The sequence below is a fragment of the Quercus lobata genome, chromosome 9, assembly GCF_001633185.2.
Source record: "Quercus lobata isolate SW786 chromosome 9, ValleyOak3.0 Primary Assembly, whole genome shotgun sequence".
NCBI classification, from domain to species: domain Eukaryota; kingdom Viridiplantae; phylum Streptophyta; class Magnoliopsida; order Fagales; family Fagaceae; genus Quercus; species Quercus lobata.
The window spans coordinates 14,451,397-14,513,788 of record NC_044912.1 but is presented as its reverse complement, the minus strand read 5'-3'; the positions used below and the strand labels follow the sequence as shown (position 1 = coordinate 14,513,788).

Below are 62,392 nucleotides of genomic sequence, written 5' to 3'. Positions count from 1 at the left end.
ACTCGAACCTAACCCACCCAAAACCCTTTGGTTCGAGTCAGGTTGGGCAAGGTCCATGCTCAACCCTAATAAAGAACAATTATCATGGAATGAACACTATAAATTAAAATTTTATCATATCTAAATATCTCTCTCTCTCTCTTTCTCTCTCAGTTATGTGGATTCCAACCTATGCCGTGATGATAAGAGCGATCATCATGGAGTGGACACAATAGGTTTGATGTTAACTAATGTGGCATAACTTTACTCTCATTCTAACTGATGTAGCTTAGGGCGTATAGAAGCATAATCTATAACATACCAAACTTAAATTCTACTAAAAAACTAGGCCAATAAGCAAAATAATAAAGAAAATCTTTTAAAAGAAATTTTTATTAATAAAAAGCCTAATTTGAGAATTGCAATTTTAACTATGCCTAAAATTCAACTTCCCATCATCCCCCTAATTCCAAAGACTATTTATAGGAAGCATTCAATCCTTCAAGAGATGAAATAACATAGTCCTACTTCTACTAGAGAATGGAAATCAACCTAATTAAGGGGGGGAAAAAATAAAATCCCAATTGAACTAAGGAAAAGAAAATTATGGTCCAACTAAAAAAGTATATGTAAGGACGCAATTTGTGACGACCCATAATAATGTTGGGTTCGCATGTAAAAAGGCCCAAACAATATCATTTATAGAGCGTGAGTTTGAGAGGCTAGGCCTTGGTCACCAGACGGTAGTTTTTTCGTGGTGTTTATGCATAATTAAATCGTGTTCACCCTAGGAGTCTTTCTCCTGGAGGCGGGCTGGGAGGTTCTGATTTTTGGCCATTTTTCCTTGGCCATTTTTCCCAGCCCCTTCCTCTGGATGCTTACTTTTCCTTTTATACTAGCCTGTATCTCTTATCCAACGTCCATGTGTGGGTTCGATTTTCCAGGACTGATACTTGTCCCATCAGCCCATACCCAGAGTGGTTGGGGGTGGTTGTAAAAGCTGAAGAGTATGGCTCTGTCAGGTGCAGGGTATTGAATGACAGTAAGGGCAGCTTTCCCTTTGTTTTTGGTCGTTATACTATCCAGCGTACCCTTCTCTATTGACCTAGATATTTTTAGATTTTTTTTCAAACTGTTCCTATACCGTTTTTGCCCTTCCTTCCAGGGATACCTCGGATATGCCGAGGACAAAATCATCCTCGGCTGCGTCTCAAGACTATTTGGACTTTTGCTACCTATCCTCGGCTATAACCTTCCTCGGCTCGGGCCTTGGGCCCCAATGTAAAAATGGGCCAAGGCCACAAATTATTGGACCCCACAATAGCCCTTCAAAATCCTGCTGTCCGACCTCTTGGTCGGAGAGGAGAGTTTTGGTAATGTCACGCCTTTATTGCGGTCTGTTTAGATCTGCCCTTCATCAATGTGGGTGTCTCTTCATCTATCCAGGAAATATACCGGGCTACGAGATATTCCTTTGAATTAATTTATGATGTGTTCCTGTCGCTTCATTATCCAAAACGCGCTTTTAATGATTTCCCTTTACGAGACCATTTAAATTCGACGGTTATTGACGGCGTGGGGAAGTGGAGTGGGCATATTCTTGTTTACAGATTTTCTTGGAAATTTGGACAGATTAAATGCCTCCCGTTTTGCCCTTCATATAAGAAGGAAAGCAAGAGGTTACCTCCCTCACACAGAGACCTTTCAATCCTATTAAAGTCTGAAAACCCTTAGCCTCCCCCAGAGTTTCCCTTATCCGCTCGCTTACACCTTGAATTGTGATACGTCCAAGATAGGAGTGGGAATGAAGAGACCATACCCTTCCTAGAAATGCTACGTTCTTGTGAAGCTCAAAATGGCTCGGTCAGGGCAGGGATGGCAGAGACTCAAGATATTTCTCATCCTCCTTTAAGCCAAAATCCGAAGCAGGGGCTCGTCGCATCAAACTTTTGGCGCGACTGAGTTGGGGTCACCCATTATCAGTACCAACCGCTCTCTTATGAGCATAGCTAACATGGCACCAGCGTGTTAAGAGTCAGGACTGACGCAGGGACAAAGTATTCCTGCTTCTTCCTCTCTTCCTTCACTGGTGCCTCCTTTTACCTCTCCTTCTTCTTTCCCATCACCAGATCCATCCTGGTGCTTTTTCTTCTTCCTCTTCTTCTCCTCTCCCCCCAAGGAAGGTCCTCCTCTCAATATGGGTGCTACTGGGGCAGATTTTGGAAAGACTTGGGAGCAGAGTTTAAAAAAATTTCTGGCTGTTTGCTTGTTTTGTTGTTGTTGTGTTTTTTTTTTTTTTTTTTTTTTTTTTTTTTTTTTTTTTTTTTTTTTTTTTTTGGTAACTCGTTTTCTATATAGGCTTGTTTAAGCCCTTCATTGTACGCTGTAATATCTCTTTATATTAATAAAATTCGTCATTGCTTTATTTCGTATATTCTATCTCTTCTTTTTGAAATGGTTATGCCGTGAATAGACGTACTATCCTGTGATTTCTTTTTTATTTTTATACTATGAACGATGCTCGGGGCCGAGATCCCAATTAATAAAAAGACCTTGCTCTGTGCTTATTGAAACTATCCGGCATAATAATGCCGATTTGAACAAATGATACTTTGCGCAGAAATCCTTACTAAGAAGAAAAGAAAAATGTTATTATGAACTCATTAGAGGTATCGTATATAATAAGACCGACCTAAAAATGGGTTGTATACCCCAAACTTGAACGAGGTGATGGCTGAATGCTCGATGCCATGTAGGAGGTAATCATCCGAGGATATATAACCCAAAAATGTATAGCCCCTGTAGGTTGCTGAGTAATAAGGCGTTTCGACATCTTCCTAATAACTTTCATAGCCTTAACCTTTTCTGGTATTTGGTCCGAGAACTGAGCGACTTAGAATTCTTCTTAAGTAGCTCACTTCTCCATAGGTTTGAATCCGAGGACCATGCAATACCTTGGTTTTGTCCAAAACTTGATTTCTAAGTAGTTGGTTTCCCCATAGGTTTGAGTCCGAGGACCATGCAATACCTTGGTTCTGTCCAAAACTTGATTTTTAAGTAGTTGGTTTCCCCATAAGTTTGAGTCCGAGGACCATGCAATACCCTGGTTCTATCCAAAGCTTGGTTTTTAAGTAGATGGTTTCCCCATAGGTTTGAGTCTGAGGACCATGCAATACCTTGGTTCTGTCCAAAACTTGATATTTAAGTAGTTGGTTTCCCCATAAGTTTGAGTCCGAGGACCATGCAATACCTTGGTTCTCTCCAAAACTTGGTATTTATAAGTAGTTCGTTTCCCCATAGGTTTGAGTCCGAGGACCATGCAATACCCTGGTTCTGTCCAAAACTTGATATTTATAAGTAGTTGGTTTCCCCATAGGTTTGAGTTCGAGGACCATGCAATACCTTGGTTCAGTCCAAAACTTGATATTTAAGTAGTTGGTTTCCCCATAAGTTTGAGTCCAAGGACCATGCAATACCTTGGTTCTGTCCAAAACTTGATTTTTAAGTAGTTGGTTTCCCCATAGGTTTGAGTCCGAGGACTATGCAATACCTTGGTTCTGTCCAAAACTTGATATTTAAGTAGTTGGTTTCCCCATATGTTTGAGTCCGAGGACCATACAATACCTTGGTTCTGTCCAAAACTTGATATTTATAAGTAGTTGGTTTCCCCATAGGTTTGAGTCCAAGGACCATGCAATACCTTGGTTCTATCCAAAACTTGATATTTATAAGTAGTTGGTTTCCCCATAGGTTTGAGTCCGAGGACCATACAATACCTTGATTTTGTCCAAAACTTGGTATTTATAAGTAGTTGGTTTCCCCATAGGTTTGAGTCAAAGGACCATGCAATACCTTGGTTCTGTCCAAAACTTGATATTTAAGTAGTTGGTTTCTCCATAGGTTTGAGTCCGAGGACCATGCAATACCTTAATTCTGTCCAAAACTTGGTATTTATAAGTAGTTGGTTTCCCCATAGGTTTGAGTCCGAGGATCATGCAATACTTTGGTTCTGTCCAAAACTTGATATTTAAGTAGTTGGTTTCCCCATAGGTTTGAGTCCAAGGACCATGCAATACCTTAGTTTTGTCCAAAACTTGATTTTTAAGTAGTTGGTTTCCCCATAGGTTTGAGTCCGAGGACCATGCAATACCTTGGTTCTGTCCAAAACTTGGTATTTATAAGTAGTTGGTTTCCCCATAGGTTTGAGTCCAAGGACCATGCAATACCTTGGTTTTGTCCAAAACTTGATTTCTAAGTATGATTATGGCGTGGGACCTTGGTTTAGGGGGATTAGCTCCTCGGCCAAGCCCTTAGAACCATCCGTGCTGCTGACGCTACGAAGCACAGCCCCTAGTGAAGAAACGTAGCCCCTAGTGAGACTTTATGCTAAAACACTACACCTGGCTGTTGGAAATGATGTGAGTGATTGTCTCAACCCACCACCTGTGCCAAGACACAAGCCTTCCCACAGACGGCGCCAATTGTAAGGACGTAATTTGTGACGACCCATAATAATGTTGGGTTCGCATGTAAAAAGGTCCAAACAATATCATTTATAGAGTGTGAGTTTGAGAGGCTAGGCCTTGGTCACTAGACGGTGGTTTTTTCGTGGTGTTTATGCATAATTAAATCGTGTTTACCTTAGGAGTATTTCTCCTGGAGGCGGGCTGGGAGGCTCTAGTTTTTGGCCATTTTTCCCAGCCCCTTCCTTTGGATGCTTACTTTTCCTTTTATACTAGCCTATATCCCTTATCCAACGTCCACGTGTGGGTTCGATTTTCCAGGACTGATACTTGTCCTATCAGCCCATACCCAGAGTGGTTGGGGGTGATTGTAAAAGCTGAAGAGTATGGCTCTGTCAGGTGCAGAGTATTAAATGGCAGTAAGGGCAGCTTTCCCTTTGTCCTTGGTCGTTATACTATCCAGCGTACCCTTCTCTATTGACCTAGATATTTTTAGATTTTTTCCCAAACTGTTCCTATACCGTTTTTGCCCTTCCTTCCAGGGATATCCTTGGCTATAACCTTCCTCGGCTGGGGCCTTGGGCCCCAATGTAAAAATGGGCCAAGACCACAAATTATTGGACCCCACAGCATAAAATAGTGGGGATATCTTGGAATCATGCAAGAAAACTCAGTTTCAAGTTTATTTAATTAAGATATCTCTATTAACTTCTAGTTTTTATTTATTTATTTATTTTTTCTGTAGTAGTACACCTTCTCTCCTATACACTAGATATAATTAAAGAGAGCAATAATTTGAGATAAAGTAATTTTTACATGAATCAACATCCAAACTATTACTTTAGGAACAAGGGAGAGAAAAGTGTGCTAAACAATTGTAGTTCATTCTTAACAAAGTTAACTGTATATACAATAATGGCGGAGATATGAACACCATCAAATAAAGACTTCTCTTTCTTCCTTCCATTGCATCTCAGCACCCTCCTCTAGCATGAACTTACCTCCAGTTATTTCACTTCCAATCCAACCATGTGTTGCAATTTTTATTCCAACATCATCTTTCACTTCAAATCTCAGTGTCTCATAGAAGTTTACAAGAGCTGCCTTTGCAGCCTAGTGGTTCAATTTTCAAAACACCAAAAGAAGAAGAAAACCAGTAAGTGCTGTCATTTATTAAGGGAAAATGGCATCCAGTGAGATGGAACAAAGACAATGCAAAGGAGAAATCAAATTGACCTCATGGACTTGTGTGTGTGTGTAACCGTGTGCATATGATACCGATTGGTTTTGATAAAATCTATGATAACAAAGTTAGGAAGACCATGAAATTGAATCATCATATTCATTCTTCTAAGACATTTCTAGCTATGAGTTAATGACATGCAAATTTTCTCCTTATTATGGTGCTGTATAAACAGTGAAGCTTACACTAAGGTCTTGCATAGTTTTTATTCTGATTTTATCCTCTACATAATATGGTAAATTTATCCCATTAGAATCTTTTTTTATGTTAATAATAATTGCAGACTCACACGATGCGTGAGAATAAATAATTATTTTGTATTGTAATATAATGTATAATTTTTTTATCTAAATTTTTTTAAAGATAATTTGTTCTCTCTAAATATTAAACAATTTTTATTCGGTCCAATTAGGTCTATTTCGGTTCAATTTGGTCAACTCGGTCAATTTTGGTCTCCCTTCAGTTCATTTTAGACTAATTGGGCCTTAAATTGATTTTTTTTTTTTTTTGTAGGTTTTATTTTTGATTTCAGCTCAAAAAAAAAATTTCTTGATTTTTGGGTTGAAAAGTATGAAATTTTATTATATTTGGGTTAAACACTTTAGTTTTGAGTTAAAAAATACAAAAAAAAAAAAAAAAACTAAAATAGACATTATATATTAGAAATATGAGCCTTAAAAATGCAATAAAAATTATAAATATTCAAAAGTGTTATTTGTTCCACATCGGTTCTATTCAGTTCTCTTTGGTCCAATTTGGTCCTATATAGTCCATTTTGACCACTAAAGTTAAATTCGAACGATTTGGTCGTATTCAGTTCACTTCGGTACATTCAGGTCACATTGGACCTATTCGGTCCACATTGGTCCTATTCAGTCCATTCTGTCTACTTTGGTTCTATTTGGTCCATTCTGTCAACTTTGATCCACTTTAGTCCTATTTGGAACATTCGGTACTTTGGTTCTATTCGATTCATTTCGTCCACTTCAGTCCAATTTGTCCACATTGGTCCTATTTGGTCCACCTTATTCCTATTTGGTCCTATGTCCATTTGGTCCATTCGGATCACATTGGTTCATTTTGGTCCATCTCGATCTATTTTTGTGCACTTACATAATGAGAAAGTACATGTTTGGGTTGAAAGCACCTAGTATAAATCCATATTTATTAAAAAATATATATAAATCTCAAACTCATAATTTCTAAAATTTTAAGCATAACATTTATTGTGAATGTCGTTCAATGAACAAATTAATTAAAATTCATATGTAAACTAAGGAAAAGGTATCCACTTGTCACAACTATGGTTTCTAAAACCATATTTTTATTATATAATATAATATAAATGATTTTCTGACATCATGTTCAATTTAAGTTCTTACTTGGCTAATGTTTGGTCGCCATTGACCAAAATTTTCATATTAATACTATAGCTTGAATTGTGAGTGACGGTATATTTTTTGCTCGATTCATGTAATTTTCTGATTTCATACTTTCATGTACTTCTTGTGTTTGTTTCCATAGTAAGTTGGAGATTAATGGATGCTTGGAATGACAATTCGGTGTTTCGAAATTCATAATTTACCATTTTTGAATTTGTTTTTTTATTCAGGAAAGATACTTCATCAATATTTGAAGGCTGTAGCTGCTATACATGCCAGAACCATAAAAAGCATACATTAATCACCTACTCAATGTTCACGAAATGATGGCTTAGACACTAATAGAAATGTACAAGTTTTCATTGGTCCCAATAGTAATGATAATTATTCCTATTGTTGTAGTAATAATCATAATCCTGTTCTGTTTATTAAAAAAAAAATCATAATCCTGTCCTTGATGTTGCAGACATTACACACTAACATTTTTTGAGATTCTTCAGCACAATAAGAGAATAAATTTAAGGCAGGAAACTTTGAGCAGTTTCACAGACAGTTTAATGAGGAACTCAAGTTTGGTAAATAGGAGGGACTGAATCCTAGATATTAATAAGTGAAGGGCTTCTAATTAGATTTCAATTGGAGTCTAGTTTTGTCATAATCCTGTCCTTGATGTTGCAGACATTTCACACATCATTTTTTTGAGATTCTTCTGCACAATAAGAGAAGGAATTAAGGCAGCTAACTTTGAGCACTTTCACAGTAATCTACGCTTTTTTTCTCCTTTTCATTACAAATTAAATTGAAGCTTCATTGCATAAGTTGGAGTTTATAAAGAAAATGTTGAGAACCAGTAAGAAGATGGAATCTAGGTAGGTAACTTCAAGGGGACCTGGGCCTCCATAGCTGAGAGAGAGAGAGAGAGAATTGCACAATTATATTCATCAATGAGTAGTTACAGTCCAAGTGTACCTTCTTATATCAGACTTGGATACTAACTAACCCCCAGATTATCATCTAATTAAGCTAACCAACCCAACTAACAAATGCTAACTTGTCATACCAGTCAATCACAGCCTCTATGTTACTACACAACCCACACACAACAGATTCCTAACAGAAAACTAAGGCAAGAGAAGCACAAGAATTATGAAAGATAAAGACAAGATGAAGCAATAATTAAGGAAGACTTATGTTAAAAGGAAACTTAACACGTTCATGGCAGGCTACAGCAAACACTTACAATTAAATAGGCTTTTTAGCCAAAACAAGCCATCAATGCTTGGCTCAAATAATTTTTTTGCCTTTGTTTATTTTCTCTAGTAATTAACAATGGTGATCATTTAAATATCACCATAGAAAGAAGTGGATTATTGTTTTCGGTATGATTTTCATGTATGCTAGGGCCATACTTCTCTGAGGATTCTAAATAGGACCTTCAAAGTTCATTAACTACAAACTTTCTTACAAGTGGGAAAAAGCATGCCACAGGACACGAGCAGGTTGCAAGTTTCATGCTCATTTTCGTACATTCAATACAGGTTACTAGACATGCTTTCATATTACAAAGGCTTTTAGACAAGGCAAAGCTTACTAGCTTTTAGCTGATTACTCCGTGGTCACGTCCCACTTCTTATAGATTTGAGATACCTATTCTGAATTTTCAATTAAGAAACTGCATACCAGTAGCAGATAGATGCCTACGAGCATGCAAATATAATATCAAATGTCATTCTGGCGAAGGTGCAAAACTGGGTTGAGCTGTAGTAGCTTTTGCAAACATAATGAAGGAACCAACATAGCCTAGCCCGGTGATGGGTTTAACCATCACTGTCCTCACACAACCTTACAACAGTATTAATTAATAAAGTTTAACATTTTGTGTCCTAAACATACTTTTGTTTTTTTTTAGATGAATGGGAATTTATTTCTTAAAAACAATTACAGCAGTATCAAGACAAGCAAACTACCATAGAATCAAAACCATACAAAGATCCCTATAAAAAAAAGGGGATAAAATACTACAGATAACAGGACAACATATCATCGAAAGCAAACAGAAGAATATACCAATCCAATTGTTAAGACTTAAGAATCAGATAGTCTCCTATTTATCCAAAAAGAAAAAGAAAAAAGAATCACATAGTTTCCATCTACCCTTTGTTTCTAGATGAATCCTCGATATGCCAGCTTGATGCCAGTCTCCATCTAACCTTTAAGACAATAATATTGAAGATAGTTTCCTCATCTTTAGATTGTTACCATGCCATTGAGTGTTTTCTCCATCCAACTGTGATATAAATGAGCAATCCAAGCAACTTTAGGAATGAGAACAACAAAGTTCTTTTGCCTTTTAGAACTCCAATTGCCCAAGCTAATTCTGCATCCCAAGTACCAGGTTTTCTAGGAATGGAACAAAGCTTAATAGTTACTCCCAAATATGTTCTAATATCCAAGAGAATAGAGAAGATGATCTCTACTTTCTCCATCTTCTAAAAATGCAATGAAGTACATCATCTTGGTAAATACCATTGCAGCCACCAATCCCTAGTGGATAATCCTATTCTTAATAGCTAGCCAGTAGCCAAGCAATGAAACTATGCTTGCGAACAGATTCAGAAAACTACAGAAGCTTGCACTACTAAATTTTCGGTAGAGTAACTCAAATAGCACTCCATGTTTCCTAAAATTCGAATATTACAGATTTTGCAAGTTCTGAAGTGACATTTTCTTTTGTATTCTTAATTTCTTATCGATGTTTCACCTTACTATACCTGCCTTGAAGATACACCAGAGCCGCAAACGTTGGCTAACTGCCAACTTTCTTCGATGAGGGAGGAATCATCTTAATTTTTTTTTTCTTCCCTGTTTTGTGTTCTGCTCTGTTTCTTTAATGAATATACCATTTCATCATCATCACTAAAAAAAGAAAAAAGAAAAAGAGGAACCACAATATGGCAATCATCCAGCCAAAGATAATTAAGTACCATTCCCATCTTCAGTAAGATGTATGAGAAATTGTCCACCTAAATAGGAGTCTGAAAATTTATAAAACTTCCACATGACAAATAGCTAGTAAGTGTCCAGAATCCCTTACAGTACCTTTTCACTACTGCCCCTCTGAAAGAGTGACATGATATTAAATGAATAACATTTCTCTAAATAAATGAATCATCCAATTTTAAATATCCCAAAATTAAAGGAAAGCACTGCTGAGAGACATGTTATTTTGAAGAAAATTAACTATTATTTGGAACACGAAAACAAAAGTGTAGAAGTAAACTTACTATTGTATCAAAATATTGTGTACAATTAATGAACATTTCAAGAAAAAAAAGTAGAAAAACTTGAAAATCAGGATCCAAGGTAATTTTAATTTTTTCTTTGAGATTAAAGAAAATAACTCTGAGAATATTCTCCTCAAACATCGAAGGCCAAATTTGGCAGGGGAGAAGAAAACTTTAGAGACCCCCTCTTTTGCAGCCTAGGCTTCCTTCTTAGAAATGAGTTGGAAGAGATCCAACAGATAGCCTTGGAATTTGTTACAAACAGCATGTATAGCTTGCGTAGTCATGCACAATCTTGATGTCTTTCGTTTAGAGTTACAAAATGATCACTAAGAGATTTTAAAGAGAGCTATTATAGCTAGACGAACCCTTAGTTCATCTATGGAGGTAATATATCAACTTTTATTTTCAAAGTACACAAAACAAAGACTAGCTGTCATTTTAAATTATAGTATACTGCATTTAATGAATCAGTTGTTTGTATGAACAAAAATTTATTTACACTTCTAATCTACAGGGTTTAAATGAAACTAGAAATCGGATTGCCTTTGACATTCATAGGAAGACACACCATATTCATATATGCCAATGGAGTAATTTAACTAATAATCTAAGTATTAACTAACACAAAGATTCTATAGTAATCATCAAAATATTGATTAACACGATCAAATCACAGTTGCACTAAATATTAGAAATCTTACAACATTTACTTACAATGAAACAATACTCTTAAGCTTATACCCTAAGTGATCTAGGAATTGAAAGTACATTATTCTCCATGGCTTGTTCAATAGTAAAGAACTACAAACACCCCAAAACCCAACCACAAATCCAAGTGCCATGCTCACATAGAACCAATCCACTTCAAGTCCATTAGTATCTTTACTCGTAGTGTTTTCATAGTTGGGTTTTACACCATTTACAGTACAATTGTCCTTAAGTGGTGGTCCACAAAGATTGTTTCCAATAAAACTCGATGCAGCGAGGCTTTGTAGCTGAGTACTTAAAGGGATTTTCCCCGACAAATTGTTGTTTGACAAGTTCAAATGACTTAAAAATGTCAAACTTGACATGCTTGAGGGAATTTTACCTGAAAGATGGTTCATAGAGAAATCAATAGATTCCAATAGTACCATAGTACCTATATTCATAGGTATACTTCCATTCAAGAAATTACATGACAAATTCAATGATTGTAATTCTTGAAGACTGGTCACTTCTTTGGGGATCTCTCCTAATAAATTGTTCTTGGAAAAGTCTATACTTTTTACCAGTTGGAGAATGGTGTTATACTCTCGAATGCTCCCTTTTATCACTAGCAATGCACTTTCAAGTGGGAGAATTTCACCATACCGAATACTAGCACGATAAGAATTCAAGTGCTCATTTGAAATATTATTTGTGGCCATGGCTCTAAAATTTTTAACACATCTAGGTATGCTTCCAGATAGCTTATTATGTGAAAGGTCTAATATTTGGAGTGAAGTTAGAGCACATAGTTCTTTTGGTATGTGACCATGGAAATAGTTTGAGCGAAGGCTAAGAACCATCAAGCTTGTACATCTATGCCCAATCCATGAAGGTATGTTTCCAGCAAACCTATTTTCAGCAACATCAATAATTACCAACTCTTCACAACTTTTCAAAGATGATGGTAATATCCCAGAGAATGTGTTGTTGCATAGGTGCAAAGAATTAAGGTTAGTCAAAGATCCTATGGATGCTGGAATACTGCCACTGAAATTGTTGTTCCCCAAATTCAAGACCACCAAGTTGTTCCAATTCATCAAACAATCAGGTATTATTCCTGATAAAAGATTTTTTTCAAGATTGAGATGTCCTATGTTTTTTGTCTCATTCACTCTAAAACAAAAAAAAGTGAGAAATAGATCTGGAGAATGAATTGTTAGAAAGATCTAGCACATACACATTCGAGGATATACAAGATAACAGACCTTTGAAATGGTTTGAACTTAAATCAATCGCTAAAGCAAACAAAATCACGGGACTGTTTGGAATTTCTTCATTGATTAGATTGTGGGAGAGATTTAGATATCGGAACTGTGAAGACAAGTTCCAAAATGAAGGAGGAGCCATATCTGAAATCTGTGTGTAAGAAATGTCTAGAGACAGCATACGCCTTTGTGAACAAAGCCATGGGGGAAATTTTGGCCCTAAATTCCATGATCACAAGAATAAAGACTCAAGCTGAAAAGGAGGAATCCAATGTGGACTTGCTTTTAAAGTCAGTTGGTTTTCAAATGCAGAAAGCACCGTCAAACTTGTTAAATTGGCAAAATGAACTTCGGACACAATACCTTTCAACATATTAGAATAAATATATAAAGCCTCAAGTTTGGAAAGCTGTCCTAAATTTTGAGGGAGGGTTCCTTTGAATTGATTATGCCCAAGATTCAGGATTGTTAGAGATGAAAGATTTCCTAAAGACACCAGAAGTGGACCTAAAATTGAATTATTTTGAAAAAAAAGCTGGACTAGATTTTTAAATACCCCAAGTTCATCCGTCAAATGACCATGAAGTTGAGAATCACTTAAGTCTAAGATCTCTAGTCTATCTGAAAGACACCCTGATAAACTTTCTAAGATTTCAGATATCTCTTGACTCCATTTGTTCCATGACAATCTGATTTCCCTTAAGTTACAGAGATTACCCAACGATCTTGGCAACTTTCCTCCAAGTTCATTTCTTGACAAGTCAATACTAATGGCAGATGTTAGGTTTCCAATGGCACTGGAGATTGTACCTTGCAAATTATTGTAGCGAAGGTTGAGAAACTCAAGACGACTAAATCTATACAACCAATTGGGAGTTGAAGAGTTGAAATTGTTTCCAGATAGATTGAGGTGACTAAGAGAAGTCATGTTTTGGAGATCAACAAGGATTGGACCTTGAAAGTAATAATTGTAAGATAGATCAAGAGAAACAAGATTACGAAGACCAAAGATCCATGATGGGATCAAAGTGTTTTCAAAATAGTTCTTTGAAAGATCGAGGGTGACTAGAGATGAAAAGTTAACGGTGGGTGTCGGTGGAATGGAATGAAGTAGGCAAAATGACAACCGCAAGTCAAACTAGGAAGGGAGTGTGTTTGTGAGTTGTAGCCAATCAGAGGCTTTGCTAAGATTAACAAAACTCATATCGAGATGTTGTAGCAAAGGAAGACCAGAAAGCCATTCAAGGTTATTCACATATAAACTAGAAACACTAGAACTTTTGAGATTGAGATAGAGCAAATTGGAGAGATTTCCAAGTTGATGAGGTATGAGTCCCACAAATCCTGCATTAGAGAGATTAAGAGATGTTAAACTGTTCATTGAACCGAGAAATTCGGGAATAGGAGAAGCAGAGAATTATTGAAGCTGAGGTCAAAGTAATTCAAATGCTTCAAATCAAGCAGAGAAGGATTTAGCTTACCACCAAACATTGTCCGCCGATAAGCTTCATATTGTTCTCCATTTTCAAAATCACCTTCAGGATAAGAGGTTCTGAGATGGAGTTCATCTACATGACCAGTAAGGTTGTGGCAGACAACACCAAGCCAGTGACAGCAATCCCCATCAACAGTCCAAGAGGAGAGTCGATTTAATGGATCAATAAGGTCTTGCTTGAAGGTGAGAAGGGCGTGTCGCTCGGTATCGATGCAACGAAGGTCAGAAAGTCCGGTGCAGAAGAAGAAGAAGTTAGGAAGAAAGAGAAAGGCAAGGAAAAGGGAAAGGAATGAAAGGGATCTGAAGGAAGCCTCCATTATGAGATGAGATGAGATGATTAGAATTAGAAGTAGAAGTAGATAGTTGTGAATTCAACAATAATACTAATTGGTGGGTAATTTATAGGAGAGTGATGATGACTGGTGAGGGTCTATTGCAAATCAGTTTCTTTCAGCTCTCTCTCTCTGTTTGCTTTTGCCTTTTGTTTTGTTTTACGCTTAAAATTTTACACATCATTATCTCCAACCACTACCAGGTCTATGACTATTCGTAGTAGTTGAGCATTGACTGACTTTTGTAAGTAATGATAAGTAGTAGGACCCTCCATTTTTATGTTGATAGGGCCACATATCATATCAATTAGCTTACCTACCAATACGGAAATTTCATTGGTCAATGTCAATAGGCATTACTCGCAACTTTTATAAAAATTCATTAAATTGAGTTTTTTTTTTGGGGATGGGCGGGAGCAATAAATTTTAATGGAATATAGAAAAAACAATTGAGAAACTTTTGTTTTTTTATAAAATATATTGAGATTTGAGAAGCGCATTTAGAGCATCCACATCCGGATTTTAAATCCCATCTTATTTTACCATCTCAAAAACCTACTTTATCAATTATACAATATCATTTTACAATACACCCAACATCCCAACTTTTATTTTCCTATTCTACTCATTAAAATAATATTTTTACACAATAAAATAATATAAATTCTACAATAAAATAATATTTAAATTTTATCTATCACTCCTCTCACTCTGAGTATCTGTCCCTCTCTCAACAACCAAACAACCCAATTATCACCGCACCACCACCACCATGCCAACCACGCCACCATGCCCACTGCCCACCAAATCCACCGGAACCAAAAACCCAAACTAAGGAAAAAAAAAAAAAAAAAAAAAAAAAAAAAAAAAAAAAAAAAAAAAAAAAAAAAAAAACCAGATCACTGCCACATCCAACCCATCTGAACCCAAAAGATAAAACCACACAAAACCCACACAAAACCCAGATCGGCGAAACCATTTGACCCACGGCGCCACCAGATCAACGCCGCCACCAACGCCGCCAACATCAATCCATGCCTCACTGCAAAACCCACACAAAACCCAGATCGGCGAAAGCACAAAACCAGATCGGCGAAACCATTTGACCCACGGCGCCACCAGATCAACGCCGCCACCAACGCCGCCAACATCAATCCATGCCTCACTGCAAAACCCACACAAAACCCACACAAAACCCAGATCGGCGAAAGCACAAAACCCACCAATCTCCACCGATCCATCATCGGCGACATTGGCAACCCACCAATCTCCACCGATCCAAACCCACGCCACCACCTGACCCATGATTCACCGATACACCGATCCACCGATCTCCATGCCGTGACCACGAACCAAACCCAGCTATAGTGCAAGCCTTGAACGAGAAAGAGAGATGTGAGATGAGAGAAAGAGTGAGGAAGGAATCCATAACAAACCCATCGGAATTTATAGCAGACTGATCTGAGATTTTTTTTTTTTTTTTATATGGAAACAAACTGATCTGAGATAGAGTAGAGAGCAGAACGAGAGGAGGAAGAGAGAGAAAAGAAAGAGAAATAACGAGAGAGGAGAGAGAAATTCCCGGGTTAAATGAGAGAGGAAAGAGAAATGAGAGTATTAAAAAATTATTTTTTTTATAACATTCAGCTACAGTACCATCTTACATTTGAGATGGTACTGTAGCTAAATCCCAAATTTGGAATTGGCATATTGCATATGGCCTTCCCATTGTTGAGTAGTTTTGGGGCTTAAATGCCAAATGTTCCTAACATTTGGCATATAGAAGCCCCACTGCTGATGCTCTTAGCATGCTAAATTGCATATTAAAATGATTAGTTAGTCAGGAGTTTAGCTAGATTTTACAGCTTTTTTGGTAAAAAACAAAAAAAAAAATTTATTATTATTATTATTATTACAATTAATGGTAAAAATGTTATGGGTGAATAGCCTCTCTTTATAAACATTATTTAAGCATTAAAATATCACATTTTGCACTAAAATTGATTATATCACATTTTGCATTGAAATGGCTTTGAAAACACGACTTTATTATAAACACATTTTACACTAAAATTGCTGAAGTTTTGATACAAAACATGATTTTTTTTTTTTTTTAAGAGGCAATTTTTCAGAAAAAATTTTCAAATAAAATAATATTATTTTTTCAAAAATCTCTACATTTTACTTTAAAAGTGTTGCAAAAAATGGGAGTATAAAAGGTAACTGTATGCAAAATATTACTTACTGGTGTATTTTGAAAATATATAGTTATATTATGCAAAGTTCGAGCATAATGAACTTAGCTCGAATGGAAAGGGCACAATAACAATTTTATCATCGAGAAAACCTACAGAATAATTATGAATGTGCAAGTGTTTAAATCTTCAAATTTTTGGGACATTAATTTCTAATGATGCATAAAAAATAGAAATATTCCTTATCAATTACCATCTCCAATGTTTTTGAAATCTTTCTCTAGACAAAAGTTTCTTAGAAATGCAGTTTCTTACTCATACCAAATATATTCCCATTAATGCTTTATTATAAATATTATTATTATTATTATTATTATTATTACTGATAGGTCAAAGACTTTAATTATTTTAATTAAAATTGAATCAATGAATTTTTAAGTATAAATACGGAACACATTGTGAATTTCAATTAGCTCAATTTGTAAAATTTCTTGTTGTTGAATAAGAGATTTGGACTTTAAACCTCGCTTACACCAAAAACTAATGGGTATCTTGGCCTATTCATAAAGAATAATTATCATAGAACGAATACTATAGATTGAAATTCAATTTCATGTCTATATATATATATATATTGTACGTTTTTAGACCCCTTAAACACCAACATATTAACCTAATTATTTAGCCAAGTGATTAACTTAGGTAAATTATGCAATTCTAGTTTAACATATATAAATCATATTATTGAAATAGTGCTGAAAATAAATAACACAACGATATGAAAACCCGGGAAAACCAAACCGCTAAAAAAACCTAGAGAGAATTTAACCTAGCTATCCTCAAGGTAAAACAGATCTACTATGAAAGAATTGAAGTTTACACAATAGCGACTTAGACCATTAACATCTTATTACTACCCTGAGTAGGAAATTTACTACCACGACCACGTGACAGCTCTGAGTCCACGAACTACTTCTTTCTCAGATCCACAACATCCACAAATACTCCCACTTGTGTTTTATTTAAGCCTTTATGCAGCAACTGAAATGATCGTCAAGCTCTCGACATAATCTTGATTCTTGATAATCCTAAGTATATGTGAAGGCAAACACCTTGAGATCTCATAAGAGATTCACATACACAGCATAAATAACAACATCAAAACGTGGCTAGGGTTTTTCCTTTTATACTTAAGGCAAAACATAAAACTCTACACGTCATACGGGCTTGGGTTGAGTTGGAAAATTCTGCAGAAAAACAATCTGCACGAGCTTTGATCGATCGAGTCTAATTTTCGATTAATCGAACCAGACAAATTTACACAATAAATCTTGCAATACACTCGATTCCAACTTTACACATAAACATACTTTGAGCAAGTCTAAAACAAGACTAAACGTCTTGATCATGGTTTGCCGACATTACAAAATGAAGTTCTAATACATTTAAATCTAACGTCTTAGAACCCAACATATATATATATATATATATATATATTACGATGAAGCCATGCCAAAGTGATCCTCTCTAGAGTGAGGAAATGTAAATGTTAAGGAAATCTAGAATTGATAATATATATAAAACTAAAGTTGTTTGACTTTTGACTAACCACATAAGATCATGCTATATAAGCTTTTGAGACTTCAATTTATAATATAGATAATTATCATGGAGCATATACTATAGATTTTCAATTTACTTCCTTCTAGATGCCTAGAAATTTTATATTGTTCTAATTAATCTGAATTGTTTCAAATGCCATTTTTTTGGAACTTTATAGTTGATTGATGACATGTTTTCTATATTTCCAACTCAATGCTTTCCGGGAAATGTTCTTCATAAAGAATTGGACGAAGAGTTGAGCTTGATGGTTTAGGACTTGTATATATTTAAAATCCAAATGATATGAAAGACAGTCCTCCAACTTGCAAAACGTAATAGAGACAATTGGTCTTATAGTAATTACAAAATTATGACTATTTTTTATTTGCAAAAGAAAAGATAAAATAGAGGTTAAACAAAATATCCAAAACTTTGAGTCTCCATTTAAAACCCAAATTAGATTGGCTCCTAACCATAATGGGGCTATTATGCTGCCACCATTGTGACCAAGATCAAAATACAAAATGATATTTCTGAATTTGTGATTATTCAAATAATGATAAATTCATTTTACTACTTTTTTTTTTTTTTAAGGAAATTATAAATGTCTAGATTTTTCTAGAAAGTGTCATTCAAGAAAATTAAAGCTTGATTGTGAGGCCTTAGAATCTTGACAGCAAACAATAGGAGACCTCGAAATCTAATACCGTGTAAACTGGATTTTCTTTGTTGACAACTTGAAATTTTGGTAAGGTATGAGTCCCTAAGTAAAATGATAATAAAAAAGTCTGGTTAAAATTGTTCAGTGTCAAATTGTCAATTAGTTTATGCATGGAGTATCTTTGATTTTTTTACTTAAGTTGTTTTGGTTTAAATCGATTTGAGGTTATGGCAAACAACACCCTCCCATAGATAACAATCCCCATGGGCAGTCCAAGAGGCGAGCCGGTTAGAAAGATCAATAAGGTCTTGCTTGAACTTGAGAAGAGCATGTCACTCGGTATCGATGCAATGAACCTCAGAGAGTCCGGTGTAGAAGAAGAATAAGTAGTTAGGAATAAAGAGAAAGGCAAGGAAAAGGAATGAAATGGGTCTTAAGGAACCCTTCATCATCAGATTATTATTATATTATTAGCTGCAAGTGCAAGGCTTACTCATAAAAAAATTACACTAAACGTTGGATGCTAATTTATAGGAGATTGACGACAGTCTTGTGTCGATCAGTTTTTTTATTTGTTTAATATTTATTTTTAACCCTTGGGATTCACCTGATGATGAATAAAATATAAAAATATAGCATGTTTAACATAAAATAAATAATAAAAAAGCAAGTCTCCTAAAGTCTTCCACTCTAAAAAGTTGTGTGTTTTTCATTTTTCTATAAAATAAAATTTATTATTTTGTTTTGTCAAAAAGAAAAAGAAAAAGAAAATTATTGTTTGGAATTGTCTAACACAATTGATGGGGAGTATGCTCAATAAAATAAGAAGGATGTTAGTTTAAATCTCTCATTTTTCCTTCCTTGAGGCCAAACATTTTTTTAATAAAAAATAAAATAAAACAAAAGGCTTGTCTTCCACTAAAAAAGTAAAAAATAATAATAATTTTGTCTTATCAAAATCATTAATCAATTCATGATTCATGTTCATAGAATTTAGACTACAAAAAAAAACAACCACAGTCATCTTTCTCACAAGTCACAAAACATAAACCCTTTTGCATAGTCTTCCACTGCAAAAAAGAAGTCTTCCACTATAAAAAGCAAGTCTTTCATTTTTAAAGACATTAATTGCATGAGGAATATTATAAACACAACAGTTCTTACAATAGTTGATTAGACAAATTTTTATCAATTCTTATCTAAGCATGTCATAAATATCGTGTTTTCACTTATCAAATTATTAAAATAATTTGTCTTTTCGATAGTTGTGATTTTTTTTTTTTTGTGTGTTTCATTAGACTTATTTGAATTCTTCTTAAGCAACACAAGTTTGAATTTGAGTAACACAAGTGATTAGGGAGAATCCTTCATAAAACTAAGTCATTAGTTTGAATCTCTCATTTTTCCGGAAAATGAGTGATTAATTGATGGTTTATTTGTTTATTTATTTTTTAACGGATTAATTGATGACTTAGGACTTGTGTGTGTGTGTGTGTGTGTATTTTTTAAAGGAGTCCTCTAGTTTGCATAATGTTAATAGAGACAACTAGTCTCATAGTAATATGAAAGGAAGTACTAAATTTGCTATCAAAGTTTCTCTCCTCTCTTCCCCCTAATTCAGTACCGCCAATGCCAAATTTTTGTGGAATTCAACACTTAGGGTAGCGAATTCTCCCAACTCTCCTCTCAATTACCTAAATTAGTTGACACAATCAACATAACACCTATAAACAAAAATGTTAATAATATTTCGTTGAAAGAGTCATAAAATTTGAAGAAAAATAACTAAGACTTTGAGTCTCTTATTCAAAAACCCAATTTAGATCAAATGCCTCCTATCCATAATGGGGTTGCTATGTTGCCACCATTGTGATCAAAATCAAAATACAATACGATAATTCTAAACTCCTAATTGTTCAAATAATGATAATTCAATTTATATGATTTTTTTTTTTTGAAAATTACAAATTTATAATCCAAAGACTTTGAACATCTAAAGTCTTAAAAGAGAGTTTTGGAAACTTCGTTTTTCTTTTCCAAAGTTTTAGAGTCTCCTTTACATTGGGCAAAACTTTCCACACATTGGTGTCTAGTTTTCTCCACTGTATAGTTTTTCCAAGAAAGTGTAGTTCTAGTAAAGTAAAGCTCATGGGTCCTCAAAATTTTGTCCACCACCTAGTTTTTCCAAGAAAGTGTAAAATTTCCACACGTTTTAGACTTTTAGTGTCTAGTTTTCTCCAAGAAAGTCTAGTTCTAGTAAAGTAAAACTTATGGGTCCCCGAAATCTTGTCCACATCTAGTTTTTCCAAGAAAGTGTAAGCTTTCTACACGTTATAGTGTCTAGTTTTCTCCAAGAAAGTATAGTTTTAGTAGAGTAAAGCTCATGGGTCCCCAAAATCTTGTCCACCTAATTTTCCACACGTTAGTGAAAGTGTAATTCTAGTAACACTAACGTTTTCTTTTTTTCATAAATAATAACACTAATGTTGAATACATTCAATAGCATTTTTCTCCATTTAATTTTTTAGTTAATATAGCTTATAAATATATTTAACCTAAAAAGCTAAAACCCAACATATATGAGCTCAATTATGATATATTAATCACTCATTCCTTTTATTATTATTCGGTGTTGGACTTCACTTGCACGTGTACACCCAACATCTAACACTCATATTAAAAAAAAAAAATCTAATTCTCGAGTTCTAAGAAGTACAAAGCTGATGTGGATAAAACATCCATGTAGAACTTAAGTCTTAGAGACTCAAGTTTCTTAAAATAAATTATAAGATTGTTATAACTTATAAGAGAACTTAGTCTTAAGGATTTTTATAACATTTATAACTTATAAGAGAACTTGGTCTTAAGGATTTTTATAACATTTTAGTTTCCTTTAAGGAATTGAGACTCGAATTCCTTGTGAATTTTTGTCTGAACTCGAGTCTCCACGTTGATTTTTTTATCCACATCATATTTGCCACCTCTTGGAACTTGAGTCATCGAGACATGAGTTTCTTGAGTGAACTCAAGTCATAGAGACACGAGATGCTTCATAACTAAAATGTTTGTTTTTCGGCCACATAACAAAATTGTTAACAAAAACTGTCCAAAGGGAAAAAAATCCAGGTTTTCTTTGCTGATGGGGTGAAATTTTGGTAGGGTACTGAAAGTCTAGATATAATTCCCCAAGTCAGAAAAAAAAAGACTATTAAAATGTGTTAGTGTCAATTTGTGAAATGCATGGAGCAATATAGGCATCTTTGACGTCTTATGTTAATCGTTTTGGATAAAATGCTTCTAAATTAGGATAAAAGTATCTTGTTTCATTGTCTTTGGTTTCTTTCTCTCTCTCACAAGTGAATCTTTGCGGAACGTTAAAAAGGCAAGCAAACCTGTGACGATTATGATGGACCAAGTGAAAAAGGATGCTCTGATGAACTACCACACCCGGCCACTAAGGAATGAAAGGTTCACATACTTTGTGGCCCATGGTGACTATGAATGTGAGTAGTACTTGGAATGTGGTGGCTTGGAAGGTTGATGGAATTTGGAAAATGGGTTCAAATACTCTGTAAATCATTGGATTTCTTGAATCCAAATTAATTCTTATTTTTTATATTGATTATTGTTGGTTGCTGCATTATCATTTTTCTTTTCCTTTGGCATATACTCTTTTCTTTTTTAGGAAACTGTCTTGGGTTTTTTTTGGTTGGAGTAATTTAATTTAAAAACAAAACTATATAAATTATTTTGTAAAACAAACTCTTATAAAATAAAGCAACTTTGTGTTAATTATTTGTGGTAATTGCTCACTTCACGTAAGATTATTGGACTTGTTCACAATGAGAAACTGTCACACAGCTAGGAGACAAGAAGACAATTGCAATTCATTGTAGGCTAATGATTCTCATTCTCTTATATTCAAAGCTAAAATCAGCACTCTTGATGCCCATACTTATTAAGTGATTTAAAAATTTTCAAATTGTAATATATGCATACCACTGCAAACAATATAATTGGAATTAAGTTCTATGTCTTTACATATGACATGTGAACTCATATCTAGATTGCAATCAGATGACAATGCCAATGCAACTTGGTCATAGTAATTGGAAAGTACAAGGATTAATAATTTAGATAGAGGTAGCATCTAGCTTCCTCCCATGCATAAATACACATGTTAAATATTTTCCACAGTTGTGTACTAACCTTCAATCAAAGAAAATCTTATTTTTTGTTTAAGAGAATAACTTACTTTTGTATTTGTTAGGGGTCTTTGTGCAGTAGTGACATGCGTCTCGTTTTGAATCTTTTGATATGTTAGTGGCTAGACTTTGGTTTTTTTGGGTAGTCAAGTTCGGTACTCATGCCAATGGGTTGTCCATTGCTCGCTACCTTTGCGATTTCTCCTAGGCAAAAGACAGTATAATGAGTAATGAAAATAATAAATTAATGTGAAAAATAGTTTTCTCATGTATGGATTATTTTAGCATGATTTGAGTTATGAAGCATATATAAATGTGAGAAAATATGTTAGGCTATGAAGTATATACGAATACATATGAAGAAAATATGTTTAGATAACTATAAGCAAGTCCAAGCAAGTATCTTTGACAATATTAAACAAATATATTTGTGTATGCCCAAAATAATTTATGTATAGTTTTAAATCCATGCCAAGAAATACATTAAGCAATATTATATGTAGATTATATTTCAGGCATGGTTTTACTATGTTTATTATAAATCCCCAAACCCAAAATTATGTTCCACCACAATTCTGATGATACATGTTGTTGATGATCATTTTTGGAAGCCCAATAGAAAGAAGAAGCCCAGCAACGTGGGCAGAAAAGAGTTAGTAAGTTGATAGAAAAACCATTAAGCTCAAATGGCAGGAATGATGGATTGTAGGCCCATAAAATAAGCAAATGGACCTTGAGGAAGTAGACGGGCCTAAAGGAGCCCGGAAAGAGAGAAGAAGCAAACTCATGGGCAGTATGTGATGTAGAAAAGTGAGAATGGGCCACAGCAGGCTCGAAGTAATAAAAATAAAGAAAGTAAGGGGTTGATGGAAAGTCCATGAACCCCAAAGATGAAGGATAAGGTAATTAGGCCAGGAAAGCCTAAAGGAGTTAGTAAAAACCCATGAGAATGTAGAGCTAGGAAAAGGGCCAAAAAGGCACAAGGAAAGTAAATGGGCCAAAGATGCCCAACGTAACCAAAAAGGCTCAATAACTATACTGAGTCATTGAGGGAAAATAAGTCACAAGCCCAAAGAGGCCCAGTAGGCTTGGGTCAAATAACGCCACGGCAGGAATGGCAGAGCAGTACGACAGGACACACAAAGATTGCAGAAAAGAACAAGAGAGTGGGTCGAAGGAGGAAAAGCTCACGGCCAAGCAAAAGCCCAGCCTCGAAAGGAGCAGGCTTTAAAGAATGGGAAGCCAGAAAATGGTTCACGCCATAAGAAGCCAAAGGTGGGCAGCATGATGTACAGACAAGTCTCCAGACCATGGCGGACGCGTGAGCAGTAAGTAGATTTCGGACCCAGACATCACTAGCCTGTACCCAACCAATACAGGAGGTGGTGAGGTCATGGGTCAGACGTAAGAGGGCATGGTCTAGTGGTGGGGAGAGGGGAAAACCTATTCTGGGGTTCCTGCTCAGGCTCTTTTGGGGGATACGTCCTGCTGGGATGACATACCACCAAAAGAAAGCAAGGATGAGCTGGGACCACTAGGTGCATGCCATGAGGGATAGGAAGAAAGAGGGATCACTCACTATAGCAAGACAGGTAAACAAACAAAATAGCCTTCTTTGTCTGGTATCATGGCCAGCGCAAGTTAGTGGTGGTGGCTGGCAAACCAGCAAGTGGTCGGCAAGGATGCCCAGACCAGACAAAGGTTGTTAAAGGCTAAAATAGTAAAATCCGGTCACAACAAACACTATAAAAAGGGGCTTTGCCGTGCACAGTAAAAAGGGGGGAGACAGGGCATGTCAGGATCACAATCACAAAAATGCTGTAATAGCAACCTCCAGGAGAGTATCCCAACAAAAAAAATAAGAGAACACGGAGAAAGAAAAAGAAGAAAAAAGAAAGAAAAGAAAAACTAGGAAGAATAGAGAATAGAAAGTATAGAATGGCAGGCATGCATCAATAGGTTGATCTCTTCTCTCCCTCTAAGGCCCTGCTCTCTATCAAAAAGACAGAGGATCACCCATCAAATATAAACCATTCAGGCCCATTCCCTCAAAGCAATTAATTTCTTTCCCCTAAGAAATTAGTCACATTGAGGAAATGGTTTACCTTTTTGGTTTCAACTCTGCGACATTACTTGGCATGGCAGATCGATTTTCCCATCTTTAATACAATAACCCCATTATTATTATTCCTCTTTTATTTCTCTATTTTCGACCTACGGATTGCCTCTTGTCACTCCCTTTTATTCATTTTGTCTATCATTTTTCTTGTATTGTCTTTATCATATTTGCCTGTTATAACTTACCCACAACAGTTCTGCCTGCTTGGCAAACGGGGCATAGTTTGTGCACAAGCTAGACCAAAGTGAGTTACAGTTGGACCGGTCCCGACTCCCTTACTCAAAACATTTGGGCTTAATACCGTAGGAGGCAGCTCGGCCCAACATTGTAAAAAAGGCCCACTACACATCTTTTGTATTTTCTATTTAATGTTGTTAACCATTTCTAATTTTTATAAGATTTTTCTCAAAGAAAATGTAGTGATACACATTGAGAAGACTTTGAAGCCCAGTGGCATTGATTTATTTTGTTGTCGAAGACATTAGAACTTAAAAAAAAAAAAAAAAAACCAATGTCATTTCTTAAGAAAGCAGTTTTTTTATTTTATATTTTTATTCTTTGGTTTAATAATTGATTATTATTTTATTTGATTTCTCAACGTTTATGAATATTCTATGAAACTTAAATTTACAAGAAAAATAAGCTGAATAATAGAGAAAACTTTTCAAAAGAAACTTTTAATAATAATAATAAAAAAAAAGGCTACATCGCAAATTGCATTTTCTAACTTTGCTTTAAATATAACTTCTCATCATCCTTCTCATTCTAAAAGGTATTTTTAGGAAGGATTTAATCCTTTAAGAGATGAAATAAGTCCAATAACACAGTCCCACTTCTTCTTAGAGAAGAGAAAACAATTTTTTTTTTTTTTAGAGATTTTCAACCTATGGCGTCCGCTCCTGATGATATATCTTTATCATCAGATTAAAACATTGATCAGTTTTTGGTGTAGACGGGGATTGAACCCTAGATCTCTTATACAACCATCAAAGACTTTACCAATTAAGTTAACTGGAACCCACAGAAGAGAAAACAACTTAATTTGGAAAAAAAAATACTAATTCAACTAGGAAAAAGGAAATTCTGGTCCAACTAAGAAAGCATTAAAAAAAAAAAAAAAAAAGTCCAGCCCAAAAGAACCAAATTTTGTAAAACCATAAAAAGGCCCAAATCTGATCCATTGGGTCCAATCATTCTCTCTAGTCACTCACCATGTTCAGTACACAAGTTGCAGAAGAACCCGCACAAATCACCTTCACCATTTTCATATTTTTAACGGATAAATAAAACTTCAGAGTTTTCAAAATTCCCTCTCTGTCTCAGTCTCAGTAGTTGGTATGGGTGTGAAGAACTTGTGGGATATCTTGGAATCATGCAAGAAAACTCTACCACTTCACCATCTCCAGTAAGTTTCCCACTTTTCTTTTCTCTTTTTCTCGCCAACCAAACAGACCCTAATGGTTATTTTTCTTTTGGGATTTATGTTTGGTTTTAAAAATTTTGAATTATGGGTTTTTAGGAATAAGAGGGTGTGCATAGATCTCTCTTGCTGGATGGTTCAGCTTCAAAACGTTAGCAAATCACACTCTTGTATAAAACAGAAGGTTTATCTCAGAGGTCTCTTTCACCGCCTCAGAGCTCTCATTGCTGTTAATTGCACCATTGTTTTTGTTACAGGTACTTAATTCATATGCTTTTGTGTTTCTGGGTTTTCTTCAATTCTGTCATTTACTTTTAAAACTTGATGTGGGTTTTTTAATTTAATCTTTTACTTATTGTGAAGATTGGGTTTTTGGTTATTTGTCAAAGAATGACTAATGGGGCACTTGATTTTTAGGAATAGTTTGCATAGATGTTTGTGTTGGTGATTTTTCTTTTTTAGAATGAGACTCTTATAATGTCACTTTTCTCTGTATACACACTATGTACATGGGATTTGGCCCCTTTATGGTTAAGGTATGAATTTTTGCTTATCTATGAAGTATATGAAAACGATGTATTCAGTTAAGATGTTATTGCTTTCAGAACATGGCATTTGATCACATATCTTAATTTTAATTAATCTTTGCTGCCTGTAGATGGATCCATTCCTGCTATTAAGTTATCAACTTATAGACGCCGCTTAAATTCAGGAAGTGAGGTGAGAAACCTTGTGTGCAAATGCAATCACTGTATGTTGTTTACTTTCTTTTAATCTTATTTTGGGTCTTTTTTTTTTTTTTGTGTGGAAAGTTCTTCATACTAACTTGATTTGGTTTATGAAGGCAGGTTACTCAAGATGATAGAAACTTGCAAAATGTTACCTCCCTACGAAGAAATATGGGATCTGAGTTTTCATGCATGATAAAAGAGGCTAAAGTTTTGGGCATGGCACTTGGCATTGCTTGCTTAGATGGGTAATGTCTACTGCTAAAGTAAAATTTTTTAATATAGGATTATAGAAGCAAGAACTCACTATTTTTTTGTCAAATAAAGGAATATGAAATTTATCTGCATGAATCTTTTAATGGGTTTAATGAATAAAAAAGTGTAACAAATGGAAACCAAAAGAATGAAATAAATATAAAAAATTTATTTTATCTTATTAAGCTAACCAATCTTGAAAAAAAATTTCTTGTCTAATCTAGACTTTTCAGGTCTAGTAAGGTTTATTTTGCATGATATTATGGTAAATCATGATGCGCCACTTTATTTAATAAAAATATATATGAGAATTTGTTTTCCTTAAAAGAGGAGAGAAGGGCTTCGATTCATGGAAATGCTTTTGTGAAAAAATATTAGCAACCCCCCCACCCCTTTTTTTCTTCTATTGTAAACAAAAAGACCTGGACTAACTCTATATGTTTTTATTTTATTTTTCTAAAATTTAGGATTGAAGAAGCTGAAGCACAGTGTGCATTACTAAACTCAGAATCATTATGTGTGAGTACACTTTTTACTGTCAGTCATGTCGGGACTATTCCATAGGAGATGCATACTATGCACTATCATATTCTCACCATAAAAAATCACTAACATTGTTATCATCATTATCATTTTTCATTAACATTACTATAACGACCATTAGGATGGATGTTTCACTTCGGACTCAGATGTCTTTCTTTTTGGTGCAAGGACCGTGTACAGAGATATATGCCTTGGTAGGTAGATTCACACTTGGTTGCATATTGAAATTCCTTAGAGTAACTTGTTTTTTGTGTACTAATTATGCATCCATTTTGTTAATAAATTAGGAGATAGTGGTTATGTCACTTGCTATGAAATGACAGACGTAGAGAGACGGCTTGGATTTGGAAGGAACTCATTGGTAAGTTTCTAATTGTGAATGTGAAATATTTATGAAGCTTTTTAGAAGAAAAAAAATGATAATTCCTTTGCTATGCAATTGATTAACAATGACAACAACCGAGCATTAGTCCCAATTGTTTTGAGCTTGGCTATGGATCCTTAACAGATCAGTCACGGTCAGCTATATGTATATTTTTCTGCCATAGGCAAGTGCATCCATAATACTTAGTAATATCTTCAAAGTCTATCGTTCACCTAATGCAACGATAATGAGCAACTTCGAGAGAAGGCCAAAAGGGTGATACTAAGCTGCAAAAGCATTTACATCTTGGCTTTAAGATATGATAAGAAGCCCTCCTTCAACTCCTTTAGGAAACTATGTTCTTCTATGTTACAAGACCTGAAATGATATAGCTCTGTTTTAGGAATTGTTGTTCATGAGAGCTTCTCATATGGAACTGATCACATGCGTGTGCGTGCGTATATGTTTGTGTGGATGCATGGGTGTCTAGCTTTGTCTCAATAATATTGATCGCAATTTGCTTCATTTTCTCCTTAAGAAATGGCATTTATAAAATCTTTTATCTAAGAATCTACTTTTATATATTCCATTTGAGTCAAGCTTCCTCCTCTTGTAACAAGCTAGGTGACTTGGTAACTTTTTGGATAAGTAACTCAGTAACTTGTGATCTTCAGATTACTCTTGCACTACTTCTTGGCTGTGACTACTCGCAAGGAGTTCATGGTCTAGGTCCCGTAAGTTCTAAACCTGTTCTTTCTCTTTGGTGGACTACATTCTTCTTTATGTACCTATCAGATCTCATTTAGAATGGTGAATGGAAGCTTATGCTGTTGTACTAAAATTTCCCTGTCTTCAGGAGTCCGCTTGTCAGATTGTTAAATCAGTTGGAGACAATGTTGTCCTTCAAAAAGTTGCCTCTGAAGGATTGTCCTTCGTAAAAAAGAAAAGAAGTTCAAAGAAACAGGGGGCCGTTTCCAAGTGCAATAATAGCAAGGAGAACTCACTGGATCATGATATGAATGTTAATGGTGAATTCTAGAAACCTTCTATAGTTCATGTAACAGGCCTGCATGTGGTTCTATTATGCTGTTTTGAAACTTTTTTGCAAGCTAATGAACTCTGTCTCAAATGACACTTTCTCCTCCAATAAGAATGGGTGGAGGGTCAGGTTATGGGTACAAACCCATTAGGTGTAAGTGTGTGCGACAACAATAACCAAAATAATAACAAAGCCTTAGTCCCTAATTTTGGGTTGGCTATGGATTCTCAACAAATTAGTCAAGGTCGACCACATGTATTATTTTTCTCCATTCTATTTTATCGGTCTTTGTAACTTCCTTAATTGACATTTCATGTTTTACTACTTCTAATAATGTTTTTCTTTTTTTTTTTTTGGGGGTGGGGGGGGGGGGCGTGTTCATGGGTGTGCTAAATTTGAATTAGGTTTACAATTTAGTTTTGATTGAGTAGCATTATTGGATAATGATTTTTGATCTTTGAGAAAAAAGGTTTTGATAAAATTGGGTTTTTGGGTGACTTTAATAAATCATTTATAAAATGCTTTAGTGGCTATTTTGACACAAAAAATAATTGCTATATATATATGTGTGTGTGTGTGTGTGTGTGTGTGACTGTGTGTTTGGACTTTGTGTGGACATTTTTCTCATGCTTTTATAGGATTTGCATATTAAGTGAGGGACTTGTTTTATCTTCTAGTTATATTTATACATAAAAAATGTGAAAAGGGGTAGAGGAAGACCTAAAATAATGTTGGTAGCCTAGGAGGGTAGTTGATTTTTTATCTAGGTGCAGGATTTGGTTTGGGATGCACTATTCGGTGATTTGGAATTTTTCACCATTATGTTTGATGTGGCTAGAGGTCGGGACATGGTGTGATGACAAGTGCCTTTCACCAAAAGTTACAAGTCGTGGTGTTCGAGTCCAAGAAACTCTCCAAAACAAATTAGAAGTAAGGCTACCTACCATGATCTTTCCAAGATGCCCGCAAAAAAATGGGAGTTTTGTGCACTGGGTATGACCTTTTTAAAAAATAAAAAATAAAAAATATATTTTTGATGTGGCTATTGTGGAAGGAGCACAATCATTGGGTCTTTAAGGATAAAGTCAATTTAAAGAACTAGCTTGAAGTCTTGCTACTTCAATCTTTGTTTGATTGGTCATGTGTGTGGAGTCTCAAATAATACCTCTTTTGTGTAAGTTTGTAATTCTTTTTGGTTATGGAGTACTTATCATCATGAGTCGGTCGAAACCTTTTTCATTAATAACTTATTTTGCCATTGTTGCTATTGTTTTATAGCTATGCATGTGTTTTGATCATCAGTTCCAAATATTTGGTTTTACAAATGGAAGACTTCACATTGATGTTACCATTGAACATTTTTTGGTCTTGTAGGAAGTAAGCATGATTCAGAAAGGGATGATCGGCACTTGCAAGTTATTGATGCATATTTGAAGCCCAAGTGCCACTTGGCAGATTCTGATGCTGTGCATAGGTAAAAACATCAGTTCTGTTGTTTGTTGGGACTAATACTTGTTGCTGCATATGTGAGAGTGTTTAGATATGTAATATGTTTGGACCTTTTTTGTTTTTTCCCCTTTTCATCCCTTCGTGTAACTTATAGATGATTTGTTATACACCATCTTTCATTTCTTTCTTCTGCTCCAGTCATGTCTTAAACTCTAACAAATTCAACCAGTCAACCCCCTGCCCAATCCAAAATCTGAACAGCAGCTGTAAGGTTGTGGCTTTTGATCATTTTACGGATATGGGAATGCAACATGTATTTATATGAAAGGATCAATTAGGTAAAATTCTTTAAAAGAGCCTAATCTTTCTGATTCCATTAGAGTATTGGAAATAATGATAGTTGTCCCCCCCCCCCCCAAAAAAAATCCAATAGAATGTCCTGTCTTTTTCCCTGGCTTTTCTGATAAAAGCACATATGATGTGATATTACTCCCAGCATGACAAGCATTGCTGTTTTAAAAATCTACATCCCCCCCCTGTGATAGGAATGCATATTTCATTATAATTGAGACTAATATGCAACTTCATTTGGTTTTGGCAAGCCTTATTTACTCAGCCAAAATTCTATATACTCTGGCTGATTCTGCCAAGTGTTATGTTAAACGTCTATGATAGCATTTTGAACTGGAAGTTTGATTATGTCAGTTAAGTATTTGGCCCATGGAAAATCTTTTAATGAGAGAAACACTTTAATGCAATGAAGCACTTATCTGTAGATCAGTTCCATATCATCTAGTCTCTAATATTATTATGGTAAGAATATTTTGGTCTTTTTAGAATTAGTTGCTTAAGAAGACAAGTTATATGTATACGACAAGTTACTTATAAACTGGGAGAATTTTTTTTTTCTTTACCAGTGGGTACTATAATTAATGAGCTTTTGACAAGATAATAAATAAAGGGGATGAAAATAGACATGAATACATCTTTAAATTTATTGTTTGCAAAGGCTTAGCATGTATCTCATGCAAAATGCTACATGAGTGTCCGCACCTGATATCTGCTCAAAAATCACCATGTAATAGTGCTGGAGTTGGTAGTACCTGTTAACCTCAATTTCCTGTAATGGGCCATAGCATGTATATCAATCTGAACCTATGCATGGTTCAATAGGGTGCACCAAAAGCAGTGAAACTCAAGCTCTTAGCTTACCATCAGCTGGGTAAGTTTTAGCTTTTCCTGCACAGCCTGTATTGTTCTTAGCTCATCTAGAACTGGATTTAGACTATGGTAGTGTGGTGCTTATATTGCATAATCTTGGGAGTGAAGTACTGAAGTTGCTTTTTTATTGCTTTGCCGTTGTAGGGCTCTTGCTCAATATCCTTTTCAACGTGCCAAACTTCAGCAGATATGTGCTCAGTTTTTTGAGTGGCCTCTTGAGAAAACAGGTTCTTCATTCATTCCCTTGTTCATATTTCATGCCTTATATGCTCGTACACACATACATGAAATGTAAGAATTTATACAAGCACATTGTTGATTTTGGTTGTCTTAAATAGTCAAAGTTTGTAGTGGCTAAATGGAAGTCAAGGATTTTGGCTATTGTCCGGTAACTCCCAAAGCAAAATTCTCATGTGAAGTCAGAATGTCGGATCTTTCCAATGGTTAAAATTTTTGGTGTGTTTTTTTTAGTGGTTAAAGTTTTAAGTTGTTCAAGTCTTCTAATTTGGATCTAAAATTTGGTGGATTAGGCAAATATGTTGTAATTGTAGGATGCTTATATTTGAGAATTGTCATGCCAGATGCTTCAAGAGCATGAACCCTGTCCATTTGTGTGCATCACTTGTTTGTAGTCCGAAAGATTTGCAGAATGTTATGGGTTCTATAAATCTTAGTTAAAAACTTACTACATATTGAACAAGCTCAAGTATTTCACCAAGAGTCTTGCGGCTTAGTGGCATTGCCTAGTCTGCTTCCTGAGGAGAACCAGGATTCGAATTCCCCCTCCCCCACTTGTTGTAACGTTTGAATTAAAAAAAGAAAAAGGAAAAAAAAAAAAAAAGCACAAGTAATTCAAAATGCCTGCCATATCTATATCTAATATATATGAGATATGAATATGTGAAGATCTTGGGTAGGGCATGGATATGGCACGTATTGATTTGAGGTAAAATTAATTGTTCTTAAGGAAAAATAGGGATTTCAACAGATATAAGTGAGGATATATTTTACACCCCTTGTACTTGTTCTATTTTCATAAAGTCATTACACAAGAAAAAAAAAAGTTTTAGACCTTCAAAATTCTAAATCTTCGTAAATGTCTAGCATGGGTTTGGATCATTTAAAAAAAAAAAAAAAATCTTCATAGTTTGTTTAATTATATGTAGCTATTTTATGCCTTTAAAGTTTGTTATTCATCTTTTAAACTAAAAATTTGGCACATCTATTACAAAATATTAATAAGCTTAACCCTGTCATATCATATCCCAGATTAAAGAAATGAAGTATTGCTGGTATCCATATTGTATCATATTGACATTTGTGCTTGATGCTTCACAGATACTTAGTTATTGTTTTCTCAGTTTCTACCCATGGTCTTCACAATGGATTAATTCATGGTTAATATTAGACATTCGCTAAGACAAAGATGCTGTGTCCATATTTCTAGATTTTTGGGATTTTCTGTCAACACAATTTGCTTGTGTCCAAAATCATAGAAAATATGGGAATTTTTTGAGGTTACAGGGTGTCATATTATATGTTATTCCAGTTTTTTTTTTTTTTTTTGGGCCTTCTTATTTTTGTTTATTTTACCTTATTCATGATTCATATCTCAGATGAGTATATCCTTCCAAAGATTGCTGAACGAAACTTACGGCGATTTTGTAATTTGCGATCAACTTCATCAGATCTAGGATTGAAGCTTCCATTACACAAGGTACTACTGTTCTTTTTTTTTTTTTTTAAACACTAATTCCTTATTCATTAATGGTTTACTCAAGATAAATTATAATGATAGAATTCTGTTTGGTCACTCATGTCCTTTAAACTTGCACAGTTGCACCATTAGTACTACCCTGGAAGATTTTAAAAGTAGCATGTAAAGAATGAATGTCAATTGTCATTTGCATTATATTGAAAGCTATGCTCTATCCTTCTGCTTGGACTATTTTTAAAATTGGAGCCACTAGCTCTTTTGATTTCATGATATGCCAAGAAGCAATTCTGGCATAAATTTGTTGTAGTTACTGTTGAAAATAAGGTAACTGATTATATGTACTTTATAAAAAAGTGCAATGACTTTACCCATAGGACGTATAAATGCCCCCTTTTCACATTTAAACATAGTTGATAAAATCTGAGTGAATATGTTGTTTGTACTTTTCTATCTTTAACCATTTTGTGGCATATTATGTTTACGATTCCTCTTTCATTTGACTAGTAATATTTCCCAATTACAGATACCAGTTAAATGCCCTGTCTCTAAAATTATCAAGCATCGAAAGGTTCAGGGAAGAGATTGTTATGAGGTCTCATGGGAGGATTTAGATGGACTTAAGACCTCCATAGTACCAGCGGATCTTGTAGAGAGGTAATGAATTTTATCCTTTTGTAGTGACTTTAAGTATAATGTTGGGTGGTGCTACATCTAATCCAAGATGGATTTTGTGTTGCATGCACATTGAAAGATTTTGTTTGAGATTGCACTTAAAATAGGCATGGAATCTTTTCTAATGAAAGCTTAGGTTTTTTTAGCAATCAATCAATAGAGTATGTTTCTGTTTTCCCCTTTTTTTTCTTGGAGTTTAGACCAATATGTAAGTAGAAAAAAAGAACATATCTAAGTACAACAAATATTCTTAAATAATGCATTGAGAGGACCACATCAAGAAGACCGTTCATATTCTATAGTTATTAATGAATTTCTGGTAAAAGCTTAATGCTGTGTAAATGTTTTTTTTAACATTTTCATGGCCCATACAGAGGGTATCCAGTTCTACACCTGGAACTGAGCAAACAAAAAGTTCTGCAATCATTTTTCAGATATTTCTTAGGAGTATTCTGGATAAGCAAATAGGATTTATCTCCGTTTTTATTTTAATATCTTTTAATACTGGAAAATTCGTTTTCCTTATCCTTTATTCCTTTTTGTTTGTCCAAAGTGCTTGTCCTGAGAAGATTGTGGAATTTGAGGAGGAAAGAGCTGAAAGGAAGAAACAAAATCACAGGAAAACAAGGCCAAAGAAATCAGAGAAGGGATCTTCTCTGACTGAAATTGATCTAAAACTCCAAAGACTATTACTTGACATCGAATTAGAAAGCAGTTCTGTTCACAATGCCTCCTTTTCTTCAAATGTGGAGATATCAGAAAGCCGTACTGCTGCACCAGAATTTGATCTTACAAACCAAGATCTGTGGCTTGATCCAAAGAGCAGTGATGATATATCTTGCAATGAAGTTGGTCCAAGTACTGCTAAAAGTGAGGTCATTGATCTCTTAAGCCCTTCCCCGCCAAGACAATCCCGTATAGTATCCAAATTTCCAAAATCAAATGGTCAATGTATTGATGTAATTGATTTGAGTGAATCAGAAACTGATGTGTCTCCTGAACATGAGAGGAAGGCAAGAGAGTTAAGATTGTTCTTAGCCAGCATTAGGGATGAAATCTCTTGAACAGCCATGAAGAAGTCTAATGTAATCGCAGTTTGGATTTTCCCAATGAAACTGATTCCATGTCATGTACCTCTTCAGTCTCCTCTTTGTGGTTAGTGGAGATAGTGTGGTGTTTCCTTGTATACATCCTGTGTACTAAGGTTTGTTCTTTTCTTTTAATGAATTTTTTGCTTATAAAAAGAGTGCGTACTGTACAACAATCATATTTAGATGTATTAACAAGGATACTGGATAAATTAATCTGAAGTCTCAAACGTAGGATGTAAAGTTCAAATTCTTTCATTCTCAAATCTATAGTTCTTGGCTTTAGACCTTTCTGGTAGTTTGTGATTTGGTTTCAAGCTAAAGATTGTATTCCATACTTCAATTTTGCCTGTGGATTTCAAGCTTTTTACTTTTTTTTATTATTAATTATATTTTGCATATTATCAATGACAAATCAATTTCAACCTTATCAACATCATAAGCATAATTTCAATCTTAAGAGGGGGTAAGGAAACTTTATTGAGCAGCACAGGAACTTGGGCTTGATTGGTTTTGTGTTATAAGAAAGTATTATGAAAAGTATGTGAGAACTTAGGCCTAATTGGTTTGTGTTTCTAGTTTATCCCCATTTCAAGAACATGGTAGGAAGATTCCATTTTGTTCATATATATATATATATATATATATATGGGGGCCGGTTAGTCACTAGGATTATTAAAGTCAAGTTAATTGGGCCTGTGGCCCATCCGAGGATACAAAACTATCCGAGGAGGCCCATATCAAGCTGTAGGGGTAACCAAACGAAAGGAAGAGTGAATATCACGAAAGGTGAGTTCAGTATTCGTCCGAGGACAAAATCCTTCTCGGCAATATGAGTCTGAGGACAACTAGAACGCCACCTTGTTACAAATGTACTTCAGAGCTACATTACCACTAAAGGTGGGATAAGGGACCAAGGGTAAGAAAGAGAAGGCAAACAAATATCTATAACAACAGCTGTCTCCGCATTAATTGCCTCTCAACCAACTCTCTGGTCGCATTAATGTAGAGGTGATGCCTGAACAGTGATGAAGCAGCCTTACAGCTGCTAGTAGGAGGTTCCAGAAGGTGTTAGATGGGACAGCGAGAGATCTCTTGAACCCAACCTACACGTGTGTGGTGAAAATGATATGAATAGGGCAGTATATAACATGAAAGACAAGCATGCCAAAGAAGGGGGATCGGAACATAGAAAGAGAAAACAGAGAACACTCATGAAAAAGGCTTAGAAACCAAAGAATTGTACTTGTTTCTAGTAGAAACTAATTGTTATACCGGTGCTAATCCATTTATAAACATGAGGTTGAATCGTTTTCCTTTTAAAGTTAACCTAGTTCTTGAACACTCACGCTTTACAAATTTTATTGTTTGGGCCTTAAACGTGCGAACCCAATACCAGTTTGGGTCGTTACAAATTGAGTCTTTACAATATATATATATATATATATATATATATTACATTTACAGTGATTTTTGTTTTGTGATCCCCTGCCCTCCGCAGCCAGTTAGCACCTGAAGAAAAGCCAAACAATCCACCCTCATTCCTGTAAAAACCAGTTGGATTTTCTTAAGCTCATGCTAGCTTACGTTACTGTTTTCTCCCTTCATCCCTTCTTGTATATTTCCATGGTTTGTCACTAGTAGTTATATTTGAAGGTCTGTTTTTGAGGAGCTTTGTACCAGCACCTCACCAGTTCCTCCATTAACATTGCTTCATGTTAGTAACAAGGATTTAACGAGTGATGTAGTCTGCTTGCTTTTCAGTTTCAATCTTTGGTTGAATATGCCAGTAATAATAAGCTTGCTTAATGTGCTCCCTTTTAGTACTTCCACCCTGCCAATTCACTGGGTTCCTATTTGTCTTATCAAAGCAGAGAGTTTCTTAGGCAGACTTTTTAACTTCAACTTTAAAATGAGAACCACTCCATAAACAGAGAACCTAGTGGGAAAAAAATCAGTGATTGGAAATGTAGCATCTTAAAAAAAAAAAAAAAGGTAGCTAATTTTTTGCTGGTAAAGAAAATACTAATCAAATTAATGTTAGGAACAAAAAAAGCTAGACCTTTATTTCGGATGAAGTTCACATTTGCTGCGATGAACAAACCATCAATTCTTCCTCCACTTTTTCTTTCATTTGTTTTGTTCACCCTCACAAAAAGATTGTAATACTTCACCAGGTAGGCATGGAAAGAAAATTAAACATATGAATCACAGAATTTCTAAGTTTCAAATATCTGTCTTCCTTTTTTTTCTTGGTCTGCATTTTACAGCAATAAAATCACAGACGAAGTTAACTGAATTGCTGGGTCTACATAATAGAAAATTCAAGTCAAGAGAGGTGTCCTTATCAACCACATCCTAACCAACAAGAGCAGCGGTTGACAATTCCCATGGGCAATTAGATATCATAAGCTACTGCACAAGAATAAAACGATCACTTCCTCAAATATTGTAGCAATGAACTGCTGACAAGAATTTGTAAACCACTGCATGCCCTCATGCTGACCAGGTTGGCCAGTGCCTTTAAGCAGAGACAAATTACTGCATTTCAAAAGGGCTGGAACAAAAGCAAATAACAAAGATAAAAGGGAAGATTACAAGATATTTCTATGCAATTCTTGCCTCTCCCTCACTGTCAGAATATTTTTTAGAGAGAGAGAGAGAGTGTGAGAACACCATTAGAAAAACTTAACAGTTAAAAATTAGACACAACCCATCGCATTCAATGCACCAAGTAAATGCTTGACTAACTGAAAGGAAACAGTGGTAGAAAAGCCAAAATGTTGGTGCTGCCACTTTAGTTAGTGTCCAACAGTTCAGCACTTGTTTTGGGTGAAGGAATAGGTTTCAGATTGCTCTCTGGTGTCTGCCTACAATGTGTTGCTGTAGCTGGCATGGGTATGCATAACTCCTTATTTTGCAACCCATGTTAGCTTTTGAAAAGAAATTGCATTCCTTGTCTTCCAATTTTGATATTCTTGCAATCCTAAAGAGTGGTATGTGGCTGAATTGATGGTCACTGTTATTGGGAACTTGAGAAAGTGATAAAAGGGATTTTAACTTTGAGTTTTTACGTATAGAATGGAGACAAAATTCGAACAATGAGACTTGCACTAATAATAAATTACTTGTCCCAGAAATGAAAGTATAAGTTGTTAAGAAATTGTGAATTTAGCATTTAATCATTATTCTAATATTGAGAAAAGAAGAATTATTCTTTCATAAGCTGAGTACTTGAATCCCAATTTAAATAGAGGCCCCAACTAGTAAATGTAATGGATAAAATTGGTTTTACGTTTTAAATCTTTTAAAACAATATGCTTATTCCTACATGATCATAGAAACGCAAACCCCATGCTGCAAAATGATCCAATAACCAATTCCAATCACAGTTGATTTACGATTATTCTTATTTAATAATTGATTTAGTTTTACATGAGCCATCTTATTTAAAAAAATTTTCCTCATAGGTACAATATGATTTAAATATATAAAATCTGCTTCGTGATTTTTTTTTTTTTTAATCATTAATTCAAAACTTACTAATGGATAAAAGTAATATTAATGGTGAGTTCATGTAAAAATAATTGCATAGCACTCACAACTTGGTATCTTAAAAAGTTGTGAAAAAATTGTGAAATAAATTGTATCCATACTATAGTTGTATAGTCAACTATTATGTGAAAATAACATTAATAACTACATGAGTAATACTATAGATACAAAATTTTACAAATTATGTTTGGTACATCACTAGCATATGGATCCACAACTAACACATTTTTTAATGTTCACCAACCACAGCTTGCCAACTCAATGGCTGTAAGCAACGTTTTAAATTACTTATTCCTAACCCATATTATTACTAAGCCTTAATCAAGATTGAATTTGGGCCCACACTTTACAAAATGATGCCCAGGTCAGCGATAAACTTCTTTAAGTATCTTGAACGCTATCATTTTAGCATGAAGGCCCAATGGTCCGCTGGACTCAAAAAATAAATTTTTAAGGAAAGAAAAGATTCATTTAGAATAATAAATAAATAATCTTCCATACTTCAAAGAAGGAAATCCTAACTATCTATATAATATAAATTCTAGTAAACATTGAATACTAGACGTATATTGATCGATGAGTAGTTAAAGTCCAAGTGTACCTTCTTATATCAGACTTGGATACTAGCTAACCCCCGGATTATCAGCTAATTAAGCTAACCAACCCAACTAACAATTTCTAACTTGTCATACCAGTCACTCACAGCCTCGATGTTACTATACAACCCACACACAATACAACTTGTACATATTCCTAAAAGGAAACTAAGGCAAGGTGAAGCAATAATTATGTTAAAAGGAAACTTCCCATCATCCCCCTAATTCTAAAGAGTATTTATAGGAAGCATTCAATCCTTTAAGAGATGAAATAACATATAGTCCTACTTTCGCTAGAGAATGGAAATCAACCTAATTAAGGGGGAAAAAAAAAACATAAAATCCCAACTGAACTAAGGAAAGGAAAATTATGGTCCAACTACCAAAGCATAAAATAGTGGGATATCTTGGAATCATGCAAGAAAACTCAGTTTCAAGTTTATTTAATTAAGATATCTCTATTAACTTCTAGTTTTTATTTATTTTTATTTTTTCTGTAGTCCACCTTCTCTCCTATATTCTAGTTATAATTAAAGAGAGCAATAATTTGAGATAAAGTAATTTTTACATGAATCAACATCCAAACTATTACTTTAGGAACAAGGGAGAGAAAAGCGTGCTAAGCAATTGTAGTTCATTCTTAACAATGGTAACTGTATATACAATAATGGCGGAGATATGAAAACCATCAAATAAAGACTTGCTTCTCTTTCTTCCTTCCATTGCATCTCCGCACCATCCTCTAGCATGAACTTACCTCCAGTTATTTCACTTCCAATCCAACCATGTGTTGCAATTTTTAGTCCAACATCATCTTTCACTTCAAATCTCGGTGTCTCATAGAAGTTCACAAGAGCTGCCTTTGCAGCCTAGTGGTTCAATTTTCAAAACACCAAAAGTAGAAGAAAATCAGTAAGTGCTGTCATTTATTAAGGAAAAATGGCATCCAGTGAGATGGAAGAGGGCAAAACAAAGACAATGCAAAGGAGAAATCAAATTGTACTCTGCATATTCATCATATTCATTCTTCTAAGACATTTCTAGCTATGAGTTAATGACATGCAGATTTTCGTCTTATTATGGTGCTGTATAAACAGTGAACCTTACGCTAAGGTCATGCATAGTTTTTATTCTGATTTTATCCTCTGCATAATATGGTAAATATATTCCATCAGAATCCTTTTGTATGTTAATAATAATTCAGACTCACACAATGCGTGAAAATAAATAATTATTTTGTATTGTAATATAATGTATAATTTTATCTCTAAAATTTTTTCAAGATAATTTGTTCTTTCTAAATATTAAACAATTTCTATTCAGTCCAATTAGGTCTACTTTGGTTCAATTTGATCCACTCGGTCAATTTCGGTCCCTCTTCAGTTCATTTTAGATTAATTGGGCCTTAAATTGATTCTTTTTGTAGGTTTTATTTTTTATTTTAGCTCAAAATTTCTTTATTTTTATTTATTTATTTTTGAGGTTGAAAAGTATGAAATTTTATTATATTTTGGCTAAATACTTTAGTTTTGAGTTAAAAAATACAAAGAAAAATACTAAAATAGACATTAGAAATTAGAAGTATGAGTCTTAAAAATGCAGTAAAGATGATAAATATTCAATAGTGTTATTCTGTCCGCATTGGTTTTATTCAGTCTATTCTGTCATCTTTGGTCCTATATAGTCCATTTTGTCCACTAAATTTAAATTCGGCCCATTCGGTCGTATTCAATCCACTTTGGTCCAATTCGGTCCATTCAGGTCACATTGGACCTATTCGGTTCATATTGGTCCTATTCAGTCCATTCTGTCTACTCTAGTTTTATTTGGTCCTATTCAGTCCATTCTGTCCACTTTGATCCACTTCAGTCCTATTCGTAACATTCGGTCTACTTTGGTTCTATTCAGTCCATTCTGTCCACATCAATCCTGTTCGGTCCATTTGTTCTTATTTGGTCCACCTCGTTCCATTTGGTCCTATGTCCATTTGGTCCATTCGGATCACATCGGTTCATTTTGGTCTACCTCGATCTATTTTTGTGCACTTACATAATGAGAAAGTACATTTTTGGGTTGAAAACACCTAATATAAATCCAAATTTATTATAAAAAATATAAATCTCAAACTCATAATATCTAAAATTTTAAATATAGCATTTATTGTGTATGTCGTTCAATGCACAAAGTAATTAAAACTAGTCGCGGACTCGCGCGTTGCGCGTGATAAGTTTGTTTATGATAGTTTTATTATTATACATTATACATTATTAATATTTTTCTATGTATTGCTACTAAAGCTGCATTATATATGATTGACCAATATATTACAGGATTCATGGTGGTTGGAGGGTTTGGTGATGGAATTAATTTTGTATTATTAGAGATTTGTATTCGGAATAGAATGAGGATATTTTATTATAGATTTTTATTTTGGAAACAAAATTTCTACCATATTTGGTTGGCTAATTTGTACATTTCCAAGTCAATTGAGCACATTTTGCATGTAACATGTAATTCTTTGTTTCTATAAGGGTAAGGTCTCATGATCCCAATGACCCACTCCATTTTCTTGCATGCTTGGCTTTTTGGAATGCAAAATGTGTTTGTTCCAAAAGTTGTACGCCGAAGGATTTGTCAATAGTTTTGCAGCAATTGTTTTCCATTTGGTTGGTTTGGAATTAATTGCAATATTGGATCAATGAAGTCAAATTAAAAAAATAAAAATAAATAAATAACAATGACTCTAGAACAATGCACAACTTCATTGGATAAAGTTAATAGAAAGAGAAAAGATTGGATTACAATATTTTGTGGCACAATTTTGGACGTGGTAGATTGTGATTAGTAGAGAAAAATTAGTTTACGTGAAAGTAACAGACATAAGTTGTGAATTTAAAATTGTGTACCTCATTTTGATGTTGCCTAAAAATTTTGGCAATTGTCTTCCAACATTGGAAAATATTTCGAGCAATAATTCTATAGGTAATTCATGTTGTATGCTCATTTTCATGATTGTGTAGAGAGTATTTTAATGAAATTTTTTGTTTGTATTTTGAAGTTGTTTAGGATTGTAATTTATAGTGCTTTGCTTGTTTTATGGATGAGTGATTGTTTAAGTTATTAGCAATTATTTTTATTTTATTTTATTTTATTTTTTTGAATAGAAGCCTTTCATATACCCTCCACTATAAAGCTTAAATGTTATAGTATTAAATATATAATTCAATTGTAACTTACGTTTAATGTTCTCCTCCATAAAGTATATCATTATTGAGATGTCTTGATTTGAATTGATTTGTGCTGCATAATTTTGATCCGCCAACCTAGCAATGTCTTAAACAATTTTATAGAGTTTTCATTAGCAATCACATATTCCATGTATCTAAATGATCAACAAATGATGAGGGTATCAAATAAATTAACATGTGTTAATTACTTTCATTAATGGTAAAATAACAGTTGTGGAGCAACCGAATAGACATCCACAACCTTGCTTTTCTGTTCTTTAAAGTAGTGTAGAGAAGGGGAGAAGTTTATTTATTTATTTATTTTTTTCTGACTGATACAAGATAGAAATTCTACTTTAGCCTAATCTAATTATATATGTGTGTGAAGTTCCCACCTAAAGACTTGAATCCCGACCTTTGCCCCCAAGACCCCACAAACATTTATACTTGTGGAGTAACTATTACACCAAGGGTATGCGGTGGTAGAAGGTGAGAAGTTAATATGACCCCAAATGATTCTATTTCTAATGGCTAATGCTATCATTTATCTTACCTCCAACTGTAGGACTCTTTTGTAATTTGAATTTCTAAGATATCGCCATATCACAACCAGCATGAGTTTGTTTTTCAATTGAATAACAATTCTTACCCTTAACAATTAATTAGTATTAATTTTATTTTATAAAAAATTCTAAAATTATATCACTAATAACTGTATATAAAACTATATGTCACTAACTTAAATTGGATATCTATTGATGATAGTGCAATCATTGAATATTGCAAGAAGAAACATAAAGAGAGCCGTCCAAACATAAACCCTGCATAAGTTGTATATATAAATAAATTATTAATAATTTTGAAATAGCTAAAAATTAATTAATATCCAAATCAGTTATTGAAGACAAAAGAAGAACCACTCCATATCTCATTTTGGAAGGAATGATTTCTTTGCAGTCCATAGCTTAGACATTAGATTTGAAACCTCTCAGAACAATCAAATTAAAAGGAAAATGAAAAAGAAATCAATTGGAGGAGTAATTGTTCTTTTAGTGCTTTCCTTTTCACCATATTCTTTGGAGATAAAAGAACTCCATATGAACCAGCTTTTAGAGGATAAAAGTTAAGGGCCCCATGAGAAAAAGAATTTTTGTAACAGGATTTAGTCATAAAGAGGAATGATAAAAGAAATCAAATAAACAAAACAAACAGAAAAGTACTTTTCCAGCGCTAAAGAATTATTAGTTCACATTGGCATAAAGTTCAATATAATAAATCCATCACTAACCACATACATACCCTAACTGATTTCTAGAGCACCAATGTATAGGTTGAGAAGACAATCGTTGAAATGGCATGTGAGGGATGTTCTAACGCTAATAACATAAAAACGCTTGCACAGTGACTTGAGTTTCACGAATTCACAAATTCTTGAAATTGAAACCATGAATATTAAATCATGTCTAAACCAAAGGCCATGATAAACAGAATTATGCAGGAAAATTACTGCAAAAAATTTAAACACCAGGAATCATGTGCTGTAAGAGTAGCTACGATGTGCATATATGCTGACAGTGCTGGTGATAGTGAATTGCATCTCAAAATATTATATAATTTCTCAAACCAGATACATTAACTGATTCACATCTAACCCGTTTATGAATCCAAAAGTCCAATTAATAGAAGTCCAATTCAACGATAAACGGTTAGCAAAGAAGTTTAGGTCTACCCTCTACCTCAACTCAGCTAGTCCATTAAGATTGTATTCAGCACCTGTTTCAATATCCACACCCACAACAGTACCAATATGCCAATTCTAGATCACATTTTGAATTGAGCAAACAAAAATGAACAAAAGGGAAAAAAAAAAGTGACAATAGCCAAATAAGAACAAATCATTACTTTTTTAATGTTCACCTTCACAACACATTGAGAGCAAAACATTACTCATTATAATGTCACCAATGTTGAAAAGCAATTTCTTAACAACTTCCTAGGCAGTAGGTCCATTAAGATTGTATTCAGCATCTGTTTCGGTATTCACACGCACAATAATACCAACACGCCAAATCTAGTGTTATTTTAGTGTCATTGAGAGCATAACATTACTCATTTTAGTGTCACCAATTTTAATCACATTAGCACATTGATGATTGAATGGACGGTTGTCCCATAGCGGAACAGTTTCATCACTACTGTCGAAATAAACCATGTCTAAACCAAAGACCATAATAAACACAATTATGCAGAAAAATTACTGCAAAAAAATTCAAACACCAAGAATTCAGAGTCACACTAAACAAACAACGGAAGTAAACACCACAACACTACACTAAGAACTCATAGTCACACTAAGTTGTTTGAATCACATAGAATTTAAAACCCAGCAATCTAAAAACTCAAAACGAACAGACCCAAAAGAGGTAGAAAAAGCCATCAATAAAAAATTCAATACCCTAAAGCACGAAAGAGGCCGTAAGAAGGGAAAAAAAACATCAAGCAAAATAACAGAGCACAAAAGGAACTGAGATTTAGAGATACCTTAGCAGCTTTTCTCAGTATTTATATAATGTGAAAAGAGGAAGATAGGAAGGAAGGAAGATAGAGAGGCTGTTGCCAGAAGGGAGTGAGGTTAATGTGAATTTAATGTGAAACCGTAGAACAAAGAGTGGGGAAGGGGAAAGAATTAAAACATGGGGAGAATGTGAAACCGTTGAAAGGGAAGGGGAAAGAACTAAGATGTGGGGAGACAAGAAACTGAAACCATGTAACAAAAGGAAAGGAAAAATAAAAAAAAAGTTTAAAGCGTGAAAACAAAGGGTTTTAGAGAGGATTTCAGTTGAAAAGGCTTTGGGTTTGGGCTTTGTGGTGGAATTAAATTTAGAAGAAGTGGGCTTTATGGTGGAGATAGGGTTGAAATTTATTCTATATTAATTAGCATTTTAAAATTATTTTAAAGAAAATGACGTGGCAGCTGATGTGGCGCAACGTGAAAGTAGCAGAATTAAACGCTACGTTTCAGCTTTTAGTAATATATTGATTCATATGTAAACTAAGGAAAAGGTATCCATTTGTCACAACTATGGTTTCTAAGACCATATTTTTATTATATAATATGATATAAATGATTTTCTAACATCATGTTCAATTTAAGTTCTTACTTGGCTAATGTTTGGTCGCCATTGACCAAAATTTTCATATTAATACTATAGCTTGAATTGTGAGTGATGGCAAATTTTTTGCTTGATTCATGTAATTTTCAGATTTCATACTTTCATGTACTTCTTGTGTTTGTTTCCATAGTAATTTGGAGATTAATGGATGCTTGGAATGACAATTCCGTGTTTCGAAATTCATAATTTACCATTTTTGAATTTGTTTTTTTATTCAGGAAAGATACTTCATCAATATTTGAAGGCTGTAGCTGCTATACATGCCAGAACCATAAAAAAGCGTACATTAATCACCTACTCAATGTTCACAAAATGATGGCTTAAACACTAATAGAAATGTACAAGTTTTCATTGGTCCCAATAATAATGATAATTATTCGTATTGTTGTAGTAATAATCATATCCTGTTCTGTTTATTTATAAAAAATAAAAAAAAACATAATCCGTCCTTGATGTTGCAGACATTGCACACATCATTTTTTGAGATTCTTCAGCACAATAAGAGAATAAATTTAAGGTAGGAAGCTTTGAGCAGTTTCACAGACAGTTTAATGAGGAACTCGAGTTTGGTAAATAGGAGGGATTGAATCCTAGATATTAATAAGTGAAGGGCTTCTAATTAGATTTCAATTGGAGTTCAGTTTGTCATAATCCTATCCTTGATGTTGCAGACATTTCACACATCATTTTTTTGAGATTCTTTTGCACAATAAGAGAAGTAATTAAGGCAGCTAACTTTGAGCACTTTCACAGTAATCTACGCTTTTTTTTCTCCTTCTCATTGCAAATTAAATTGGAGCTTCATTGTGTAAGTTGGAGTTTATAAAGAAAATGTTGAGAACCAGTAAGAAGATGGAATCTAGGTAGGCGCTTCAAGGATACCTGGGCCTCCATAGCTAAGAGAGAGAGAGAGAATTGCACAATTGCAGTATATTCATCAATGAGTAGTTACAGTCCAAGTGTACCTTCTTATATCAGACTTGGATACTAACTAACCCCCAGATTATCAGCTAATTAAGCTAACCAACCCAACTAACAAATCCTTCTAAAAAAAAATCCAACTAACAAATGCTAACTTGTCATACCAGTCAATCACAGCCTCAATGTTACTATACAACCCACACACAATACAATTTGTACAGATTCCTAACAGAAAACTAAGGCAAGAGTAGCACAAGAACTATGAAAGATAAAAACAAGATGAAGCAATAATTAAGGAAGACTTATGTTAAAAGGAAACTTAACACGTTCATGGCTGGCTACAACAAACGCTTATGATTAAATAGGCTTTTTAGCCAAAACAAGCCATCAATGCTTAGCTCAAATAATTTTTTTGCCTTTGTTTATTTTCTCTAGTAATTAACAATGGTGATCATTTAAATATCACCATAGAAAGTAGTGGATTATTGTTTTCGGTATGATTTTCATGTATGCTAGGGCCATACTTCTCTGAGGATTCTAAATAGGACCTTCAAAGTTCATTAACTACAAACTTTCTTACAAGTGGGAGAAAGCATGCCACAGGACACTATTGACTTGACTTGCAGGTTGCAAGTTTCATGCTCATTTTCGTACGTTCAATACAGGTTACAAGACATGCTTTCATATTACAAAGGCCTTTAGCCAAAGCAAAGCTTACTAGCTTTATCTGATTACTCCGTGGTCACGTCCCACTTCTTATAGATTTGAGATACCTGTTCTGAATTTTCAATCAAGAAACTGCATACCAGTAGCAGATAGATGCCTAGGAACATGCAAATATAAAATCAAATGTCATTCCGGCGAAGTTGCAAAACTGGGTTGAGCTGTAGTAGCTTTTGCAAACATAATGAAGGAACCAACATAGCCCGGTGATGAGTTCAACCATCACTGTCCTCACACAACCTTTAGTTTCGTAAACATCTTCTTCTTCTTTCTTCCACCCCCCCCCCCCCCCCCAAAAGTGAATTAGAATCTATTCATCACAAACAATTACAACAGTATTAATTAATAAAGTATAGCATTTTGTGTCCTAAACATATTTTTGTTTTATTTTTAGATGAATGGGAATTTATTTATTAAAAACAATTACATCAGTATCAAGACAAGCGGACTATCAAAGAATCAAAACCATAAAAAGATCCCTATATAAAAAAAGGGGATAAAATTATACAGATGACAGGACAACATATTATCAAAAGCAAACAGAAGAACATACCAATCCAACTATTAATACTTAAGAATCAGATAGTCTCCTATTTATCAAAAAAAAAGAATCAAATAGTTTCCATCTAACCTTTGTTTCTAGATGAATCCTCGATATGCCTGCTTGATGCCAGTCTCCATCTAACCTTTAAGACAATAATCTTGAAGATAGTTGCTTCATCTTTAGATTGTTACCATGCCATTGAGTGTTTTCTCCATCCAACTGTGATATAAATGAGCAATCCAAGCAACTTTAAGAATGAGAACAACAAAGTTCTTTCGCCTTTTAGAACTCCAATTGCCCAAGCTAACTCTGCATCCCAAGTACCAGGTTTTCTAGGAATGAAACAAAGCTTAATAGTTACTCCCAAATATGATTTAATATCCAAGAGAATAGAGAAGATGATCTCTACTTTCTCCATCTTCTGAAAAAGCAATGAAGTACACCATCTTGGTAAATCTTATTGCAGCCACCAATCCCTAGTGGATAATCCTATTCTTAATAGCTAGCCAAGTGATGAAACTATGATTGCAAATAGATTTAGAAAATTAGATGAGCTTGCACTATTCAAATTTGGTAGAGTAACTCCAATAACACTCCAAATTTGAATATTCCAGATTTCACAAGTTCCAAAGTGACATTTTCTTCTGTATTCTTATCAATGTTCACCTTAGTATACCTGCCTTGAATATAAACCAGAGCCTACTTATCCAAGAAAAAAAAAAAAAAACCCAGAGCCTCAAACATTGCTAACTGCCAACTTTAGGCACCCACAATATACCAATTTTGTTTCTTCCCTGTTTTGTGTTCTGCTTTGTTTCTTCAATGAATATACCATTTCATCACATCATAAAATTTAAAATTAAAAAAAAAAAAAGGGGGACCCACAATATGCCAATCATCCAGCCAAAGATAATTAAGTACCATTCCCATCTTCAGTAAGATGTTTGAGAAACTGTCCACGTAAATAGGAGTCTAAAAATTTATAAAACTTCCACACGCCAAATAGCTAGTAAGAGCATCCGTAGCAGTCGTTGTAAAAATTATGCCATTTTGCCACACCAAAAGCCTACTTTTTTTTTTTTTTTGAAAGGAGCCTACTTTATTATTTTACCACATCATTTTACAATATCTCATTTATTATATGTTCTATATTTTTACCACTTTCATTTAAATATTATTTTTTAATTCTTTTTAATTCTTATTTTATTCTTTCTTCCCAACGGTAACATTTGTCCTACAATAGTCATATTTTCAAATCTCATCAATTCTAACGGTAACATTTTCCTCTTAATTCAACTGTGATATTTTTAAAAATTAATATTTTCTTAAGCATTTAAAAAAAAAATAAAAAAAACTTAGAACCTGTCACCTTCAAAAAAAAAAAAAAAAAATCAGAACCTGGGAACTTCAAAAAAAACCTCAGAACCTGTCACCTTAAAAAGAAAAGAAAAAAAAAAAAAAACGTTGAACCTGTCACTGACTGAGAGCAAATGGGCAAAATTAATATTTTCTTAAGCATTTAAAAAAAAAAAAAAAAAAAAAACTTAGAACCTGTCACCTTCAAAAAAAAAAAAAAAAAAAATCAGAACCTGGGAACTTCAAAAAAAAACCTCAGAACCTGTCACCTTAAAAAGAAAAGAAAAAAAAAAGAAAAGAAACGTTGAACCTGTCACTGAGTGAGAGCAAATGGGCAAAAGAAGCTGTCTCCAGTATCAAAGAATTCAAACTGATCAAAACAAGACCTATCTAGAAACCAAGAACTCAAAAAGATACTGAGTCTGAACAAACCACAAGAGAAAAAAATGAACAAACACCTGAATTTGAGAAATTCAAGAGAAAAAAAAAAAATGACAGACTTTGAGAAATTGGGCAGCAGTTTCTTGACATAACATACATGCTACACCTGAATTTTACATATTGATAACTTGCTCTGAATAGGAAGGACCACAAATGAATAAACAGCAGACCACAAAGTTCGTACAGGTAAGTGTCCAGATTCCCTTACAGTACCTTTTCACTATTGCTCCTCTGCAAGCGTGACATGATATTATATGAATAACATCTCTCTGAATAAATGAATCATCTGGAAAGCACTGCTGAAAGACATGTTATTCTGAAGAAAATTAACTATTATTTGGAAGACAAGAAAATAACCTGAGAATATTGTCCTCAAACCTTGAAGGTCAAATTTGGCAGGGGAGAAGTAGACTATAGAGACCCACTCTTTCGCACCCTAGACTTCCTTCTTAGAAACGAGTTAGAAGGGATCCAACGGATAGCTTTGGAATTTGTTACAAACAACATGTATAGTTTGCGTAGTCATACACAATCTTGATGTCTTTCAATTAGAGTTTACAAAGTGATCACTATTAAGAGATTTTAAAGAGAGCTATTATAATTTATAGCTAGATGAACCCTTAGCTCATCTATGGGGGTAATATATCAACTTTTGTTTTCAAAGTACACAAAACAAAGACTAGTTGTCATTTAAGGTATAGTATACTGCATTTAATGAATCAGTTGTTTGTATGAACAAAAATTTATTTACACTACTAATCTACAAGGATTAAATGAAACTAGAAATCGGATTGTCTTGACGTTCATAGGAAGACACACCATATTCATATATGCCAATGGAGTGATTTAACTAATAATATAAGTATTAACCAACACAAAGATTCTATAGCAATCATCAAAATATTGATTAACATGATCAAATGACAGTTGCACTAAATATTAAAAATCTTACAACATTTACTTACAATGAAACAACACTCTTAAGCTTATACCCTATGTGATCTAGGAATTGAAAGTACATTATTCTCCATGGCTTGTACAATAGTAAAGAACTACATACACCCAAAAACCCAACCACAAATCCAAGTGCCATGCTCACATAGAACCAATCCACTTCAAGTCCATTAGTATCTTTACTCCTAGTGTTTTCACTGTTGGGTTTTACACCATTTACAGTACAATTGTCCATAAGTGGTGGTCCACAGAGACTATTTCCAATAAAACTTGACACGGTGAGGCTTTGTAGCTGAGTGCTTAAAGGAATTTTTCCTGTCAAATTGTTGTTTGACAAGTTCAAATGACTTAAAAATGTCAAATTTGACATGCTTGAGGGAATTTTACCTGAAAGATGGTTCATAGAGAAATCAACAGATTCCAATAGTACCATAGTACCTATATTCATAGGTATACTTCCATTCAAGAGATTACATGACAAATTCAATGATTGTAATTCTTGAAGACTGGTCACTTCTTTGGGGATCTCTCCTGATAAATTGTTTTTGGAAAAGTCTATACTTTTTACCAGATGGAGAATGGTGTTATACTCTCGAATGCTCCCCTTTATCACTAGCAATGCACTTTCAAGAGAAAGATATTGACCATAACCAGATACATAACGATAAGAATTCAAGTCATTTGAAATATTATTTGTGGCCATGGCACTAAAATTTTTAACACATCTAGGTATGCTTCCAGATAGCTTGTTATGTGAAATGTCCAATATTTGGAGTGAAGTAAGAGCACATAGTTCTGTTGGTATGTGACCATGGAAATAGTTTGAGCGAAGGCTAAGAATCATCAAGCGTGTATATCTATGCCCAATCCATGGAGGTATGTTTCCAGAAAACCTATTTTCGGCAACATCAATAATTACCAACTCTTCACAATTTTTCAAAGATGATGGTAATTTTCCAGAGAATTTATTGTTGTGTAGGTGCAAAGAACGAAGATAAGTCAAAGATCCCATGGATGCTGGAATACTACCACTGAAATTGTTGTTCCCCAAATTCAAGACCACCAAGTTGCTCCAATTCATCAAACAATCAGGTATTATTCCTGATAAAAGATTTTTTTCAAGATTGAGATGTCCTATGTTTTTTGGCTCATTCACTCTAAAACAAAAAAAGTGAGAAGTAGATCTGGAGAATAAATTGTTAGAAAGATCTAGCAAATGCACATTAGAGGATATACAAGGCAACGGACCTTTGAAATGGTTTGAACTTAAATCAATCGTTGAAGCAGACAAAATCACGGGACTGTTTGGAATTTCTCCATTGATTAGATTGTGGGAGAGATTTAGATAGTGGAACTGTGAAGACAAGTTCCAAAATGAAGGAGGAGCCATATCTGAAATCTGTGTGTAAGAAATGTCTAAAGACAGCATACGCCTTTGTGAACAAAGCCATTGGGGAAATTTTGGCCCTAAATTCCATGATCGCAAGGACAAAGACCCAAGCTGAAAAGGAGGAATCCAATTTTGACTTACTTTTAAAGTCAGTTGGTTTCCAAGTGCATAAAGTATCCTCAAACTGGTTAAATTGACAAAATGGACTTCGGACACAACACCTTTCAACATATTAGAAGAAATATATAAAGCCTCAAGATTGGAAAGCTGTCCTAAATTTTGAGGGAGGGTTCCGTTGAATTGATTCGTCCTAAGATTTAGGATTCTTAGAGATGAAAGTTTTCCCAAACACACTGGAACTGGACCCGAAATTGAATTATTATAAATAGAAAGTTCGACTAGATTTTTAAATACCCCAAGTTCATCCGTCAAATGACCATGAAGTTGAGAAGAACTTAAGTCTAAGATCTCTAGTCTATCTGAAAGACACCCGGATAAACTTTCTAAGATTTCAGATATCTCTTGACTCCATTTGTTGGATGACAATCTGAGTTCCCTTAAGTTACAGAGATTACCCAACGATCTTGGCAACTTTCCTCCAAGTTCATTTCTTGACAAGTCAATACTAATGGCAGATGTTAGGTTTCCAATGGCATTGGAGATTGTACCCTGCAAATTACTGGAGCGAAGGTTGAGAAACTCAAGACGACTAAAACTATACAACCAATTGGGAATTGAAGAGTTGAAATTGTTTCCAGATAGACCGAGGTGACTAAGAGAAGTCATGTTTTGGAGATCAACAGGGATTGGACCTTGAAAGTTATTGTAAGATAGATCAAGAGAAACAAGATTACGAAGACCAAAGATCCATGATGGGATCAAAGTGTTTTCAAAATGGTTCCCTGAAAGATTGAGGGTGAGGAGAGATGAAAAGTTAACTGTGGGTGTCGGTGGAATAAAAGGAAGTTGGCAATATGACAACCGCAACTCAAACAAGGATGGGAGTGTGTTTGTGAGTTGTAGCCAATTAGAGGCTTTACTAAGATTTACATAACTCATATCAAGATATTGTAGCAAAGGAAGACCAAAAAGCCATTCAAGGTTATTCACATATAAATCATCAATCCAATAACCTTTAAGGTTGAGATAGTGCAAATTGGAGAGATTTCCAAGTTGATGAGGTATGAGTCCCACAAATCCCGCATTAGAGAGATTAAGAGATGTTAAACTCTTCATTGAACCAAGAAATGAAGGAATAGGAGAAGCAGAAAAATTATTGAAGCTGAGGTCAAAGTAATTCAAATGCTTCAAATCAAGGAGAGAAGGATTTAGCTTACCACCAAACATTGTCCGCTGATAAGCTTCATATCCTTCTTGAGATTCATAATTAGGAAAGCTTCTGAGATGGAGTTGATGGACGTGAGCTGTGAGGTTGTGGCAGACAACACCAACCCAATGACAACAATCGCCATCATCAGTCCAAGAGGAGAGCCGGTTTGAAGGGTCAATAAGATGTTTTTTAAACTTGAGAAGAGCCTGTCGCTCAGTATTGATGCAACGAACATCAGAAAGTCCGGTGCAGAAGAAGAAGAAGAAGTTAGGAAGAAAGAGAAAGGCAAGGAAAAGGAAAAGGAATGAAACGGGTCTGAAGGAAGCTTCCATTATGAGATGAGATGATTAGAATTAGAAGCAGATAGTTGTGAAAACAATAATACTAATTGGTGGGTAATTTATAGGAGAGTGATGATGAGGAGGGTCTACTGCAAACCAGTTTCTTTCATCTCTCTCTCTCTGTTTGCTTTTGTTTTGTTTTACGCTTAAAATTCTACATATCAGGTCTATGACTAGCCGTAGTTGTTGAGCATTGACTGAGTATCTCCAACGACTACCAGGTCTATGACTAGTCGTAGTTGTTGAGCATTGACTGAGTATTAAGTAGTAGGTTCCTCGGTTTTTTTTTTTTTAAATAACTATACAACCCAAACTATATTATTAGTTAGGCAAGTTTTGAAACAAATTTGAGTCCACTGGACTCGGTTTTTGTTCAAACACGGGCACCATGCATGAAATAACTTAACCCCTGTTTACTCTCCACAAAACAGAGCATACCGAATCACTTTTGTACTGCAAAACTGGATGGCAGACCCAATTTCAGTTGTGCAAGAGATGTTCTCTGAACTGAACTGAGTGCAGTTTGTACCTTGAGTGAACATATCAGATACCAAAGTTTCTGGTAGAGGAGAGACCCAAGAGTGAGAAAAAGCTCTTTGTGCCATGCTCAAAATTATTGCTTAGGAAATGTGATAGACAAAGTCATCAAAGTCAGGCTATGAAAAATCACGGTCAAATATAACCTGCCATGTTATTTCATTCTGACTTTGATTTGGTCATAGCTTGGTTTTACAATTGGGCCGCCTAAGAAGTTTACATTTCCTATACAAGGATTTTACTTTTCGTACATAGGGAGGGAAAACTTGCTAACTAATCTTTTGTGGTTTGTTGCCATGTCACATGTATAATGTCTAGCCATGTTAGCATATAGCAAAGTTGTAATTGATTTTGTTATGACCTTGTTGTGATTCGGTATGCTCTGTTTTGTACAGAGTAAAATAGGAGTTAAGTTATTTGCATGGCGTCCGTGTTTGAACAAAAACCGAGTCCCACAGACTTGATTTCTATGAACAAAAACCGAGTCTAGCAGACTCGATTTCCATGTACAAAAACCGAGTCCAATAAACTCGATTTCCAAGTCTACATGGACAGCTTGTCCAGCTCAGCTCCCCAAAATCGAGTTTTCTAGACTCGATTTGTTAAAAACCAAATTTGTTTCAAAATTTGCCTAACTAATAATATAGTTTGGGTTTTATAGTTATTTTAAAAAAAAAACCTAGGTTCTTCCATTTTTATGTTGATATGGCCACATATCATATCAATTAGCTTACCTGTCAATACGGAAATTTCATTGGTCAATGTTAATTGTCATTACTTCATAACATAATAACATTCATAAATTCTTATCAATAATTTCATTGTTAATTGATTAAATTTTTTTTTTTTTTTTTTTTTTTTTTTGGGATGGGTAGGAGCAATAAATTTTAATGGAATATAGAAAAAACAGTTGAGAAACTTTTGTTTTTTTGATAAAATATATTGAGATTTGAGAAGCACATATAGCATGCTAAATTGCATATTAAAATGATAAGTTAGTCGGGAGTTTAGCTAGATTTTACGGCTTTTTTGGCCAAAAAATATATTATTTTATTATTATTACAAATAATGGTAAAAATTTTATGGGAGAATAGCCTCTCTTTAAAAACATAATTTTCAGCATTAAAATATCACATTTTATACTAAAATTGATTGTATCACATTTTGCATTGAAATGGTTTTGAAAACACAACACAACTTTAGTATAAACACATTTTACACTAAAATTGCAAAATTTGAAGTTTCAATACAAAACATGATTTTTTTTTTTAAGGGCTATTTTTCAGAAAAAAATTCCACATAAAATAATAATATTTTTTCAAAAATCTCTAGATTTTAATTGTTGCAAAGAAACTTGGTATAAAAGCTTTAACGATATTGTATTTGTACGTAGAATACTACTGCTGGTGTATTCTAAAAAAATATAGTTATATTATGCATAGTTCAAGCATGATGAACTTAGCTCGAATGGAAAGGACAGAATAATAATTTTATCATCGAGAAAACCAACAAAATAATTTTTTGTGTGCAAGTGTTTAAATCTTAAAAGTTTTGGGACATTAATCTCTAGACAAAAGTTTCTTAAAAATGTAGTTTCTTACTAGTACCAAATATATTCCCATTAATGCTTTGTTACAAATATTATTATTATTATTGATACAAGGGTCAAAGACTTTAATTATTTTAATTAAAATTGAAACAAGGAATTTTTAAGTATAAATATGATATACATTGTGAATTTTAGTTAGCTTAATTGATAAAATCTCTTATTGTTGAATAAGAGATTAAGGGTTTAAACCATACCTACACCAAAAACCAATTGGTGTATTAGCCTATTGATAAAGAATAATTATCACAGAGCAAATACTATAAGTTGAAATTCAAATGCATGTGTGTCTATATATATATATATATATATATATATATTATAATGAAGCCATGACAAATTAATCATCTCTAGAGTGAAGAAATGTAAATGTCAAGGAAATCTACAATTGATAATATATAAAAAATTGAAATTGTTTGACTTTTGGCTAATCATGTAAGATCATACTATATAAGCTTTTGAGACTTCAAAATATATATAATTATCATGGTGATAGGCCAAAAACGAATTGACCCCTTATGATAAATTAATTGATTAATTACCTAACTTTATTAATTAATCAAATTAACATGCAAATGTGTGGTAGCACAAATAAATCACCAATTAAACTAAGTATGCAGCAGAAAATAAATTGACACAGTGATTTGTTTATAAATGGGGAAAACCTACACGGCAAAAATCTCACCGGGTGCTTTTAAGGTCACCACTCTCGAAATTCCACTATTATCATAACAAGCGGTTACAAGTAAAGGAATCCCAATACCTTACCCCAACCTATAGTTGAACCCTTACCCCAATACCCAATTGGACTTGTTCTATAGTGACAATTTCTCCTTTCGATGCATGACTTCCAGTACGTGACTAACTAATTGTGTGGATCCCAGTACGCGACTTCAATCACCAACTAGAGAAAGTTGTTGGCTGCAAAGTTCTTCAGTTCATCCCAACAATGAAGATCAAAAAGATGCTTGGTCACAAAACCCTACGGTGCACAAACACAACAACTTCTTCACAAGAACTATGAACTAGGGCAAATTTTGTCTCTGGTCATAATTTGCTTGAACAAACTTTGCTCAACACTTGTGCAACTTGTGAACACTTTGACGGCCCTTAAAATAATCTTTTTATATGTCTAGGATTGTGAGAAAAGAAAACCCAAACACATAATCATGGATTGGAGTCAAAACAGAACTAGAATTTTGTTTTTCATAAACCTCGATAGATGCCTATCTGTCAAGTAGCTGTTGAGTCATGGGACTGGAACAGCTTCTTAAGCTCGATAGATAGCTAGCTGTCGAGTTAGCTGTTGAGCTTTAATGACAGACACTTCTTCAGCTTGTTTTTTGGACAGACTTGCATGTCTTCAATACTTGATCTTGAAACATAGTTTCTTGAAGTATTAAACACATCCTAGATTTACTCAGATACAAGTAAAGTGTGTTTTGTCAAAGGATTAGCCAATTATATAAAATAGTGACATATGTTCCTAACAAGTGAATCACATATATCCTAACACACGGAATATACACTATAGACTTCAAACCCATAAAAAAATGTTAAGAAGCCTCATTATTATAGTATGCAAGGCTAGCGGGCTATGTTTAAAATCCATTGTAATATTCTGATATGGTCGTGTCTTAATTTCATGTGGCTTTTTCCACCTAAAGTCATGTATCCTTTTTGCTTTAACAAAGACAATAATTTCATAACTAGTAGCCAATGGAGTGATTAGACGTCAATTCATGAAACAAAAGTTGATAGTTTGAATCTCTCTTTTCCCATTCTAGCTCTTTAAGACCAACACTTATCTATATATCTATATATATAATAATAGGTAAAACTGTGAGAAAATCCAATTAGATTTCAAATTGGAACTAAATTAGAGTCTAATTTTATGCCATACGTCTCATCTAATCTAAATTTTTAAATTTTTGCGTCAAGTGAGTTAATTCAATGTAAAAATTGGATTTCAATTAGAGTTTAATTTTGTGCCATGTGTCTCATCTAATCTAAGTTTTTTAATTTTTGTGTCAAATGAGTTAATTCAGTGTAAAAAACGAGGAGTCCAATATAAGTAAACTATCAAAAATATAATTTTTGAATGATTTTATATTTATGAGCTTTTTTTTTTTGTATAACTAAAAACAATTCAAGTTTATAAGTCATATATATATATATATTAATAGTTAAAATTAAGAAAAAAATCCAATTAAATTCTAAACTGGAATCTAATTTTGTGGCACGTGTCTCATCTAATTTTTAAATTTGTGTTTCAAGTGAATTATTAGGTGCAAAAATTAAAGAGTCTAAATTCAATTAGATTCTAAATTGAATTTTAATTGGAGTTCAATTTTGCGCATGTGTTACATCTAATTTTTAAAATTTTTGTGGCAAGTAAATTATTGAATGCAAAAATGGAAGAGTCTAGACGTAATTAGATTCTAAATTATATATATGTAATTGTGGTTGTTTTTAAATGTATCTGTGCATATGCACGAGATTACACACTAGTTTATATTAAGGAAAAAAAAAAAAAAAAAGCTTCGCTTCTCTATGAAAGAAGATTGTCTTCTCTAAACCATTCAAACTTTCCAATCACTTTCTAATCCTTGTTCTTAGGGCGTAGATTTGAGAAAGCAACATAGACATTTTCTCACTACATGTTTGACACGTTTGCTCAGTATTCTACTAACAAAAAAAAAAAAAAAAAAAAAAAAAAAAAAAGAAGAAGAAGAAGAAGAAGTCTTTTGTACCATTAAAATTTGATTAGACTTAGAAAACTTAATTGAAGTGCTCCTTTTTTTTTTCTTTTTTCTTTTTTTTTTTTGTGGGAAAACAAGTGCTCATTAAATTCACACAACCAGAGAGAGAAAAAAGAAAAAAAGAAGAAGTTCAAGCTTGCAGTTTTTTTTTTTTGATAATAAGTTCAAGCTTACAATTGGTTGATGCGGGACCTGTTTCCTATATGTCCATCTCATTGCTTTTTGGAAAATGTCCTTAAAAAAAAATAGACAAGGAGTCTTCTTAAGGCTTTCATTAATTGATGATTTATTTATTTATTTTTTGAGCGGATTAATTGACAGTTTAGGACTAATAAATATTTAAAATTATTGTTAGGATTAATCAAAATGATTATGAATGCCATTATTTAGAACCTTATAGTTGATTGATTGATGACCTGTTTTCTATATTTTCATCTCAATAATTTATGGGAAATGTCCTTATAAATAATTGGACAATGAGTTTGACACTTTGGGCATAATTTAATTGATGGTTTATTTAAAAATTTTTTGATCGGATTAATTGATGGTTTAACTGTTTAAGATTCATATATATTTAAAATCCAAACAATCAATAAGGGAGTCCTCCAGTTTGCATAAAGTAAGCAAAGACAATTGGTCTTATAATAAACTAGTCGCTAACCCGTACTATGCATGAAAACCTATCTATTTGTGAGGTAGACTAAGATAATTTTATAAAAAATTTAAGAAACTACACCATTGCATGATTTACTTTTGTATGACTTCAATTTGTGTTACAAGTCAGATTCGGCAAAAAAATAACTAAAAAATTCAGATATTGAAACTTCTGAAAGACCAAAAAATATTAAAGAATAAGATGATTCATTGCTTAGAAATTATTGAAACAAAACAAAATATATATGACTAAACAATAGAGAAATATAAGACAAAGATGTGTTACATTCAAAAGAATAATTTCAATTATTGCAAGTTTTTTTATTTTGTAAAAACCGATTAAAGAGAATTTGGTGGTTCATGTATGAAAATTACTTTTTAAAAAGTACATGAAAAACCATAAAATATATTTTTTTAACAAAGTAGAGAAGAAGAAAATAACATAAGAAGAGCTCATACCTTTACTTAGCTTTAAAAAAAAAAAAATACTGGGTTTTGCTTTGCTTTTATAGCATTCATGATTAATCTCGCAAATTTGAAGATTAGAAAAAACAATTGAGAAACTTTTGTTTTTTTTGATAAAATATATTGAGATTTGAGAAGCACATATAGCATGCTAAATTGCATATTAAAATGATAAGTTAGTTGGGAGTTTAGCTAAATTTTACGGCTTTTTGGGCAAAAAAAAAAAATATATATATATATATATATTATTTTTTATTATTATTACAAATAATGGAAAAAATCTTATGGGGGAATAGCCTCTCTTTATAAACATTATTTTAAGCATTAAAATATCACATTTTGCACTAAAATTGATTTGATCACATTTTGCATTGAAATGGCTTTGAAAACACAACTTTATTATAAACACATTTTACACTAAAATTGCACATTTTGAAGTTTTGATACAAAACATGATTTTTTTTTTTTTAAGAGGCTATTTTTTAGAAAAAGATTTCACATAAAATAATATTATTTTTTCAAAAATCTCTAGATTTTACTTTAAAAGTGTTGAAAAGAAGGGAGTATAAAAGGTAACTATATGCAAAATATTACTTACTGGTGTATTCTCAAAATGTATAGTTATATTATGTAAAGTTCGAGCATAATGAACTTAGCTCGAATGGAAAGGGCACAATAACAATTTTGTCATCGAGTAAACCTACAGAATAATTATGAATGTGCAAGTGTTTAAATCTTAAAATTTTTGGGACATTAATTTTTGATGATGCATAAAAAATAGAAATATTCCTTATCAATTACCATCTCCAATGTTTTTGAAATCTTTCTCTAGACAAAAATTTCTTAGAAATTCTGTTTCTTCCTCGTACCAAATATATTCCCATTAATGCTCTATTATAAATATTATTATTATTATTATTACTAATAGGTCAAAGACTTTAATTATTTTAATTAAAATTGAATCAATGAATTTTTAAGTATAAATACGGTACACATTGTGAATTTCAGTTAGCTCAATTCGTAAAATTTCTTTTTGTTGAATAAGAGATTTGAAGTTTAAACCCCGCTTACACCAAAAACCAATGGGTATCTTCACCTATTCAAAAAGAATAATTATCATAGAACGAATACTATAGATTGAAATTCAATTTCGTGTGTCTATATATATATATATATATATATATAATAAAGCCATGACAAAGTAATCCTCTCTAGAGTGAGGAAATGTAAATGTTAAGGAAATTTACAATTGATAATATATATATATATATATATATATATATATATATATATATATATAACTGAAGTTGGTTGACTTTTGGCTAACCACATAAGATCACGCTATATAAGCTTTTGAGACTTCAATTTATAATATAGATAATTATCATGGAGCATCTACTATAGATTTTCAATTTACTTCCTTCTAGATGCCTAGAAATTTTATATTGTTCTAATTAATCAAAATTGTTTCAAATGCCATTTTTTTTGGAATTTTATAGTTGATTGATGACATGTTTTCTATATTTCCAACTCAATGCTTTCCGAGAAATGTTTTCCATAAAGAATTGGATGAAGAGTTGAGCTTGATGGTTTAGGACTTGTATATATTTAAAATCATTTCAAATCCAAAAGATATGAAAGAATCCTCCAACTTGCAAAACGTAATAGAGACAATTGGTCTTATAGTAATTACAAAATTATGACTATTTTCTATTTGCAAAAGAAAAGATAAAATAGAGGTTAAACAAAATATCCAAAACTTTGAGTCTCCATTTGAAAACCCAAACTAGACTGGCTCCTAACCATAATGGGGTTACAATGCTGTCACCATTGTGACCAAGATCAAAATACAAATCGATATTTCTGAATTCGTGATTATTCAAATAGTGATAAATTCATTTTACTACTTTTTATTTTATTTTAGGAAATTATAAATTTATAATTCAAAGACTTTGAACCTCTAAAGTCTTGAAAAAAGAGTTTTGGAGACTTTGTTTTTATTGTCCAGTCTTTGGATTCAGCGTACTCCATACGTTAGGTATAACACCCCGACCCAACTTTATAATTAAACTATGTGTGAGTGGTTAATTACTACTTTAAGCCACTTTCTTTTTATAATTAATAGAAGAGTATTTAATACACATATAATTTTCTATTGCCATTGAATAAGAATTGTAAAGATTATAACTAATGGAATGGCTAATTGTATTATAAATATACACTAAGTATGTACAAAATTAATTGTATTATAAATAATTGCATAGTTGGTGGTGTTTTAATTAAGTATGATGCATGAGATATTATAGTAGATTTCCACCCACACATGCAACCAATGAAAATTCAACACAAGTAATATCAATGTACCATGCAATGGCCAAGCTCCATCTAATCTCTTCTTGACTT

At 33.6% G+C, this 62,392-nt stretch overlaps 3 protein-coding genes across 10 annotated transcripts; 1 reads left to right on the top strand and 2 right to left on the bottom strand.

Moving 5' to 3' along the window:
• Nucleotides 1-10,429: 10,429 nt before the first annotated feature.
• Nucleotides 10,430-14,172, bottom strand: LOC115959150 (receptor-like protein EIX2). Of its 2 annotated transcripts, none has more exons than XM_031077464.1 (2): nt 13,791-14,172; nt 10,430-13,653 (listed from the first exon to the last, which is right to left on the bottom strand). In XM_031077464.1, exon 2 carries the CDS (start codon nt 12,139-12,141, stop codon nt 11,065-11,067), a length of 1,077 nt encoding a protein of 358 aa, XP_030933324.1. In that variant the 5' UTR covers nt 12,142-13,653; nt 13,791-14,172; the 3' UTR covers nt 10,430-11,064. The 2 variants fall into 2 exon arrangements, with proteins under 2 accessions (XP_030933324.1, XP_030933325.1); XM_031077465.1 differs by having other exon boundaries at nt 11,635-13,653.
• Nucleotides 14,173-26,110: 11,938 nt separating this feature from the next.
• Nucleotides 26,111-35,705, top strand: LOC115959510 (flap endonuclease GEN-like 2). Of its 7 annotated transcripts, none has more exons than XM_031077936.1 (14): nt 26,111-26,323; nt 26,438-26,595; nt 26,997-27,058; nt 27,187-27,314; nt 27,789-27,840; nt 27,986-28,058; nt 28,155-28,225; nt 28,903-28,962; nt 29,085-29,256; nt 30,642-30,741; nt 32,082-32,164; nt 33,554-33,654; nt 34,178-34,308; nt 34,880-35,705. In XM_031077936.1, the coding sequence occupies exons 1-14, from the start codon at nt 26,256-26,258 to the stop codon at nt 35,388-35,390; spliced, it is 1,770 nt and encodes a 589-aa protein (XP_030933796.1). In that variant the 5' UTR covers nt 26,111-26,255; the 3' UTR covers nt 35,391-35,705. The 7 variants fall into 7 exon arrangements, with proteins under 7 accessions (XP_030933796.1, XP_030933795.1, XP_030933801.1 ...); XM_031077935.1 differs by having other exon boundaries at nt 26,112-26,323; nt 28,152-28,225; XM_031077941.1 differs by lacking the exon at nt 26,438-26,595 and having other exon boundaries at nt 26,112-26,323; nt 27,183-27,314; nt 28,152-28,225.
• Nucleotides 35,706-50,595: 14,890 nt separating this feature from the next.
• Nucleotides 50,596-53,971, bottom strand: LOC115959509 (receptor-like protein EIX2). Its single transcript, XM_031077934.1, has one exon. It carries the CDS (start codon nt 53,954-53,956, stop codon nt 50,912-50,914), a length of 3,045 nt encoding a protein of 1,014 aa, XP_030933794.1. The 5' UTR covers nt 53,957-53,971; the 3' UTR covers nt 50,596-50,911.
• Nucleotides 53,972-62,392: the final 8,421 nt, after the last annotated feature.

Excerpts from the sequence above, each read along its gene's own strand:
- LOC115959150 (XM_031077464.1), bottom strand. The coding sequence starts at position 12,141 with ATGAATTGGAACAACTTGGTGGTCTTGAATTTGGGGAACAACAATTTC.
- LOC115959510 (XM_031077935.1), top strand. The coding sequence starts at position 26,256 with ATGGGTGTGAAGAACTTGTGGGATATCTTGGAATCATGCAAGAAAACT. Across the intron at positions 28,059-28,151 it reads GTACAGAGATATATGCCTTG|GAGATAGTGGTTATGTCACT; the intron begins GTAGGTAGATTC and ends TTAATAAATTAG. Across the intron at positions 28,226-28,902 it reads GATTTGGAAGGAACTCATTG|ATTACTCTTGCACTACTTCT; the intron begins GTAAGTTTCTAA and ends TGTGATCTTCAG.
- LOC115959509 (XM_031077934.1), bottom strand. The coding sequence starts at position 53,956 with ATGGAAGCTTCCTTCAGACCCGTTTCATTCCTTTTCCTTTTCCTTGCC.